The sequence below is a fragment of the Xenopus laevis genome, chromosome 8L (assembly GCF_017654675.1).
Source record: "Xenopus laevis strain J_2021 chromosome 8L, Xenopus_laevis_v10.1, whole genome shotgun sequence".
In the NCBI taxonomy this organism is placed as follows: domain Eukaryota; kingdom Metazoa; phylum Chordata; class Amphibia; order Anura; family Pipidae; genus Xenopus; species Xenopus laevis.
Window position 1 is genome coordinate 18262420 of NC_054385.1, and position 72089 is coordinate 18334508.

Consider the following 72089-nt stretch of genomic DNA (forward strand, 5'->3'; position numbering starts at 1 on the left):
ACCAAACAAATATGTATAAGCATAACAACTTCACAAGTAGAATAACGCAACTAATTAAATGGGTGGCCCAGGTGCTCCTGACCCAGGCCCAAGGGAGCGGACAATCCGTATGTAGAAAAACAAAATCTTGGAGCAAGGCACTTAAGTAGGTCACGCATAGATCAGACTAATAATAGGTAAAAATAGAAATATTTTATTGGTATAATCTGCCCCTAAGTGTCCTAGTGACACGAAACGCGTTGGAAATATTTTATTTGTATAAACAACTCATGCCTAAAGCGTTTTGTGTCACTAGGACACTTAGGGGCAGATTTATCAAAGGTCGAGGTGAATTTTCGAAGTTAAGCTATTTTTTGTGTACTTCGACTAGGGAATAGTCCAAATTAGATTCGCATTTGAAAAAAACTTAGAAATTTGTCATGCACGGTCTCTTTAAAACTTCGACTTCGATCATTCGCCATCTAAAACCTGCTGAAGTGGGGGACCTCCTAGAACCTGACCTATTTGGAGTCAATTGGTGGACTTTGAGAAATCGAAGTTTCTTGGGGGAAAAACTCTTCACCCAAAAAAAGTCTGACCACTTTGGTTGGTCTTTTTGAATTTCAAAGTATTTTCAATTCGATATTCGACCCTTGATAAATATGCCTCTTAGTCATATGCCTAGTATAGCGTATGACTGTGTCCTAGTGATACGAAATGCATTAGGCATGAGTTGTTTATACAAATAAAATATTTCTATTTGTACCTATTATTAGTTCGATCTATGTGTGACCTACTTGAGTGCCTTGCTCCAACATTTTGTTTTTCTAGGTATGGAAAGACCAATCAGGTAGTGATGTTGGCTTGAAGCTAATATGGCAGGTGGGTTTGGGCTGACAACACACTTCATGTGGGTCGCAGGTCTAATGGCTTTTACTAGCCAGCCTTTTCTGGTGACATCTTAAGTCACTGGAGGGGGTGCGTGGCTTTGGTATAAATAGTGCTGCCAATTGATGGGTGTGAGTATTTGCAGGTTAGGGTCAGCGTGGGTTAAAGAATTTGTTACCCACACATTACTAGTACAGGTATGGAACCGGTTATCCAGAATGCTCAGGACCTGTGGTTTTCCGGATAACTGACCTTTACGTAATTTAGATCTTCATACCTTAAGTCTACTAGAAAATCATGTAAACATTAAATAAACCCAATAGACTGGTTTTGCTCCCAATAAGGATTAATTATATCTTGGTTTGGATCAAGTACAAGCTGTTTTATTATTACAGAGAAAAAGAGGAAATCATTTTTAAATACAGAGCTTTCTGGATAACTGATCCCATACCTGTCAGGTGGCCAAATATTTAAGTCACTTGCCATAATTTATAGCACAAATATAAATTTTCCCCATGCAATGAGATACAAGTGTAAGTATTCCTCACATGACTTATAATAACCACATTTACGTAAAGTGCCTCCCACATCAATAAATCACTTATTACAGTTTGTGTGTGCACCATTAATTGGCCACCCACATTTTAGTATCTAAGCACCGCTGCCATTTATTAATGATAACATCTGAGACATTAACCCTACTGAACCCCTGTGGGATGGACTGTAACAGTATTTGTCAGTGTGAATCAAGGCAAGCCCATGTATTCCCCCTTTATTATTATTATTATTATGTATTTATATAGTGCCAACATATTTCGCAGCGCTGTAAAGTAAATGTGTTTATACAACTAAATCACGTGAATTGCAAACGTAGAACATATGGAGTTACACACATCACAACCAATACTGGTACAAAAGGTGAGGGAGGCCCTGTGCAAAAAGAGCTTACAATCTAAAGGGAAGGGAATAAGACACAAGGTGTGGGAGTGGGCAAGATCAGAATTAAGTGGGTGAGAGATGTGGTATTGCATTTGGTAGTTAAGAGTGAGGGTAGGCTTCTCTAAAGAAGTGCATTTTAAGAGAGTTAGTGAAAGCAGAAAGGTTGCGAGAAAGTCGGACAGACCGTGGAAAAGAATTCCAGGAGGGGTGCAGCCCTTGCAAAGTTTTGAATGTGAGCAGGTAATGAGAGAAGAGTTTAGTAGCAGGTCAGTAGAGGAGTGTAGTAAGCAGTTGGGGGAGTATATAGAGATAAGTTCAGAGATGTAGGGAGGAACTTTGAATGTCAGGGTCATTCATTTTTATTCTGAAAGGTAGTGAAAGCCAGTGCAGAGAGAGGCATTGCAGAGGACTGGAGAGGTGTCTCTGGAGGGGAAGGCCAATTAATAGAGAGTTACAGTAGTCTACACGTGATATCACAAGAGAGTGAATAAGAATTGTGGCAGCAGTGTTATGATTTAATAAGTGACTAGATATGAGGAGTGAAGGACAGGGCAGAATCTAGAATAACCCCAAGGCACTGGGCCCGGGGAGATGGGGTGATAGTGGAATTGTTAGCTATGATGGATAATTCCAGGATGTTAGTGGGAGGAAAGAGAACCATTTCCGTTTTAAAGAGGTGTAATTTAAGGTAGGGTTGCGACATCCAGGTAGAGATGACGGACAGGCAGTTTCAAGTCACATGTGACTGAGGAAAGTGATTTAATCAGTATTGCACGGAGAGGGAGATAAGCAAACTGCTATACAATGTACATTATTCAGACTATGTACAAATATGTAGGAAATTTCTGTGACGGTTAAGTAAAAATACTTTGCAGGAGCAGAATTTACACAGACAATATGAAATAAATATGTTCATATACAGTACTGCATTTGTTTTCCAGAAGTTCAGTACATTAAAGTCTCTCCTATTGTTGATGAGAAGAAGTCATTACAAATCCTACCCTTGCTGTTCAAGTATACCCAAGTATCATTCGGGAATTCGTTTTCTCACATTTCTAGACAGCGAATGAACAACCTGCGTCCCACCTATAAAAATGGTTTTAAAATGATTTACTCGGGTTTATTATCCCAGTTTGATGACTCCAGACAAGCTGTCCAATCAGAATCCAACTGATTTTGAGAGGGCAGGCCAGAGCCTGGCCAAGTTTTTGGCTCTCAAGGCCATCATGACCCCCCCCCCTCTGCTTGCCGTTCCCCCCCCCCAACAAGTTTATGTAAAAAGGGCTGAAGAAAAGGCAGCAGAATTATATGCCTATGGTCCTAGTGCCCCTCCATTGTTGCACCCTCAGCATGTTCCTCTTGCCAACTCCTCCAGAACCAAGTCAGGAGCTTTCTGGCCTGTACATATCTTAAAGGGGTTGGTCACCTTTGATGTAGAGAGTGATATTTGGAGACAATACGCAATTTGCAAAAAGGTTTTTTGAGTTATTTAGATTTTTATTCAGCAGCTGTTCAATTTTCATTTTAAGCAATCTGGTAACTAGGGTCCAAATTACCCTAGCAACCATGCATTGATTTGAATAAGAGACTGGAATATGAATAGGGGAGGGCCTGAATAGAAGGATCAGTAATAAAAAAAATAACAATACATTCGTAGCCTTAAAGCAGAGTCACACGGGGATATTAATCGCCCGGCGACAAATCGACTCTTCTTCAGGCGACTAATCTTCCCGACCTGCCTTTCCGTTGCTAGAATCTAAATCGCCTGCGAGATGGCATTCTGAGCGCTTCATTTTCGGAAGTCGCCCGAAGTTTCCTCGTGAAGCATCTTCGGAAAACAAAGTGCTCCAGGTGCCATGGCACCGGGAATTTAGATTCTAGCAGTTCGGGGAGATTAGATTTGTCACCTGGTGACTAATCTCCCCAAATCTCCTCGTGTGTCTCTGCCCTTAAAGAGCATTTGTTTTTTAGAAGGGAGTCAGTGACGCCCATTTGAAAGCTGCAAAGGTTTAGAAGAAAAAGGCAAATAACTATAAAAAATAAATAATGAAAACAAATTGAAAAGTTGCTTAGAATTGGCCATTCTAAAACATGATAAAAGTTACCTTAAAGGTGAACCACCCCTTTAACGGAGAATTCAACCTGTAGTTTAAAAAAATACTTCTGACAGTTTGATCCCTAGGTTAATGACTGGATTATAATGAGGACCTATGGTGGTTTTCAAACCTGCTCAATTTTTAGGCGTGGTGGACCCTGTAAATGGGCCAATAAGCTGCTGACTTGATATTGAAGGACTGGCAAGTGCAGCTTTTGTAGGCCCATGTACAACCAGCTTAACATGATAAACCATAACTTTTATTTCAGTTAGGACCAGATATGGAACCGACATGGCAGATAAAAACAGGGCACTAAATATATCTGATTAACGGAACAGTAACAGCAAAAAAAGTAATGAAAATATAATGTACTGTTGCCCTGCACTGGTAAGACTGATCGGTTTGCTTCAGAAAGACTACTATAGTTTATATAAACAAGCTGCATTTAGAAAAAGGCTATATGGCACAGGATAAATATTGGATAACAGATTGCACCATTGTGTTCTACAGAGCTTATCTGTTATCTGCTGAGTAACCTGATCCTTTTCTCTTTGAATGGCTGCCTCCATTGCTGCACAGCAGCTTATTTATATAAACAATAGTAGTGTTTCTGAAGCAAACACAGCTATTTTACCAGTGCAGGACAACCCTGTATTATATTTGTGTTACTTTAAATCACTTTCATTTTTTGATGTTACAGTTCCATTAAGTTTTTACAGGTTTTTACATTTACAGGTGCTATCACCTGGGTGGGGGTGGGCAGGGAGGGTGGACTACGTAGGGTGGGGGGTGAATTCTCCTGTAAGAAATAAATTATAGTAAAAATCTACTTAACTGGCATTTTAGGACCAGCTTACGGAACTGAAGTGACTACGAGACTGGCATGGTAAAAAAGATTGCAAATGGTATGATCTGGTTTTGGTTTATTGTTACAGCTGTATAAAAGTGGAGTGCATTATTTATTGCAATGGTTGAACCTTCCCTCCCTGCACCTTTGTTATTTATAGGGAAGCTGGAGGTTCGAGGGCCCAGTCTAAAGACAAATACAGGAAGAATAAAAAAAATTCTGATTGGCTGTGTTTTCCTTTTAAAGGAGCAGGACCAGTAGCAAATAGAAAATGTTGATATTGCAGGTTTGATTTGTACACTATACTGTTCTTTATTCTTCCACAATTTGCAATCACGCACTTTGATGCAGATAAAAACATAGTGCTAAATAGATTAAGTTCTTGCTTAAGAAATAAATTATAGTACAAATCTACTTAAAGGACCAGTAAAAAATGTGTTAGTATACCACGAAAAACAACTACCAAGACTAATTAAACTTTAAAATCACACTTACCGAAACGCCACATGCCCTCCTCTTCAGAAAAGGCGATCCATTGTGTGGCACTCGATTTCTCCTCCCTGTTTCCTTATAGGAGATAGCCAGGGAGGAGCAATCGAGCGCCACACGATGGATCATCGCAGTGTTGCCTTTTGTGAAGAGGAGTGCAAGCAAAGTTTCAGTAACTTATTTCTAAATAAAGGCTGTGCGATTTTAAAGTTTAATTAGTCTTGGTGGGGTTTTTTTCGTGGTATACGAACAATTTTTTTCTGGTCCATTAACCAGCATTTTAGGGATTATTAAACACAAGAATAATGTATTTAAAATGAAAAGAAAGTAAAAAGGGAGCATAGGACTACATCTCACGGCAGAGACTTAAAGTACTAGAAAACCCACTTACATAACCTAGACCCCCCTCAAGAGGCCTTCATCCTTCCTCTTGACCCCCGATTACAGCCCCATTTGCACTTGATGCTATTTTCCCACCAATTTAACTATTTATGGTCATGGCTGCCTACCCTGCATTTTATTAACAAGCACAGCAAACAGGACAGTATTGGTGGTCATCTGTCTTGTGTATTATGTATAAGGAGGAGGCCTACACTATATTAATGGTTTTTCCTTGTACTTTAAAGAACCACTGAGAAATACATAACTATAAATGGGCTACGTACTGCAACTCCCGCCATCCTCAAGCTCTCAGCTAGCAGGCTACAGATTGCAGATCCCTGGTGTAGCATATTCATTGCAAAAACAAGGCATCTTCCATGCTGCATTGAAAGCCCGTTATGGGCTCAGGGAAGATGGGAAAAGAACCCAGCAGAGATTAACATTTTACTTACTGTATTAATTTGCCGTTTATACTCTGTGTCAGAGATAAATATATAGGGAATCCAGTTCAATGTACAGATATCGTCTTATATCTGATATTCAAATATTTCTCCCTGGCTGAGTTTTACACCTGAAAAACATGTTCCGTTCATAACCTCCCTCACTTGCTTAAAATAATATTTACACTTGTCTATTTATATATGTACACAGCCTATTTAATGTGCTATGCATACTATTTAATACAAAGTTACTCCCGAGATACTCGGAGGCTGTAAATTCCCATAAGAAAACACTGCAAGGACAGTGAATCGAGTGCACCAGGAACTGCCAGTGGTTAGTGTCTCATAGAAAGTGCAGCTGCACAAGGGTTAGATTTCCTTCTGCTCAGGACCAGGGGGTTCTTGGTTTGGATATAGATGGGCGAATGGCACCTTTCGGAGCGGGCTTTGATCCAAACCAGGACATCTGGAAGGCAAAGAGAGTTAGTCTTTAGTTACTCGGTATTTTACTTGTTTTGCTAATGAGGCTTAGGGTTAGGGTAGGGTCACACTGGGAGATTCGGGGAGATTTAGTCGCCCAGCGACTAATCGACTCTTCTTTGGGGCGAATAATCTCCCCGAACTGCTTCCCCCTGTCTTCCGTCTACTAGAATGAATAATCGACTGCGGCATGGCACTCACGGCGCTTAGTTTTTCGAAGTGGCCCAAAGTTTCCTGGGAGGCAACTTCGGAAAACGAAGCGCCGCGAGTGCCATGCCGCAGGTGGAAGAGAGGGGGAAGCAGTTCGGGGAGATTAGTCGACCCAAAGAAGAGACGATTAGTCGCCCCAAAGAAGAGGCGATTAGTCGTCGGGCGACTAAATCTCCCAGTGTGACCTTACCCTTAGACAGAAACTTGTGCCCCGACAATAAAATGCGAATCCTTATTTATTATTATAATAATTCCCCAATGGGGCACCTACAAGAGGTGTGAAGTAAAGATTGAGTGAATGAAAGCAGAGAAAATTATTTTAGAATTGAAATATGGGGATGAGTTATACTGAGCTTTACTCATGTCGTTTGAAAGACAAATTCATTAAAGTATCAGTTAACTGTCTTTATTTCACTAAATAATGAAAAGTGGCAGTTGAGTCGGAATTTAGGCAGATTTCTGTTTGTCAATATGGAGAAAGTATTTTACACCACTTTTACTCCAAAAATGGGCTCTCTGCTTTTCTGAATTCCCCCTTAGTCTCTCTTGTGGCTCTACAGAACACCATGCAAACATTTTGTTGGCAAGTTCTCAGTGAGGTAATGGCACATCCATCTCAATTTGTAAAAAAATAATAGTAATATAGAGATTATGTAGCCTACAGGAGAAAGAAAGGGTCACCTTGTATTCCAGAGTCTCTTTGAGCAGATTTTCTTCCTCCACAGAGAAGTTGAGTAGCACGGATACAGCTTTGATCAGATGAAAAGCCTGGTGATAATAGAGTTATGATCAGTCTTTATGTATATAGCACCAACCTACTATGCAGCACCATTCATTTGTACCAGTCCCTGCCCTGGTGGAGCTTACTCCTTACACTTAGGGGCAGATTTATCAAAATGGGAGATTAGAGTTCACCACAGAAAAACTCACCCACTTTCTATTCATTTCCATGGGATTTTTAGAAAGGTGAACGCTAGAGTTCACCTTTTAATAAATACGCTTTTAGAAATCCCATACAAATGAATAGAAAGTGGGTGAATGTTTCTGCTGTAAACTCTGCCCCTTAGGGGCCGAATTATTTAAATTCAGATTTCTATTTTTTCACAAATTGTATTTTGTCTCTAAAAATTTGTGTTTCTTTTGTATTTCTATTTGAGATTTAAGTATAAGAACCACAAAAAAAACTCTATTACAAAAAAGTAAAAGCAGTCAAGGTCCCAAAGACGTCAATGGGAGCTTTACTGATCCTATTGGACCTTTTTACCATTCAGACTTTTTAAGGTTTTCAGATTATTTTCTCTAGTAATTGTCAGAAAAATCAGAAATTAGAAATATTCAAATTCTTTTTCAGATTGTTTTTTCCATTAGCACTTTTATATTTATCTTTTAATAACTTTCATAAAGTTATTTATAGAAATAGATTTTCTTTATAGAAATTTTAATAGTGGTTTCAAATATCTCATGAAACTGCCACTAAAATTAAACCTTTAATAGATGGGGCTCTTAGTGTCATGGTCAGATCCAAACTCAGACTACAGTGTTATCTTAAAAGGGACTTCAAATTCCTCAAAACGGCTGGTGGTTCACCAGTTTAAAGAGATACGGTCATGGGACAAAATGTTTCAGTTAATAGTGCTGCTCCAGCCGCATTCTGCACTGAAATCTGTTTCTCAAAAGAGCAAAAAGATTTTTTTATATTTAATTTTGAAATCTGACATGGTGCTAGACATATTGTCAGTTCCCAGCTGCCCCAGTCATGTGACTTGTACTTCAGTCACTCTTTACTGCAAGTTGGAGTGTTATCACCCCCTCCCTTCACCCCCCAGAGGCCTAACAACAGAACAATGGGAAGGTAAACAGATAGCAGCTCCCTAACACAAGATAACTGCTGCCTGGTAGATCTAAGAACAACACTCAATAGTAAAATCCAGGTCCCACTGAGACACATTCAGTTACATTGAGTAGGAGAAACAACAGCCTGCCAGAAAGCAGTTCCATCCTAAAGTGCTGGCTCTTTCTAAAAGCACATGACCAGGCAAAATGACCTAAGATGCACCTACACACCAATATTACAACTAAAAATACACTTGCTGGTTCAGGAATTAAATTTTCTATTGTAGAGTGAATTATTTGCAGTGTAAACAGTGTAATTTAGAAATAAAAACTACAGCATAAAAATCACAACAGAATCCCTTTAAGTTAACTTTTAATAAGTAATAATGTCCAATTCCTAGCAACTTTGCAATTGGTCTTCATTATTTGTATTTTATATTTTTTGGGTTATTTGCCTTTTTCTTCTGACTCTTTACAGCTTTCAAACAACCCCTTTAATAAAACAGTTTACCCCTAGTAGATTACTGCTTGATGGTAATGCCTCTCTAAAGATGGCCATCGATTCAAGTGCTTATCTATTAGGCAGGTTTGATTTGGCCCTTGCCCGATGGGTCCCTGTAGGCCAACAGGCCCAGGGGTCAACAATTGGATCTGCCTGATTTGGCCCTGCATATAGAAAAAAAAATAAAGGACCATCAAGTTAACCTCTTACACTTGTATAGAGTTAAATTAACAAAATGTCACAAATATATTGATCTTTTTTTTATTGATTTGCCTCACCTCTGCTTCTGTGGCTGACATGAACTTCAGCACAACATGTTTTAAGTACTCAAAGTTGATCTCTCGGGAGTCGTTCAAATCGGCATTGTTGGTTACAGTAAGTGAAGTGGGTGCTGGCTCTGGGTTTTTCTTCTCTGGGACCTCATTCACCTCGTGTTCTGGTTTGATTTTCTGCAAGGAAAAATGTGTGCAAAGGAACAATACATGAAATACTTGATTTGTAAGCTTTAAATCAGACTATATAAAGGAAAGGTAAAGCTTAAGACAGACCAATCATTTAAGAGACAAATGTATATCTATATTCCTGTTTTATGGTGGCTTTCTCTAGTTTTTCTAGGGGAAAAGGGTTACAAATTCTAGCTGGGGCTCTATATTTCCCAAGAAAAGCCACGAATGCCTCACACTCCCTAATTCTGCTTCCTGAATAGCAGTAGTCACAGTGAATTTGCACCTACTTGTAAAAAGAGGTATAGAATTCCACAGTGTCTGTTTACCAATGGTCAGAACTATTGCTATCAAATTTTAAGTTGAATGCCTCACGTCTCGTTATCAAATGCTAAATGTCTTTATTGCAAATACTTAAAAACACACAATCCTGTTGAAGTCATAGAGGTAAAGTGAATGGGGCAGGAGTTACTGTGGGGCACAATAGAAATGTAGGAACAGACTTGAATGGGGTTGAGTTACAAATGTAGAAAGTGACATATTCATGAACTGGGAAGTGAGCAGACATGCAGGAACAGGCAATGTGGAAAACAGGGACTGGTGTGCTAAAAGAATTGCAGTTTGGAGTGTTCAGCAGTGATGGTTCAACGAGAGGGAGAATGTAAAATACAGTGGAGATGGTGTATATATAGGCTACACATGAAGTGTTTAACCAATGCCCACTTTGGGGTAAAACAGGCAAGCCGAAAAGAAGCCCTACACCAAAAGTAGGAGAGGCATAGGAGATTGCTTCATTTCAAAATGAATACCCACCCCTTTAAACTAATGGTGGTCCTATGTTTTTTTTTTTTTTTTTTTTAAATGGGTCTTAGTTTGGGCAATCTCTCACACTCCTCATTTAGCTTTCCCTTTTATTTCTTCTTCTCATCTACACGCACACCTATACTCCTATCTACATTCACACACACAAGTGTGCACCTATACATATCATTTTACTTTGCCTTCAATTCCTTTCCATTATGACATTTTTAAAAAAAAAAAAAATATGGGCGTTGGTCTATTTCTCTTAAAAGCTGCAAAAGCAGGTGGCGGATTTAGCCCATAGGTTGAAACCAAGGCACAGGAGACATTTACTCCAAGTAATGCTATTAAGCAGAGAGGTAAAATACTTTTTATATAATGACCAGAGGTAAACAAGTTGGGGACCAACGTGTGGGGTTTACCTTGACGTGGTATGGTGGCTTGTCAATTTTATGATCATAACTTTGTAACAAAAAACCCTGTTTTTTTTTTGTTTTTTTAAATACATGCACTTGCAGATTTATTGAATTACTTAGACAGGGGACCAGGGAATGTGTACTGATTAACTGGCCAGGTCAGCAGCACTTCCATTACACTCAAACATATTAAAATTAAGCCTTAGGAGTGCACCCAAACCCCCTCTTTTTGTATTTAAAATTGTCTGCACTTTGTGGGTACTATAACAGCATAGGAAGTCTAAAACGTCAGCTGTTAAAGGGGTTGTTAACCTTCCAACACTTTTTCAATTCAGTTGCTAGTTCAACATAAATAAAGACTTTTTCCAATGACTTTCTATTTTCTATGTGTCACTGTTTTTTCTAATATTGAAGTGTAAGGTTTCGCCGACCCTGTAAACTGTTCTAAATTGATACATTTCGTTGATAAATTTGGTTTTTGTGTCCCTGCTGAGCGGAATCCCTGGGTTTCAATAAAGGCAGCTGTTAGAATTGATACAATAGTTGCTGATACTCCAGAGATGCTGCTGAGAAATGGATCAACTAAATGTTGCAAAGTTGTAACACTTCAGAATCTGCATCTGAATGACTGAGCTGCCAGACTCAAACACCAGAGACAGGGACATTAAAGTTTGATTTTGAAAAAAACTGTAAAAAATAAAAATTTAAAAATAGAAAGTAATTGAAAAAAGGCTTTATTTCTAGGGAACAATCTGAAAACAACTGAACTGAAAAAAGTGTTTGGAAGGTGAACAACCCCTTTAAGAAACACATTTTGCTATAAGTTAGCTATGTTATACTATACAGTGACCTGTTCTTAGCAATTCATGTCTAACTTTTTCAAGTGTTTTTATTATTTGCTTTTTTCTGCCTTCAGCTTTCTAATGGGTCACTGTCCCCTAAAAACAAAACCTTCTGCTCTGTGAGTCTTTTTTTTTCTTTTAATCACATTTTCTTTTTATTCAGGCATTCTCCTATTTATCTTACAATCTCTCAATACAGTCCCTGGTTGCTAGGGTAACTTGAACCCTAGCAACAAGATATTCATTCAAAATTTCAAATGTGACTGTGACAAGGTAAGGACCTTCGCAGGTGCTGTTGAAGGGACACATTAAACCAATGTCAAAAGGAGGAAAAGTGGGCCCCAAACATTTTTTACAAGGGGGCCCTAGAAATTTAAAGTTACAGTACTGTTCTGTATGGTTAATGCAATACTATTTCACTTACCCTGCAGAGAAATATCATAGAATGACTTACCAGTTCCTTTAGTAACGTTTTCTTCAGTTCTGCCATCCTCTGCTGGAGTTGCTTTATAGTCTGTAAATAAGCAGAACATCATTTTCTGATTAAAAGACCAATGTACTGATCAAATATGAATGAAAATGATATATAGATTTTAAAGAAGCACTCATGTGAAGCAATCTTACCAGGGTCCAAGTCAATACAAGTGTTTGTGTGTGAGCAAATATTCAATTCTGCAGATCTGGTGAAATGAAACTAATACATTCATGTAACATTTAAGTTTTACTGTAAAATATCATTAAGCCTTGGAATTGTATTAAAATGTTTATTTAAGTATAAATGCAAGAAGCTACTTTAGTCTCTCTCTCTCTATGCACCTTATTTTTCTCTGCTATATGCTGCTCCATTTCACGGTTCTCCTTCTGAAGCTGTGCGATGTCCGCTGCGGTTACATCTCCGTTGGGCTCTTGTGCAGGTGACCCATGAAGGCGCTGATGCAAAGCTGAGACTTCATCTTGTAATGAGGAGACCTAACGAAAGAGAAAGGAAAAGCTTAAATGTACTCACTGTTGTGACCCTTAGATGGAGGCAAGAGATTCCATAAATCAAAGTTAATCTGGCCATACACAAAGAGGTCCGCTCGTCATCACATCGCCAATGAGCGGATCTTTCCCCGATATGCCCACCAACGTCTAAAGGACCAATATCAGCTTTATCTGCTCGTGTATGGCCAACTTAACACAGGGAAAAAGAAAAGTACTAGTGTATCACGGCTTGGCAACTTTATTTTAAGCTTTTCTATGTCCCCTGACATTAAATAGAATAAATAAAAAGACACCAGTTACTTTAGTGACATTACTATGTTGTGGAAAGAATTCTCAGTGACTGCCTGGATAAAGTACTGTTAAAAGGCTGCAGGTTGCTTTCAGCACACAGCTATGACCACTGACAGACCCCATTTACCCCACATACTTCTGCTCACCCATCAAATAAGGGACAGTATTTAGAACCACACTTATCCTGCTTAAATTTCCACACTGTGGACCACACTACTTAAACGACTTTACACCCAGCTAGCCCAGGTCAACACCACCATCTCTGGGGACTCAATTAACACTGGATCTACTAAAGCTGGCCATAGACGCAAAGATCCGATCGCACGAATCGAGGATTCATGCGATTTTCAGACCGTGCGTGGAGTCCCGACATTTTTCGTCCGGCGGAGATTGGTCGTGTGGTCGATCGGACAGGTTAAAATATTTCTTTCGGCTGCCGATAATATCTCTGCATGTATTGCTGATCGTACGATTTTCAGTGGAAGAATGTTAGGTGGCTTAATTCTAAGTTCAAGAGGAGTTTAACAATTCTATCTTTCCCATTCCACCTTCTCATATTCAAGCTTCACTCCACTATGGACGGTTCATAATCCTCCAAAGGCTTAATTGGCAACATACCCATAACCCTTGATTAACTTGGTCCATTATTCCCCAAACCCATTGACTATACCACTTTCCAACTTACCTCATAGCCTAGATTTCAGATAGGCTATGGCATCTGAGTCTCTGATTTAAAAATGACATAGTAGCCTTCCTGAATACCCAATCCTACAATGACTGCCGTCTCTCACAACATTGTCTCTGCCTCACCAAAGCCTCTGTGGCAGTCATGTAGGGGGTCCCAACTACAGCAATTCCTCAAGTTAGGAACAAAACAGTAGAGCAAGTCAAAATAGCTAAAACCTCCTGAGACAGTACACATCCAAAACCCCACTTCCACCAGCTATGCTAAACGTCTAGGGGCAAGTGACTCCTTACACATAACCTCCACTTCCGTTACCAGGGAAGCCACACCAATATCAACTAATATTTTGATCAAGGTGACAAAAATAGTGAACTCTTTGTATTTTTAGCTAGACCACACCCTGCAGATCCCAAAACTTGTTTATATGTGCATTATAGTGTCACATTACGTAGCAATAATTAGCTGAAAAAAAGACAAATGCTACGAATTCATCCACTGAAATAATGTTGCCCATTTGGTAAGAACTGTCCTAAATACCCATAAATACAGTAGTTTGTTGCTATTTCTCTTTATAAGCTTGTCAGGTTCAAGGGAACAAGCAAGAATGATTGCATTACTGTTACTGAAGGTCTTTTGACCTAACCAAGAAGCCCTACCTGTAATTCACTTGTCACGAGAGCCTGTTTGTGCTCTTGCAGTTGCATCTTCATGGTTTTGACTTGCTTCTCTGCAGACTCTTCATTCAGTTCAACTTGTGTCTTGTACATGTCTAGCTGAGATTGATGTTGCTCTGCTTGCAACAAGATGGCTTCATAATCTAATGGAAAAAAACACTCATTCACTTGGGGGGCAGAGTTATAGTCACTGCAATCACAGCATAATGTAGAGCTGTCTATGTGTCTATCACTATACCAGTGGAAGGCGTGCCAAACCCCATGAAATAGCAACCTCTCGCAGATGTTACAGAAGTATTATTAAACATTAGGAGAAGGAGTCAAAACACAGCACATGAGCCAAAAAAGATCATAAAATAAATAAAGGGAAATATTAGTTAATTTAAGAATTAGATTCTTTAAACATCCACTACAAATTGGTGTATATTTGGATATGTAACCCTTGGACCCCAACTGCTGCCTGCTGCAGTCGCTGGAGGTTGATCAAATAGTGGACAGCAAAATGGGAGGCGAGATCAAACTTATACCCTTATGGGCTAAAAGTATCCTTACACCTGAAGATCCACTCATTTGGAGAGGTAACCACACATGTGGACCTTTGCCCTACGTGACCACCTATGTACTGGTTTATATCGGGCTGATCCACTTACATGGCCTTGAGCCAATGATCAGATCATAACGAATATCAATGAAGCCGTCAGGAAAGGGCCACACGGGGGCAGAGAGCTGCTAAAACCCTCATGTACGGCCAGATTAGGATCATACAGATTGACCATGAACCCAGTAGAATGACAGCATAGGTGATGTTTATATTTTTAAATTAAAACATACATAACTGTTATAAACATTTAAAGAAGATGTAAAGGCAAAAATAAAATCCAATTTTTACTTTCTTTAATGAAAAAGAAACCTATCTCCAATAAACTGTAATTAAAAAAATTGTGTACTGTTTTTATAGGAAACCTGACTGTATGCAGTGAAATTCCCCCTTCGTTTTACTTGCTCTGACTGCTGTGGATAGGAAACTTCAGACGGTCCCTAACTGCTCTGCAGGGAAAGGATCATATTTTCAAACAGCAGGGGCAGCCCCTCCCCACCTTACTTCCTAGTCATGCAGAACTCAAGCAGCATTGTTTGTTTCCCTGTAGAGCAGTCAGCAACTGTGTAGAGATTCGTATTGGATATTATTTTTGCCATTACACCCCCTTTAATGTTTCCAACTCCAGTGGCAGGGATAAAGATCATGGAGCCAGATTTTGTATTAAACAATACAATATTAGATTACATGACAACACAGGACCCAGTGCAGTCTGCATATTCTGATTATTAATCAGTCTTGCTGTATCTGCCTCTATGGCAGAAATTATTTGACTTGTGCTGTTTTGATCATTTATGATGATCCCTAAGCAGCCCAGACCACACTGAGCATGTGCATGGTCTTGGTCTTGCAAAGATGTTTAACTAAGTTACAAGGTGACCAACTTGTCCACAATGTTTACTATACCTTTCTTTAGAGAAGCAGATTCCTCTTCCTTTCGCTCTAGTGCCTCTGTTCTCTGTGCCAGCTCTTTCTCATTCTCAGTGATTAAAGTCGAGAGATTAGCCACCTGCAGGTGTCAAATCAGATCACGTAAATGAGATTGCAGAAACTGAATCAAGCACAGTAACAAACAAACTAGGTGAGAGATAGTTATACAATATTACCTACAGAGTGCAACAGAAGCATTGTGGGTACCACACAAGTGGCAGAATAAGCAACAACTTGCAGTTTGCTGCAGGAACTAGAACACCAAATGCATTTTCATGTTGTATTCACAAGTACCCTATTAGTTACTAAACAAGTAACTAATAGGGTACTTGCTCCTTTCTGCAGCGTTTCCTCGTCATAAACATGGCATGATGTTTTTAAAGATTTCTTTTTAAATCTTTAATAAAATATCCTTATTCTATTTATGTACAAACAACTCAATTATATTCTTTCACAGCACAATACATACCATATTGCATGCATCAGATAAGACAATGCCCACATAATTCCCCATAATAGTGCTCTTAAGGCACTGGGTCATTAGAAGTCTAGAAGAGATTGCTCAAGAGACTTAAGTCATGTCACTTGCCAGTTACATACTGATGGTTTATATATGGTGAAATAATGTTATGTGCCCCAGAGTTATACTCCAATTCTTGAAGTATGAGATAAATTAAACAGAAGTTTACATTAAGGAACAAACCAGCAAAGATGGAGTATTAACCCTTTAACTTATCTAGTAACCACTATCTTCGCTGGGCACTGACCCAAACTGCTGGAGGGCTATCTCTGTACCGTATTGCCCCAATTAAGTCACCTGCTGTTGAAGTTCTTCCTTTTGCTTTCGAGTTTCCTCCAGGGCTTTGGCAATCTCCACACTTACAGTTTCTCTGCTGCTCAGTTCCTCCTGGGGAGAGATGGGAAAAAGATGTCCAAACTGGCTACCCAAATTATTCTGTTCTGCCAGGCACCAAGATTGCCAAATTGTCTGCCATAAGAAGGGACAGTGAATGGCCAACTAGAGACTGGACAACTGGTGAGTCAGGAAGGTTTAATATTATCTGTGGCTAGAGCAATGATAGATGAGTGGTGGTTTATTAATAGGTTGATGGGTTGAAGCGGATTGTGGAAAGCAGCAGAGAAATTTGAGAATGATCATTAAAGTGAATATAGCAAGAGAACTTTGATGGGAGCTGGTAAAATCAGATCTAATATCTCCCTTGAATTACTCACCTTCATTTTCTCTTGCTCAGCTTCTTGATGCCTTAGAGCCCTTTCCATCTCTTCATTCCTCTCTTTTAGCAACACGTTATCTTGCTCCAATTGTCTCTGCAGGAAAAATAGTTAAATATACTGTTGCGCCGATAGGCAATGAGCTAAGACAGGTGAATAACATGCAGATGAGCTTACTATCTGGTGCTGAGTTGCTGACTTATCAAACTCCCGTGCCCCTTCAAGAGCAGACACCTGGGCGTCCAGTCGTTCCACCTTTTCAGCATACTGCTGTTTCACATTGTTCAGCTGCTGTGTCAGCCTGTTACAGTCTGACTCCAGATCAGATTGCTGCAAGGACAGGTAAACCAGTGTTTAATGATATTTGGGATGGGCTCATCAGCTCACTTGTAACCCTCACCTCCATTAAAACGTATCCTTTATTATTTGGCTATCATAAATATGGGATCAAAGACCGCATCATTGCCTAATCAGCTATCTTGACCAAACTAAATAAAACTGTCAGCTTATATTACAAAAGGTCTCCTCTTCCCAAAACCATTAACCTCACCAGTGATTTTATTTGCTCTTCTCTCTTAATCAACTCTTCCTCTCGTTTTTGCAGCCTCTCACGTGTTGTTTCTAGCATTTGCTCTATTTCTTTCAGCTTGCAGGGAAATAAACACAAAAACATCAATAACATGCTTTAAGCAAAGTACACATGCAAGACAAGGTATCTTCTGCGCATAATATAAGCTGCATCAGTAAACTTTACTATGAATGGACATACAACATGTACAAGTATCATGAAAATGCAGTCAACTTTATTTATCTGTAATACTTACTCTCATGGGCTACCAGCAGTGCAATTAATGTTAAGAAGATTGGACACTTTTGTAGTCAGTTTAAAAAAAATAGCTATCACGGTGTTTTACGCATCTTTTGTGTAAATTTTGCTGATCAATACACAAATGTGTGATACTACCCTTTTTTCCTAACTGGAGATTAAACCTGTGAAACAATAGTTGGTTTATAATCTTTTATGCACGTTTACTGTTTTCTTTTGTAGGAAAATATTATATTGTAACAGTGTATCATTGAGACGTACCCCAATGCTACTGCTACACAGGGCTAATACCTGGGGGTATATTTATCATAGAGCGAACTTATTACCGCCACAGTCCTCTAGAGTGAAATTCCGCCACTCTCCGTCATTTCTATGGGATTTTTAAAGGCGTATTTATCAAAGGATGAGCTTTCACCATAGAAATGAATGGAGAGTGGCGGAATTTCACTCTAGAGGACTGTAGCAATCTTTAACTTCACTTTTTGATAAATATACCCCTTGGCCTGCGTCTAGCTTATCCACCGGTATCCATGAGCTCCTGAGTCTGCAAAAAGAGGCATTTCATTGAATTGGGTGCAGAAACGAGCTTTTAGTGAAAATTACTTGCTTACTTTTTAACCAAAATACTCTGTATGTATCCTCACCAGGGCCAATGTTGTGCCTATCAGGGCAGGCAAAGGAGCCAGGGGATTGGCTGATTCTTGGCCTAAGTTTATATGCAGGCCAAGAATCAGCTCTGTGTGGCTGTAGAACAGCACAAACATCTCGATTTGTTTCCCAACTCGCATACTAAAAATCCCTGTCCTAAATTTTGAACCAAGTACCAACACTGATGTCACTTATTCCAAAATGCATAAATTTAAATCCTCACCTCAGATGCACTTTTCTGTTTGAAAAGAGTTAACTCTTCATTTTTCTGATGCAATACATTTTCCATTTCTTCTATTCTACTGTTAAGATTTTCTGCCTATGACACAAAAGAAAATTAAATCAAACATTAAATAAACCCAAAAATGCTTTCCCCCTAAACTGAATTATGAGATATTACTGGGAAACCACTTCAGTATAACACAATGTTCCAAACAGAACTAAACTATGCAATCAGCTATTTAAGAACTCTTTTTTTAGGGAGAAGTGTTAAGTAATGTGTTTGTTTATGTTTCTTATAACACCATACAAGTTTTTCTGTAATTGTTATTTTATGCTACAAAGTCGATCTTACTGAAGTCAAAAGCCCCCCCCCCCTCTCTCGATTTGAAGAAGCTATTTATTAATGAACTCAAGTGTCTCAGTGATCCCTTAGCTTCAGCGGGGCTCTGCTCCACCGTTTAGGCAACCCCCAATCTTTCCGCTATCACATATTTTGCCCTTCCCTTTATACACTTTGCCCTCTTCTTCTTTTTTCCGTTTGGCAGTTTCACTGCCACTTTAATTTGTTAGATATAATCTTTTGAGAACTTCAGCAAAGAAAATAGCTTAATTTAATTTAGAATAGATCACAAGGCAGTTTTTCCTGTTCCACAAGGCCCATTAGAAGATCTTTGAGCAGGCTTACCCGGTTTTCCAACTGGAAGATGTTATCTTTATGCAAAGCCTTGCCCTCCAGCAACTCTTGCCTGGTTTCATTTAACCGTACCTCCAGGTCATTCTTCTGCAAATTAAAAGAACAGGAAAAAAATACTGAATAATTGTTTCTACACAGGAAAAACAACTATAAAGAGACTATAGATATCAAAGTTTTTTCTTTGTGAAGATGCTTAGCTGAAAAGTGCCCCTGTGGCCAGTGCTGTGTGCGTGTGGCTGGTGCTTAGGTATACAAAGTGTTCATATTTTACGAGCCATTTTAATAGTCGTTTAATAGTCGGTAACTTGGGGCTGAAGTATTCAGGTATGTAAGTGTTCAGGTGTGATCAGATGGATTTATAAGCTATACAAAACAACAGAGTGGCAGTTCATTATGCAGGGGGTTTAACCACCTTCTGCTTTTCCTAGGATTGCTCTGAAGAATAAGGAAAATTAAAATTCTTATTCTTTAGCAACAACACAAAATCACATTTACAAATCACAATACATTTCCACAAAACCTACAGATCATTCACGCTGCACTGGTCATGCCAACCTGGGTATATTTGCCCCTTTTTTAAAAGCATCCTGGCCAGCGCCCTTTTAATGCATTTTCATTGTGTAAATTAATTCCGAGGCACTCATTCCAGTGCAAGTGTCTTCAGATTGACACTGAGCGTTCCTTCTTGTTTGTGAATTCCCTTCTGACTCTTCATGGACTTCTATGGTTTGATTCTGGCTTGACTGTGATTTATCTCATCCTGCTCCCTGCCTTTGGTCTCAGTCAAGTGACTAAGAACGGTGTTATTTTGGCACTTCTGTTACTCTGGGCTCATTCCTGTTTTTAACCCAGGCTCTGAGTTCCAGCGAAAGGCATAGGGGAGGCTGTTATTCGTCGGACCCACCATAGAAATGTTATACTACTTTTATATATGTTACAGTGCAAACTTACTGCCTAAGGCAGAGCTTCCTTAAGCTACTATCAAGTGGGCATAATGAAACTTGTAGATCAATTAAACGGCTGGTTGTAATTTAATAAAGATCAAAACATTTCTTGATGTTATGTTTATTTTATTCAGTAAGTAAACTATCACATATGTATTAATGGCTAGGTTATATAATATTAAACCTATAAAAAAAATCTCAGCTAATTCAGTATCAAGGTTTCTAAAGAGAAACTTCCTAGATGCTTTAATCGATAAAATGTAGAAATTCCTGTAGCTGTAGCTGTGGCTACATATGTGCACCATGATATGTCCACAAGATGTTGTCCAAGACAAGTTACTTACCCATTCCCAACAGACCCAGTAAAAAAGCTTGTAATACAAATATTACTTATACATGCATATATTTTGGTGCATACCTCCTTAATTAGTGATTGGATCCCTTCCTCTCCAGAGTAGGTTCCATCCAGTGTCTTCTCCAAAGAGCGGACTTTTTCCTGCAAGTGCATAATCAAGACCCCTTTTTCTTCAGCCTCTGTCGTCATCTGATATAGAGGAATTCATTATATTCCACACTTACATATTCAAAAAATAAAACAAGGGTAGCCCGTTTTATATATATAGCCTCCTTCTCAACTCCGAAACAAGGCCCAGGTTGGTGAAACAACCTCAACTCAGCTGCAGATACTTACCTTATCTTTGAGTTGACTGTGCTGCAGTGAGAGAACATCGTAATCAGCTTGAACAGAGTTTAGTCTCTTTTCACAACTAGAAGTAGCAGACTGAGCCTACAAAGACACAGCAAGTGGGTTTATTACATAGATTCTTAGAGACTGTACTAAATACACTTAGAGAGGTACTGTCTTGAATATTAGAGTGCTCTTTGCAATAAGATGTTTATACAGGTATGGGACCTGTTATCCAGTATGCTCGGGACCTGGAGCTTTCCAGATAAGGAGTCTTTATGTAAATCACCACAATTAAAACTACTAAAAATCACTTAAAAATTACATAAACCCAATAGGGTTGTTTTGCCTCCAATAAGGATTAAAGATTTGTTAGTTAGAATCAAGTACAAGGTAGTATTTCATTATTAAAGACAAAAAGGAAATAATTTCAAAAAAGTTCAGAACTTTCTGGATAACGGATTTCCAGATAACGGATGCAATACCTGTATGTACAATTTGAGATATTAAATGATTTATCAGAAGGCTTTCTCTGCTGAAAACAAATTGGTCAATAATGTTAGCAGCTGAGGATTTCAAATAGCTGACTCATGCTCAAATCCATTTAAAACGGAGGTCCCCATCCTTTTTTTTTTAACCTGTGAGCCACATTCTAATGTGAAAAGAGTTGGGGAGCCACTGGTTGGTCGATGACTGATTTAGAGAAACCATACAGTGACACAAGCTTCCTCAACCTCACCAGCTTCAGCTGGCACCACCAATTACTCCAACTTTAAGCCTGGGACCCAAGTTTCCTTTCACTCTGCTGCACATATGAACCCAGACTGGAATTTAGATAAGATTCAGAAAGAAGAGAAAAAAAAAAAAAGATTTGTGGTCCTCGTAATACACCAACCAAGGCTGGTGCAATTTTCAACTAACAGAAACACTGGCCTGCAACCTCAGGAGAGTGATTATAATCACTGGGAGATTCCTAACATTTTGGCATTTACCAAATGTTTATCCCTTTTTATTTTCTCTTTTAAAACCAAAACAGAAACGGTTTGAGAAAAAGATTTATTTAAAATCCACTGATTTGGACTGATCCAATGCTAACCTTTAACAAATGGTTTAAAGAATTGCTTTATTATTTGCCACAGAGGCAGCAGCAAGTAAATAACCAAGTTTGTCAGATGGACCTCTAAAATAGAAGATGGTGATGTAGGGGGGGGTAAGGAGAAGATGTAAAGGGGTGGATTCCGGACTTTCAGGACAGAGAAAGTAGGACTGAGCATATCAAGGGTTTAATGAAAGGGTATTGAAAATTTACTGGCAATCACATTGCTGGTGAATTTGTAATACTAGTTCCGGCCTTGGTTGGTCTCACAAAATGAAAACATAGGTCTCTAATAAATCAAAGGCTCAAGGGAAAGTGAAATATTTCATTAGTTAATAAAAAAGGCAGCATCAGGCTTAGAAGACAATGCTAGGGAAAAGGTATGTTCACAATTGACCTTTTGTAAATCCAAAGAAAGCCTCTGGATAAAGTCCTGCAGTTCTGTTTGCCTGTTCTCAAGTTCCGTTATCTTTATCTCTGCTCCTTCTTGTGCTGCAACAAGATCAGACCTATGGGTGAAAGAATGTTATTATACAACTGTCCTTGTTTCAGTTACCAAGGATAACAAGTTTAATGCCGTCAATAACATGTTAGGATTATGTCTTTATGCTGCAGCAACAAGCCAATGAACCCTTACCACAGCAGATTTCCCCACTGTACCAATGTTCCCAAATGTAGCTTGACTTCCCCCCCCCCCAGTATTACATACCTCTGTTGCGTTAGCGCAGTATTTTCCTCCTGCAACCTCTGTATATCTGTGCTGAGCTTGGCAGACAGGTGACTGGAGTCCCTCAGTTCAACCAGAGTAGCTTCTGCTTCTTCCCTTTGTAGTTTCAGGTCTTCCTCCATTTTCAGCAGCATTACTTCTTTTTGCAAAAGCTAACATTTTGGGACAATAAGCCATTTAAACACAATAAAAGCATGATAAAGACATGGTTTAAAACTATATCCAGCATCAGATAAACTTACAAGAAATCAGCAGAGCATGGTTGCAACACTGTACAGGTATGGGATCCATTACCCATTATCAGAAAGCTCCGAATTAAAGAATGGTCGTCTCCCATTGACTCAATTTTATCCAAATTTTTTAAAATGATTTCCTTTTTCTCTGTAATATTAAAACAGTGCCTTGTACTTGATCCAAACTAATTAATCCTCATTGGAAGCAAAAGCAGCCTATTGGGTTTATTTAATGTTTAAATGATTTTCTAGTAGATTTCAGGTATGAAGATCCAATTACGTAAATATCCATTATCTGGAAAACCCCAGATGCCGAGCATTCTGGATAACAGGTTCCATACCTGTACAAAGAAATTCTCTAGAATCATACCTAGCATACCTAGCATAGGTATTCCCCTGTAAGGGCAAATGCAAACAAGCTGCTTTGTCCCCACATGCTAATGAGTGGGCGAAAAAAAAACCACAAACAAAAATGTTCTCATTGGCCTGCACTGGAATTGCTACATCCCTGCAGGTGGGCACACTTTGTTACTAAAAACATAACAACATTATGTTGGGTTAAAAATCCAAACATCCAGCAAGTTCAACATTTTTATGTCTAAATGAAACCTGCCTGACTGCTGGTTGATCCAGAGGAAAGCAATAGAAAAAAAAAAAAACCCTGAAACTTCTCCAATTTGATTCAGAAATACCCTGCAGATTTTTGTCCAAAGAATATCAAAACGACAAAGGTTAGGAGAAGACATTGTGGAAAAATATAAAGACACTGGCAAAATAACAAAACACGAAAATGTATAGAAGCCTTATTAGTTAGTGATATTATAATTATACTTTCCTCTTGTAATATTTCAGTTAGGCAAATATAAAGAAAATGTGTGTTTAAAGTTTAGAGAAAAATCAAACAATGGTTTTAATCTGCAGATCAGTAGGTATTCTGGAAATATTGTGACTGTATGCGACTATGTAAGCCCCATCCGCCTCTCGTTCTGTAAGAGGAGATCTGGTTAGTGTGTTCAAATGATCAATCAAAATATATAAAAACAACTAGGTTATCATATCCTAGTACATATTAAACATACTTTTTTTGTCACTGGTTATTTAAGGCTTGCATTACTGCACTCACCATGTGCTTTATTTTTGCCAGCTCCTGCTGCTGATACCCTTCAAGCTCATCAAGATCTTCTTGCTTTTGGAAGAAGGACATATTCTGCTTTGTCGTGGAGATCAATTGATCTGACAGTTTCTTCTTTTCCTTTGGAGAACAAACAGCCAGCATAAGGAAATGTGACCTCAGTTAGCTGTAGTTAATAAACAAATTGCAATATACACAAGCTGCTGTTTCCGTTAAACCATTTTTATCTGCTTAAGTAGGAACAGTAAGCAAACTATAACGCTTCTCTGTCTTTAAATGTTAACTGGAAAACATTATTGCCTGCATTTCTTAGTCAAGAGGATGGTGAATGAGGGTAGCCTCAAATACATTGAGATTAAAAGCTCCCTGTGTGACATTAACCTAATAGAGTATGGGGGGAACCCACATAAACACTAAAAACTTGTCTACATCCAAATCTTGCAAAGCCATTTTGCTGCATCTCTAGAAAGACTGAAAGAAAACATGAATATATGATCACATTTATTTACATAGTTCAATATTTTTGGCACAGACGGCAGAAAAAAATCTTCCAAATGGATTACCTCTTCAAGATCAGCAAGCTTCTCCTTCCATTCCTAAAAGAGAATTGAAACAAGAAAAAAAGGAAGTCAATAGAGAGGAACTAGGATTGAAGAGGAAGAATGGTCAAAAAGAGTACAAAGGGCTACAAAAGGAAGAAAACAAATATGAATGAAGGGCAGACATTCCAAAGTTAACGGAAAAGAAAGCCTCCACCTGATGGCAACAAGGCACAGGGTTATAGTTTCCAAGTACAAAAGATCTAAACTAAATATGACACTGCTTGTATGAGTATCATACAATTCTGCATAGAGAATGGGAGAGTTGAAAGGGCAAACAGCGGATGCAAAAGGGGAAACACTGATGCAACAGATTTACAAAAATATGGCTAATAAATTTGTCACAAGAGGGGCGGGGCGAGCAGGCGCATCGTTTATAAAAGACGAACCCGGAAGACGCCATTTGACGGTGGCGGGCGGGGAAAGCAAAAGAAAGGCTCAACCCGCACCTCGAGGAAGATTGCGAGGTTGGCCCGCACCCGCCCGACCCGTGGATATCGGGCTGGCCCACACAGCACTATTACAGAGCATTTGTTTTCTAGATGGGGACAGCAACCCCCATATGAAATCTGGAAACAGTCAGAAGAATAAGGCAAATAATTTTTGAAAACTATAAAAAGAAAAAAAGTAAGACCAATAGAGAAGTTGCTTAGAATAAGCCATTCTATAACATACTAAAAGTTAACTTTAGCATTATATCCGTTATAGCTTCTATGTAAGTATTACATCTGCTGACCTTACCTGATCTTTTTTTTCAAGGGCCAGAGCAAATCCTTCAGCCATCTTCGCACGGTTGGATTGGTACTCCTCATTCTGCTCTTGGAATTTACGCATGGAGGCTACAAAGGAATGAGAATCATACCGCCTCAGAAGAATAAGGATTAGCAGCGCTGAGTAGGCAATAATGAGCAGTCTTGGGGCAGTTAAAAAGTTATTAATAGATATTGTTTTAACTTGTCAGTAAATCATCAGTTTGAGATTTGAGAGTGTATTAGTAAAAACACATGAACTGGAAACTGCGTGAGAATACATAATAATGTTCTGTGCAGCCTTTGCAGCTAAAGATGGCCATACACAGGCTGATAAAAGCTGCAGACGCTCCAGGCTTTGTCAGCAGAATATTCGCCTGTGTATGGAGGCATCCTGATGGCTCACCGAACTTATATCTGGCAGATATGTATTGGCCAGGTTCAGCCAAAGTCACACCTGGCGTACGGTCTGTTTCTCTCAACCTGTTTTGAAGGCAGGCGGAGAGAAGCAGATCCATTAAGACACATTTAGATTACTTTTCCCTTAATGAGGAAGGCCACTAAAAAATTTTGCATTTGTCATTAAATAACATGATTCAAACATGTCATTAAAGGTAGAAGACAAAATGGCCAACTAAAGAGCTGCAGTACAATATACTGTACTTAAATTATTAAAACACACAAAACAGATTAAGAAAAGAATGTAGGTTAACTAACAATAGCATTGTCTATCTCAAACATTAATTAATGTGTTAACTTTAAACAGGCATAGATTATGGTGAGCATTTTTTTCCATGCAACAAGAAAAATTAGCATTAGGCAATTACCTTAGATAGCCGAGTTAAATGTTATTTTTTTTACCAGAAAACCAAAGGGATGAAAATGAACAGATGTTAGTAACAGTATTACATGGAAGGTCGGATTTGGGGCATAGACAGGAAAAGTGACAACGGGTTGGATATATACGTACAATCCTGGTGTTTTTCTAATGCAACCTCAAGCTTGTCTTTCATCTTCTGTAGATTTCGGACTTGTTCTGCGTATTCTTTGAGAGGAGACGGACAGAATAGCGAGATAAAGGACAAGGTGGGAAAAGCAACAAGAGGACAACACAGAACCAACACAGAAGGGAAAAAATAAACAAACCATGAGTGGGAAAAATGACAGGGGAAACCACATCTCCGGCATTACAAAGTAGATAGTTACTAGGTGGCAAGTCTACTGGGGTGGACACTTCACAACAAGGAACATACATGGGTATGGATTTAAGGCTGCAAATGGATTCAGAACTAAACTTTTACGAAGCGATCTATGGGCTAATGTGACAAGTACACTGTTAGTCTGAGTACTAGTAACTGATGGAAGCTGCAATTGTTGGTCTGCTGTGTAGTAATCGTCGGTTACAAGATCTTTTGCAGTTGTCATTACGTATTCTCCCTGACCATTCCTCTGTGTTTCCTTCCAAATAGGAGTAGGTTTCCAAGAAGGACTATTAGCTAGAGATTGCAATAATAATAATTTCAGTGGTCCATTTCGAGAAAATAATAGCTGATGACCAGAAAAACTATGATGTAGCCAGATTCAGCAGTTCTGCAATAGCTTCTCTGAAATCTGGTCTCTTAAGCTGTCCATTCACATGTCACAATTGGTTTTGAAAATTTGAGAAGTGACACACCAAGCAGTATGTGGCTGCCTGAAAATCACTTAAAAAAGTTGCTTGGTACTCAACAATGATGCCCCAGGGAGCTTGTCTGCCAGCCTTACCCCTACCCACGTACAACACCCATTTATGAAATTCGTAATGAAAGGTGCGATTCCAATCCAATCCAAGTAGGGAGACAACAGTCCTTGCACAGAGGGATGCTCAGGGACAAATGACTCCCTTCATGCTAATGCAATGGATAATTTACCAAATAGTTGAGTGGCGATTTTTCCAGTTAGATTTGAAACAGTTTTATGCCCACTAGTTAATGGCTGGACGTTATTAAATGCCAAATCAGTCTACCAATGGGCTTTCAGATATGATGCGGTCATAGTTATACTGACAATTCTGTCACTGAAATCTGTTAAAAGTGAAAGAAATCTGGCTGCATTGATACTGACATGACAGAACAATAACCAGACCAATAGCTCCAACATCAGCTACTGTGTGCATTAAAGGGAACGTCAACCCCAAAAATATTTTTTTGCCTAATAAATGTAATTCTAAGTAAGCTTTCAATATACATTCAAAACACATTTTCTATGTTTTTTAAGTTATTTGTATATGTATTGCTATTGAAAGCAGTATTTGTCCGTGCCTTTATATTCTCTGCCCTGGTGGCTCAGACTGTTGATACAATGTAAGACAAGGCAGCTGATTAACAGACATGTCTTTGCTGGGGAACGAAGACCTCTGCAATGTTGTTTAAAATGTAACAACCAGGAGTTAAGCAAATTCGGCATTCAATAGTAATTGTTCTTGCAAATAACTTTAAAAGCACTGATATTTTTTAATACATTTATATTGGAAAGTTGCTTAAATTACATTTTCTTTCATTAGGCAAATTTTTATTTTGACTTGCCCTTTAAATCAGTTGAATAGTGCCCTTTGGGATCAGGAACAGTGGAGATAACCTTGAACCCAGCATCCTAAAACTTTCCTAAAAATTTCTCTCCAGAAGCTGGATAATTTAATTTTCTAAGTCTGGTCCTTGGGTTGCTATAATCGGCTGCTGGTTTACGTACCCAGAGTCTGAACTGTATGTCAAATGCGGCTTTCCAAAGGCTTGCTGGCACACCCAAGTGACTGAAAGCACAGCATCTTGTGCGTCCTCGCCAAACAAAACATGAAGCTCATGTAATATGTAAGAGGGTCCAATCCCAGACAATTACATCATTTGGGTGCATCAGTGATATCAATAACACACTGGTGTCTGGCAGGCAGTGTTTAATAGTCAATACAGGTTGCTTTGTATAATGGGGTCCGTTTACTAAAGCGTGGTAAAAATATGCGCACAAAATATAGACAAATTTGTCACCGAATATATTTTCACCAGTTTACTAACCTGCGGTAAATATAAATTTGCGAATTTTCTTGAGCAAAAATATGTTTTCGCCATTTATCGCATTTGCTGAAAATAACGCTACGTACACATTAATGCCCGGTTTACTAAACAGCCAAATGCACGAAAGACAAAATTAACGGCAGAATATTCACAAACTTTTACCGCCATCTATACAGTGGTGGTAATTTATTTTTTCGCCAGAAAATTCTCAAGGGGACAGGAAATATCCCATAACACCTTGTTTTACCCATCATTCTGATGTATTAAGATGTGGATTTACATGATGCATAGATGTTTGATTGGGTGAAATCTGTTTACTGTGTTGTTGATAAAGTTTAGCAGTTTTGAAGATACCTGGCCATGAATCATGCCATAGTAAACGATATAAAACAAGACTATTTTATAGCATAAATATTCGCAAACTTAATTTGTCGCCAGCAACTCGCAACTCGCTAAAATTACCGCTAACGTAAGCTGATTCGTTAACGTAGTTACCTCAAGTGATCGCAATGACTTCTGAGCGCATCGCTGTTTAGTAAATGATGTAGTCGATGTGAATATTCTGGCGGAAAAATATTCGCAGCGATAACATGCGGAAACTTAAAGTCAAATTTACCGCACTTTAGTAAACTGACCTTTATGAACCAAAAACATGGAGTTCACGGCATCTTTGTGCAGTGTTGCCACAAAAACTACATTTCCCATAAAAATGTAATTAGTGCTGATTATCAGGTATTCTGATATTGACCATACACTGGTGCAAATAGAAATTATACATCAAGGTGGTCCAACCTGCCAATTTGCAGTTAAGATAGTTAGATATTATATATTATAAACATTTCCTTCATTTGAGGAAAAAAGCTGCATGAAAGAGTCTATACACCAAAGGACATTAGTATCCATTTAGATTCTGAACAATGCTTCTACTTGTTATGTAAAGAAACAAGTAGGAGAACGCAATAAATATGCTGATGAAGGGGAAATAAAAATGCTTCCCCACTCAGTGTTGCTGCACCCAACCAGTGTCATATTAGCAACATTTTTACTGGTTAAATTCACTTTAACTATGTAACTAATTAACTTTAAATTTGACTTTAAGGGGTCCATTTACTTTGCTTGAGTTAAGAAATAGAATAAAAAAAACTCTGAATTTCAAATGTTTTTTTGGCTACTTCGACCATCGAATTGGCTACTTCAAATCGAACGATTTTTCGTTCGATCAAACTATTTGCGGTAAATCCTTCGACTTCGATATGTAAATCTGCCCCTATGTAAGTGTAAAACACAGACTGCTTTAAATTATATTTTACAAAACTATACTAGTGACAACTGATCATCTTGGGAAAAATTTATATCAGCGCTATATAGTTTGTATACATTTAATTTTTACTAATTATGGCTCCCAATTGTCCTTATTTAGGTGAGACAGTTATAAACACCAAAAAAGATGGGGATTACTAGAAAATGAGCTGGGTTCCAGGAAGATTTTGCTGAATGGTGGGCCACATCAGTATTTATAACAAACGTATTCTAAATTTAGTATATGCGTCTATTTATTTTATGTTCCTTTTATTTCATATGGCTGCCTCCAAGAATGGTATTTTACAACAAGGGCCGGTTTTTCTGCTCAAGTATTCATAGCATTTATAAAGTTCCTGAAGCTGCCTGAACAGTTCCGGGCAGGTTATACGAGTCAGCTCAGACTCACTGCAGTTTGCCTTCTATTTAACCCTGTGTGTGCCAGAGCATCTGCTGGGAAGATAAAAAGGTGTCTACTGCTAGTGCTTCAGAAGCTGCAGGGTTAAGACTTTTTAAAAATAATTTTACATAGTTTGTACAATAAGCCCTTTTAATTTCAAAGACAATATCCCTTTACAAGGCAAGTGTGGGGGACAGGCAGACCACATAAACAAGTGTTTATTCATCAACACAAGGACCATTTGGCAGGGACACTATGAGCAGACAGGAGATAGCTCACCACAGAAAAACTCTATTCTATTCATTCCTATGGGATTTTTAGAAGCGTTATTTCTCAAATGTGAACTATAAGTTTCAACCATTAATAAATACACATCCAAAAATTCCATATGAATAAATAGATAGTGGGTGAACTTTTTTAAAAAGAGCTCTAACTTCCATATTTTGATAAATTTGCCCCTCAGTAACAGGTGTGGCACCCATTATTTCTCAACTAGAACACAAAATTAAATGTTAAGCAAGACAGTGCTTGAGTGTTACCCATTAGCTTGGCTTCGAGGCGGCGGATCTGCTCGTTCTTCCTGGAGATCTGCGAGCAGAGGTCTTCCCTGGAGCTGCTACCATCTGAGGCCTAAAAAAACAGAAGAACATATGTTTTTATTAACTGTAAAATGTAACTGTAAAAATGTTTTAATTTTTTTTCATAATGGATGGATAAGGAATAATATCCATTTAAAAAATGTCCAGATTTGCGGAATTAGAAGGCTCCAGACTCCTTTAGATAGCAATAATATGTTTGCTTACTTGACTTGAAACTAGGGATGCACCGAATCCAGGATTCGGTTCGGGATTCAGCCAGAATTCTGCCTTTTTCAGCAGGATTCTTCCCTTCCCTAATTTGCATATGCAAATTAGGATTCTGACTTAGTTTGGTGTTCGGCCGAATCTTTCACGGAGGATTCGGGGGCTCGGCCGAATCCAAAAGAGTGGATTCGGTGCAGCCCTACTTGAAACGGATGTGTGTAACTTTTAGATTTGTGGATTCTACATCTATACAGTACACTGACATGAGGGATCCACAGATCTAATTTTCAGTCCAGACAAATCAGAGGTGGTCTAAGGTGACCATACATATAAGGGCAATAAGGTCAAAACCAACAGAGATGTCCAATAAAATCTGTACATGTAAAACCACCTTTAGTTTTCCAATTCATTATTAAGCATGAAACATGTGGGCTTATCTTACAAGAAAGAATTCAAACTGGAACTCACAAAGTCATCTCCTGAATCAGCACCCACTGATGTGATGGACTCCTTGCTGATAGTACGGGGGATTCGAGCAGCCCCACCAGGCCGTGGAGATACGGCTGCCTCCTCTGCAATTTTTTTCTTCAGCTTGGTGAACATGGCTTCCACCACTTTGTTCCCTAAGACTTTGTTAAGCGAGCCTTAAAACAGCAGGTATTAATAATCCTTTCCAGAGAGTGAGGGTTCAAACAAAAAAGTTCCAAAATGCTTCAGATCACCCCAGAATGCAAATTATATCCCATAATGCACCTGAAAAGGAATATATTGACATTTTATTAATCACGTAATCTAATCCAATGTGGAATGTAAAAGCAATACAGTTCATATGGTCAGTGGCCCTAAAACTAAAAGCAGAACAAATGAGTTGTTTGTATCACTCAATCTATTGAATGTATTGGGGACACCTGTTATGGGCTGGTAAAGCAGCAGCAGGTAAACCCCTGGGACAACATCATGGCTCCAGTGCTATCCTGTTATAGCTCAATGTACTGGGCCACACATTAGGGCCATGGGAACTGGATAGTGTGCATCAATTGCAGGTTGAGCATGGACTGAAAGAACAAAAAACTTGGTTGATTGTCAAACCACAGGAGGAGAGAAAAATAAAACAAATGAATAATGCATAGTCACTTGATTCTAGTGAGAAATGCAATGCTGAATGGTAGATTTAGACGAGTCCGGGTTCAGTTTAGGCAGTTGATGCGTAACCTGAGGGCTAGTGCTACACCATCATGGGCACAAAATTAAAAACTGAAACAAGAAGTAGAGCACAACAGATTCATGTTCTTGCCCTGAATGACATGCAAGTTGGTGATGTCTTTGTGCTACCAAGCAGAAAGAGACACAACTCTTTGCACAGAATGGTGCAAATTGAAAAATAAAAGTGTTTTGCACCTTTGTAAATGAGGCCTTGTATTTGTAAGAAATACTTTGCTTATTATTTCATTTCTAATTAACAACAGACAGTGTCTTTTTGCCTGTATAGAACATTCATTCGCTGCATTCCACTTAGCTTGTCTAGAATTTACTATTCATCAACAGAAGAGCACAATCTGTTTTTCAGAAAGATCACCTTTATTAATAAATGCAAATGTGCAGGGAACCAATGTTCTGTACATAGGTTACTAAAGGAGACAAGTCTGCTTAGTAAGTGTTTATATGTAGGCTGAGAACGAGATGATCAACTGGCCTCTGTTTACTCTCGGCCTGCTTTCACAGGCACTGCATCAGCCCGGGTGCAGTCACATGAAGCTGATTTCAGCACAAAAATATATATTAAAGGGGTGGTTCACCTTCAAACAACTAGTTGTTTTCAGATACATCACCAGAAATTAGGGATGCACAGAATCCAGGATTCGGTTCGGGATTCGGCCTTTTTCAGCAGGATTCGGCCGAATCCTTCTGCCCGGCAAAACCGAATCCTAATTTGCATATTCAAATTACGGGCAGGGAGGGAAATTGCGTGACTTTTTGTCACAAAACAGAAAAATTAAAACATGTTTTCCCCTTCCCATCCTTACTTTACATCTGAAAATTAGGATTTGGATTTGGTATTCGCCCTGAATCTTTCGCAAAGGATTCGGGGGTTCGGCTGAATCAAAAATAGTGGATACGGTGCATCCCTACCAGAAATAATGACTTTTTCCAATGACTTTCTATATTCTTTGTGTGACCGTTTTTCTAATAATAAGTGTAAAGTGTAATTTTTCACCTTCTGAAGCAGCTCTGAGAGGGGGGGTGTCGCCGACCCTGTAAACTGTTCTAAATTGATACATTTAGTTGATACATTTCTTATCTTTGTCTTTTTTTCTACAGGTAGCGGTTTGTTTGAATTGATACAATAGTTGCTAATGCTCCTGATATACTGCTGAGAAATGCATCACTGCATTTCACTATTGGACAGATGTTAAAGAACAAAAAAGTGTAAATCAGTGGGGGGTTAAAGAGGCTGTTCACTTTGAGTTAACTTTTAGTATGATGTAGAGAGTGATATTCTGAGACAATTTACAGTTGGCCATTTTCTATTATTTGTGGTTTTTAAGTTATTTAGCTTTTTATTCAGCAGCTCTCCAGTTTGCAATGCCTTCAATCTGGTTGGTAGGGCCCACATTATCCTACCAACCATGTATTGATTTTAATAAGATACTGGAATATGAATAGGAGAGGCTTGAATAGAAAAATCAGTAATAAAAAGTAGAAATAGCAATACATTTATAGCCTTACAGAGCATTTGTTTTTAGATGGGGTCAGTGACCTCCATTTGAAAGCTGGAAACAGTCAGAAGAGGAAGGCAAATACTTAAAAAACTATAGAAAATAAATAATGAAGACCGATTGAAAGTTGTTTAAAATATAAAACATGCTCAGAATTGAACCAACCCTTTCAGCAACCCTCTGTGATTATAACTGCTAACCTTAGGTCCTAGCTGGTGCTCCTCTTCACTAAAAAAAACACAATGACCTCGGGTATAAATCCTGTGAACACGGCACTGCCATTTTCTGTTAGTTTCCAAGTGGTCCCTTGGTGTTCCAGTTCCATACATAGAAGCAGTACGGTAACATTTACAACAGGTGTATTTCAAGAGTTGGAGGAAAAGTCTGGCATACCATTATTCAAACTAGTGATGCCTGACGCACTGAGAATGAATAAGACATTTCTATGATCAGAGCTGAAAATAGAAATGAGCTGAGAATGAAGCCCATGCATCACTAAATTTCAGACCCTCACCTGACCCACCATGCTAGGCAGAATTACAAGCAATAAATACACTCACAAGGCAAGCAGTGTTCGCAGAAGGATAATAAGCATTGCAGGGGCAACATGTACTATTGAACACTAGAGAAACACAGAAACTGATTGTAAGAGAAAAATGACTAATCTAATCCTCCACACAGTAGTAGGAGTTCAGATCCATTACATAAGGAAGCCTGACTGGCTCACATGCTGCTATGACAAGTAGTAATGACACTTTTTCCTGCCAATAGGAACGACTCAATGAAATCATAATGGGGAATGCTGTCGCTGTTAAAGCCAGACCAGCTGTTAGGGTTTTAATAACACAAACTGTCTGACGGGACAGAAACAAATGCACATGCCACACACACATACAAATCACAAACTAGTTTTTAATAACATAAGTCTTTCCATTCATGCCACCCGAACAGACAGCCATTCATTATTGTACTACAACTAGCAGCATCCATTGCTAGCCTTCGTTAAAAAAAAAATAGTCATTCTGGCTAACTCGCCTTATTGTGATCACTATACAAAGCGGAGACCTGGATGTTACCCTGATGCTTAGGGTTCTCTAGATCAATACAGAGGTTATCTGTCTTGTGTAAGAAACACTTAGAACTAGAAAATACATTTGCAACAACCTCTGTCTGCTCATCTTATTAACAATAGGTCCAGCCAATGGTAAAGTTTTTTCCCTTCATCCTTAAAAAAGTAACAACTAATCAGCTATTGCTCCTGTTTGATGAACTGGGGTAAAACTTGTGAAAGAAAAATTCTGATTGGTCGCTATGGCTAACTAACTCTGTAGTAAAATCACCATCAGAGCCCGTCTGCCTCATTAATTAATTTACAATAAAAAGCCGCACACCTCAACTAGTTCAATCTGTAGCCTTGGGTGTCCCAAAAAAAACTGCTCCCTTGTCCATATAGCAATATTTCAGATGACAGCACTCTTATCAAAAGCTTTTAGTAGAAGTTTCTGGGCACAGCTATTAATAAACCTTTTAAATAGTAAGTTCTGTAACCTGAAATATTTTCCTTTAACTTAGGCCAGCGGTTAGAGACATAAATACTTGACCCAAAAAGGCTTTAGAGGTCTATATGCCAGGTTTGCCATCACAAATACATAACAACCTAAAACTCTGGTACTTCTGCAGCCTTAGGGCACTATCAGAAGCATACCTCCCAACTGTCCCGTTTTGAGCGAGACAGTCCTGCTTTTGACAGCTCAAGTCCCGGATATGTACAGAGTTTCTCTTTGATCTGTGGCACTGAACTGCCATAAAAAGATACAAAGTTTCTAACTTAGTTGGCTCTTGGCAGAGAGCCCTGAATACATACTTATACTTTTGTAACTGTTTTAAATACTGTAATAACGCATAGAAACCACAAAAATGTGTTCAAACTTTCATAACCTGCCAAATGGACACGGTAATTAGGGGGTGTAGTCACAAAAATGGGCATGGTCAAATAAAAACTTGCATCGGCCAATATTTTTGTCCCTCTTTCTGTTTCCAAAATGTTGGGAGGTATGCAGAAGCATGAAAAGGTTTCAAAGTCCCAGTGTATTATCCTGGATGTTAGCTAGGGGCTACAGCAATGTCAGCGTATTAGTGTTTGAATCATACCTTTCAAAACTGAAAAATTCACAGTGCTGGAATCGCTGCAGGCCCACAATTCAGTTAGTCTCCCTCTTTAAAGCTGGCAATTCCTGTCCTGCTCAGCAGACCTGTGATGTCATGCCAGCACCTGTCAGGTGAGGTGGATTCCAATTGGTGGTTGGCTACAGCTGATGGCAGTGGTTGGCAACACACAGGAAGCAGCTGTGTAGACATGTGAGGTCAGAGGTCATATTCTGGGATGTACCACTTAGCACAGGGGAGTTTGCTGCACTTGTCTAACCTCACTGCAGTTCCTACTAGCACCAAACACAGGCCACAGCACTGACCCCAAAGTGATACAAAATGGATACATACAAGAAACAGGGAACATAAGACAAGGTCTCTGAATAAAGGGGGAGATAGAAGACAGAGCAACAGAGCAGAAGTGAAAGGGGCAGCCTTCTCTTACTCCTACACTCAGCTTGTTTTCTCTCACACTATCCCACTTGCTTTCATACAGGAGAAGGGGGCAGCCTATTGTATTACCCGTGTAGGCCCTCTTCCTCTAAATGTATAGAGCCCGAAAAGGGGGGGGAAGGTTTTAAATCGCATTTTTACCTCTTTCAAATGTAAAAAAAACATCAGAGCCGCAGAGAAATCCTCTTTGCTCCGTGGCTAGGATGAAACGAGAGCTGGGCGTGTTCTTTCATTATTCCACAGGAAGTGGTCATATCTGTGAGTGACACCTCAGCAGCACAAGCCACGCCCCTGTCTCTCAGCCTGTTCAAGCTGTAATCACATTGTTTCTAGTCATGGTCGTCAGTGGAGCTGCTGTAGCTTTCTTTAAACGCTATTTTAGAGAGCCTTTATTCTCTTTTAGCTGTCATTCACAGCTGTTTTACCTTCCTCTCATGGAACATGATAACATCCATTAAAGCACGCTATTATAGAGAGCCTGTATTCTCTTTTAGCTGTCATTCACAGCTGTTTTACCTTCCTCTCATGGAACATGACAACATCCATTAAAGCAGTAGCTCTTATAGTAGGTTGTAATCACAATTCCCTTCAACCTTAGATGAAGCAAACTGTGATTTGATCACAGCTGGAGGGCTGCCTGCCACCTATGTCTGGACTGAGAATCAAAATAGGCCCTGGCATTTCAGGTCTACAGAGGCACAAACACCCCTCACAGAGGCCCAAACAGCCCCCCCCCCCAGCCCATTAAATATAGTGTCTGTGACAACTTACAGCAGCCCCTCTGGCATTTGCCAGGACCCACAGATTGCCAGTCCGGGCCTGCCCCCCATGTAATATTAAAACAAGGTGACCCTTGTGATGTCCCGATCCATTCGATAACAGTGGGTCCAGCTTTTGGTATTGCCAGTCCTGCCACTTTGAGCCCCTGTTCTGGTGATGATTAGGTCACAATAATGGTAACCTGCACCTAGGGTTGCCGGTATTTTACCTGCGTGGCCGGTAAAAATGATGGTTGATCCCAATGTTATTAATAGGGAAAAAAGGTAAATATATCGGAAGGCCAGAAAAGGTGGTAGCCCTACCTGCACCAGAACCAATGGACCCTAAAGGTGGCCAAACACGAGTAGATTTAACCTGATGATATCGGTCCTTTAGAGAGATTTGGCAGCTTATCTGCCCATGTATGGGGTTTTCCAATGGGCCTGCTTGACTGATATCTGGGCAAAATCAACCAGATATCGATCAGGCAGGATTAATTTTCCCTTGCATTCGAGTCTTCTCCCCGTCTGGGCCCATTGCCATCGTTGTAATCCAATCGTTTGCCCTGCAATGCCCTGTAATCCAATTGATATCCCCCAGCCCAGGCATCCTCGCAAAACTAACGGATCTTATAATGTATGGCCACCTTAACTCTGAACTGAAACAAAACTTGCAGGTGGGGTAAGGGCCTGGCACTTGCATCACTAACAAGTAGAGCTTGATGAAAGGTAACAAGCAGGAGCTTAAGGCGACAGGTGTGGCATTACTCCCAACTGTCCCAGTTTTTGTGGGACAATCCTGATTTAACAACTTACTCCGCCGTCCTGGATCCTTATTGAAATGTACCGCATTGCAGTTTGATCTCCTTAAAAGCTGCACTGAACAAAAGCCTGAAAAAGTTTCACACACTTAATGAGATAAGGAGGCTTTTGGCCGCAGAATATGCAACACCTGCACTTAGATACATTTACGTATTGTAACTTAATACGAAGCAAGTCTCTTGGGGGGGGGGGGTTACCTTTATTAGCAAAACCATACTTACAAATACACCATGGCCCTAAGCAGGCCCGGACTGGCAATCTGTGGGTTCTGGCAAATGCCAGAGGGGCTGCTATAAGTTCCCATAGAAAGTCAGTATTTAGTGGGCTGGTGGAGGCTGTTTGGGTCTCTGTGGGGGCTAATTGGGCCTCTGTGTACCTGAAATGCAAGGGCTATTTTAATTCTCAGTGCGGACCTGGCCCTGTGTTGAAACTTTCCATAACCTGTCAAAATAAATTTTGTAAAATGGCCAAAAATCAGCCAGATATTGATCGGGCAGGTTTGATTTTCCCGCATCAGCTAGTTGATGTGGTTCTCGTCCAAACCAACTAACTTAAAATGTATGGCCAACTGAAGCAAAACTAGCAGGTGGGGTAAGGGCCTGGCACTAGCATCACTAGCAAGTAGGACATAACCTGTCAAAAATCTAAATACATTTTGTAAAATGGGTGTGGGGCACATCACTACTCTGCTCTTCTATCAAGCTGGGTTCAGTTAAAAGTAAGGGTCCAAAGCTGGAGGAAAGGTGCAGTAGCGTATCTATCGGGGCCCAGGACCCCAAAAAATTTCAGGCCCACCTCCTGCATGAAATTGTAAGTGACCCACAACACACGCAAGCTTCACAGGCACTTCTATTCCCCCTCACACTCGCAGTTGTAGGGTCTGCCCTCTTTTTAGATAAACAAATGCTGCCTGTCCACATGGAGGAATATGTTTTCTTGTCATTATCCAAGAGCAAATATGAGAAGTTGGCCCTCTAGTTGTCATTCAACAAGAACTACCTCCATCCAAGGGTGAAGGCAGGTTAGACTGCTCAATGAGCAGCAATGGAACAAGGGATCTGAAAGGCAGGGTGGTACACAGTTAATGCATAGCGTCTGATTTACCATCCTGACTGAAGATGGTGGCAAGGACAGGTTGAGTTGGTATGTAGGGAGCCAGTTGACTCTCAGAGCACCTCAGTTTTCACTTTATCTAGTAAAGGGTGGCTGTGTTTTTAAGAGGGTAAGGTAACAGGGAGACCAGTTATCAGCGATGGATTTAGTGGGCAGGTCCCCGCCCGCATACTCCCCTCCGGTGCGAGCCCACATGCACCCCTGCACCGGAGCGCTGGGGAGCTGAGCTCCCCGGTAAGCGGCATGCCACCCCTATTATTCTGCCGCCCTTGGTCCAGGGCCTTTGTGGCCTCGCCACAAGGCCAGTTATTAGAAAAGTAGTTAGGAAAATCCAATATAATTTTACAAACATGTTGTTCTGATACCTCTAACTAAAGTTAAGGGTTAGGTGGACTGCATCTATTGTTGGTAGCAGGTCACAGGCCATATTACAGAGACAGGTTGAATGAGAAGGCTGGGAATCCAGGGCTTTAGTGTCATAGTGCTACTGTACTGGTTTATACACCCCTATGACATAGGTACTACCCTTACAGATGATGTTAAGTTGTAGTTGGATGTACCCTTTAATTTTCAAAGAAATATTTGAACATGATTTCCCCTCAAACTGAAAATTCACTAAAAGAATAAATTCAGCAGAAAGGATTCTTAAACCAACAGCAGATCAGATACATCACTGGACAAAACCAAGTGGAAGGTGTACTTGTTGGCATAGTCGTACAATTTCTTTTAAAATCCAAAACTCTATAGGTTAGTGTAGTGATTATTTCTTCTATTATCACTGGAGTATAGTCACGCAGCAGTCACTGTGCAGTTCCCCATCTGTATCCATGCCTCCAAATATAAAACATAAATGTACAATTCCCTGTTCCAGTGTCTTGCTTGTTGCAGATGAACATTCTTTTAATTTACTTTCCTCTTTCGCTTTACAAGGAAGTTTTTCAGCATTATCTGTATTAGTCCTTGTTTTCCATGGAAGGAGACACATCGAATGATCCAACCTTGCAGGAGGACATGCAGAATCAAACTTCAACTGTTTCCACAGAAGTGTTTCTAAAGGAATATACAAGAAATAAAACCACTCAAAATGGCAAGTTACTTCAGTTGTAGGTATGGTTGCTCTGTAGACATGTTATCAGAAACATATCGGTATCAGAGAAGCTCAGAACTGCCTGTCTGACCAATATTTGGCCCTAAATCAAACCCATTCGGTTAAGGACCCACATTGCCATGCTGATGATCACAGAAGTAAGAAAATGTTTTAAAACCCACCAAAAAAACATTGCAGCAAATGGATGCAATAAACTAATGAGGAGCTGCTGTGTGCTGGACCCAAGTCCCCCCCCCATGCCATTGGTAATACCAAAAGAAACAGTGCTATCTTCAGTACTAACAGTACTATCTCGCTTCCATCAGGGATTAAGGGTAAGTCTTAGGATATTTGGATGGGTCAGCACATACTGAGAGGCTTAAATTCAATAGATGTGCATGAAATCTGGCATAAAACAGATTAAAAAAAATAGTCTTTACTTCAGAATTAGACATACCTGTGTCATATCTGTACATAGAGTTTGTAGCCCCTGTGCTAGTCATGCCACCAAAGATATAAATATAAGATTTCCAGGCCACAGAGGAATGAGCTGCACAAGCAGGCGGTAGATCCCCCTTTGTTTTCAAACGTTCCCACTTCATGGTATCTAAAAGAAAACAAGGATTAAACATTTGTTCCATGGAAACTGAAAAGAAAAAAAAATAACTAAAATATGAGATTTACCTGTATCTATGCAAAACATATCTTTGAAAAAAGTGCTTCCTGCCATGCCACCATGAACAAACAGTTTAGTACCTAATGCTGTAAGAACATGGCCATGGCGAGCCTGTGGTGGATCTCCTGATGTCACTGGCTGTGTCCATGTCATGGTAGCTAAAGAAAAAATAGCTCATTTTATTTTTAAATACTAAATAGCACAAAATGTTTGTAATATGCCCATTACATAAGAAAGCATTTTAATAAATTGTATAAAAAAACATACCATACAAAAAAACATGGCAACAACATATTATCCAAATATGCAATATATTACCTGTGTCATATATGTAAAGGTTGGTGTCTGCAACTGGTTCTGCTCCTTTTTCTCCTCCTCCAAACACGTAAAGCTTATCTTCAATGGTGGCTGAGGAGGTGTGGAAAGTCCTTGGAGAAGGGGGTGTTCCCATCACTTTTGGGCTTTTCCATGAAGCAGCCCCTTAAATTAAAATAAAACAATGTAGCAGAAACAATTATTTGTAATCCTGACTTTCCCAAGAAGTTATTTTGACTAATTACAACTGCTTTGAGAAAGAGAAAGAGAGGCCTGCTCAAGATAACATATGGCAGCATAAAACAGATGCTTTTTCACACTAGAGTATCTCAGCAGCTGACACATTCCATACATCTTAAGGGCAAGGGCACACGGGCAGATTTGGGGAGATATAGTCACCTAGCGAGTAATCACCTCTTCTGCGGGGTGACAATCTCCCCGAATTGCCTTCCCCTGCTATAATGAGAAAACACCAGCGCAATGGCACTCTCGGCGCTTCGATTTCCAAAGTCGCCTGAAGTTGCCTCAAGAGGAAACTTCGGGCAGTTTTGGAAATCTAAGTGCCGCGAGTGCATTGCCGCAGGCTGTGTGCCCATGCCCTTAAACTATTAGGAAGCATACTCAGGATTCTTCGTACTGTTGGTGGAAAAATAAATAAACCAGCACCATTTATAGCAATATAAAAGAACGTAACAATTGGAGATGGGTGGAAATTGGTGACTTTGTTAACATAGTAAATACAAATACGCTGTACTCAACTCTAAGAAGCCTGATAAGTATCTGCTCAAGTACTAGAACATCACAATTGGATGAAGACTATGAACAGACAGAGACTTGGTTCCGCTGCTCTGAGTCTGAGTTTTTCTTCAAACTGAGAAAAGCAAATGTGTTCTGTGCCCAGCTACATTAATTTGAACCGCTTATGCTTGTATCCAGCCACATGCAGCAGAGCAGAGGTCGACTTGAAAATGCCTGCTTTCTCGTGTTTGGCCCGGCCTCCAATGCGTATGCCTGCACACAAGCAGGTTTAATATAAATTAGCGGACATGGGGCACTGAGAGGTTCCTACTTCTCTCAGCCTGAAAAAAAAGCACAGGTTAAGAGCTGCAGGGTCAATGCTACATCTTCCTATAGCCTAACAGGCATACCACAGAATAATAACATAAAAGATTAAGTATTAGTTGAGAGCATGTAAAATCTGAATTTTTAGTTTAGAACACGAAGCAGAAGCACTTTCACACACATGGTGGTCACAGACTCTCAGTAAGTAAAATTGATGTCATCAGGCCCAGATTTGTGGCAAAGAGCCTAAATGTGCACACTCATGAAAGGTGATGAAGGGTGGGTGATCCCCCTCGAAACATTGAATGTTTGGTGGCTGAATAAAAGAGGATACTCCCCGACTGCATTAACCAGTGTGTGTGCGGGCCGCCCAAATGGAAATCCGGGCCTGGATGTAATAATGAGAATGGAAGCATAATGAGAATGGAAGCATATTGAATATCTTCCATTACCAGTCTCATTTCCTTTCCATACATATCACACCAGACGGATTACAATGCACAATTAATACTGTGTGAAAGTTTTACTTGCTTGGCCAATTGCCATCAATGTACATGACTGCAATTGTATCTGCTTTACCCATTTAACTCATCCCACATTTTTAACTTTCTATCTAATTACATATACACAGTAAAGACACAAATGGAAATAAGTTTTGCAGTCTGCTTAAAGGAATATAGCATCTTTAAATTAACTTTTAGTATAATGTAGACCTTGAGTCCCCAAACTTTTTTTTTTACCCGTGATCAAGCATGAAAATGTCCCTGGGTGGTCATTTATGAAAAGATGAAATGCAGCTCACAACAAGTCAACAGAAGGAAATTTTGCTGTTCTAGTTTATTTATATGGGATTTTTTAGGGACATATTTATCAATGGGTGAAATAAATGTTAACTCTTTAGATTATATGCTAATATTCACAGCCACAACATTTTTGGGGGCAAGTGCCACCCTTCCTTAGCTTATTTTCACAATATTCATTGTTCTACATTTCTTTTTTTCTTTAATACCATGCCTTATACAAGCAGACAAAGTGCAAGCATGACTATCGGTAGGGCAGTAGTTCCTTAAAAAACAAATAGGAGATAAAGAGGACAGAGTCTTATCATTGTGTCATATTAACTAGTAAACGATTCTTTGAATTAGAATACAAGGCTGCATACCTGGGTTTAAGACCTGAACACAGTTTCTATTTTCTGCTTGCTCTGCTCCTGCAAATACCCAGATGTTGCCTGGATTGCTGGCAGAAATGAAGCTTGCATGTTCATATCGAGGTAACAGGCCTTCTGAGTCTGGGTTGTCCCACTCGTGATTATCTATTGAAAATCGCAAAACCATAAGTAAGACAAAAACCATGAAGCAACATAACAGAATTAAAAAGAACTTTACAACACATAAGACATGTGCAAAATCCCATGCAGTGTTCAGCCATTTATTTTCCTGCTCGAGAGCCTTCATCCAAACAGATGTCTCATCATCTATTCTTTTCTGCACAGCCATGTCTGTAACAAAAATTGCAATATAGCTTTGCTCTGTTGTAATTCAAGTTCAAAGAACATAAACGAGGAAATCAATATAAAGGGAAAGTTCACTTTATAATAAATTTGCTATGGTTTCTAGGCACTGACTAGGCATTTGCTTGAATGTCAAGATGAACAGGAGAAAGCCTTTGCAAGAAATAATTCACTGTCTTCTACAGTTACATTTAAGGTCCTTTTTTTAAATTCTCTGCTTATATTTAATGAACCACTAATTATTCACTTTTTCTTACCAAGATCTATGATGTGAGTATCAGAATAGCAGCCACTAGGATCAGCCCCACCAAGAATGAGAATTTTCCCCTTTGAAGAATCCTCACTGGAAGATACATACATGCATGTATGACCCACTCTTGCGCTGGGCCCTTCTCCACGGGGCACCAATGCATACCTGAAAATATACAGCCAGTACCAGCTTTAAAAGATGCAACTGCACATCCCTTACCTGAGTAATGCTGGGAGGAAAAGTGGCACCTGATATATTTTTCATCTGCCTCACATAACTGGAGTTTCTTTTAACATCATTAACATTATCACATTTTATTTAAAAGCATATCATACACCAGTGCAAAGAAATAGTATTTGTTATGAAGATGTACTCTGAACATTCTTTTAATAAAAAAAAACACATATCCTTTTATTATAAAGAAATAATGCATATGTTTTTTTTGTAAATTCTTATTTTTAATGTATGCATTACAGCTCATGTAAATCAACAGGTCACAAACTGTACTTTCCATAAATCTGACCTTAAAGAGCACTATGCATAAAAAATGTCTCACAAAGCAACTTAAACAGGGCATAATAGTTAAAGTGAGAATATAACAGACTAACCAATAAAATGAAGTATTACATGTTACAATGGTGGGCACATATTAATAAAGAGAAATTGTCTAACTCTTTTTAGCTAAATGAAAGTATGGGGCATCTTGGATTACTATAAAGGGTTTAATGCAGATGATTTTATTCATAATCCTTTCTCCCTCCTCCTATAATAAGTGGATTTAATACAATGGGCTTTGCATAAACATCACCATCTCTGCCTGTTTCTCCGGTTTACAAATAAGGAGGAGTTCATTATAAAAAGGGCTCAATTGTGAACTGGTCATTTGATGAACTAGGTTGGCCACTTTCCATGAAGTAAAGAGACAATAAAGTGTAAATAAAAACAGCTTTCAATGTGAATATTTTGCACAGGGCAAGACATAACAAAAACATAGCTATGCTATATCAAAACACTAGGTGGCATACATGTACAACAGAAACCATATTCATTCAGCTCATCTTGGATACAGGAATCTATTGCTGTAAATGGTACCCCTTATTTAGAAAGATAAAATGTATACAGTACATGTGAAAGTTATAAGCAACTAGCAATAGCAACCCATCTACTAGAAAACAGTATAATCTATTAATACATATTCTGAATATTCTGGATTAGGATAACAATATCTAAATGTTTAAAAGTAACTCGAAATGGTAAAAACCAAAATAAGTGTTTTAAAAAAGAAACCTGGTAGTGTTTGAACAACACTGCCATGACCAGAATTCCCAGGAAAACTCACCATGTTGACATCTTGGGTAGGTCTTCTGGGTCCAGTACTTCTAGAAGTCCCATGTTTCTAAAATGCAAACTATATCACAAACAAATGTGTCAAGGTTTTTTTTTAAGTATTTAATTTAAACATATGTTATAAAGCCAAGTATGACTGAATGTAATGGTAAAACGCTGAAGGGGACATTTAGTACATACAGCTCCCTGCCCTGTACAAAAAAAATAGCTGCACTCCATTCACCCAATAAATAAAATGCAGCATGCCTTCAGCAGCAGTTAGGGGAGGTGAGTAGACATCATCCCTTACTCCTCTTAACTTGGGTGACATTTTTTAAGGCAAAAAGCCTTTCTGCATAAGGCTTAGGCAATTGCCTTACAGGTAATTTCCTCCAATGATCTGATGCCTTTCTCTTATTGAATATGTGTGTGCTGACAGGAGCGTGATCAGCCCATAAGCATACACACACACACAAGATTTTGGCACAAAGATGCATACTGATGGCCAGCTGATCCCTTACTGTTGAGTGCAAATGCATAAGAGAAAGGCAGCAAAATGGGTTTAGATGCCAGCACAGAAAACCACTGGTGTGCCATTGGCCTAAAGGGTAGAATCACTGGGGAGTATAAAGTTGTTAGGCACACTGCAATGATTCTAGGCCCTTACTTTAGAATACAGGCTGGCAGATCATAATTCTCCTAAATTGCATCCGAGATTCCTCCCATTGCCCCAAAGATGGTGTCCCAACGCCGATTACTTCCATCTAATATCGCTATGCCCACAAATATACCACTTTTGGGAACAGGTCCTAGACTATATTCAGAATACAACATCCCTACCTAAAATACCACACCCAAGACATGCCTATTTGGCATTGTGGATGAGATCGTTTTTGATTCAGCAACACGTATTCTTTTCAGAACCCTATTGTTTTATGCCAAAAAGTGAATTCTCAATGGATGACGCTTACCAGTTGGCTCAACCTACTTAGAACCTTCCTCCCATTAATACAACTTAAGCTGGCCATAGATGTTGAGATTTTTAAAAGATCAGATCCTGATCGTGAGACCACGATTTTCTTGGAACGATCGTACAAATTTACCATCAACTAAAAAGACCAATTTGCCAGGAAAACAAAGGGGAGCAGCCTGCTTGGCCCTGCAAACATAGATAGATTGCACTGGGACCGACAAACATTTTTTGACCTGGACGATCAATTTCCTGACAGATGTCGGCCAAAAAATCGTAAGATGTACAACCGTTCAAATCCCCCTAACCGCACGATAATTTCGAAGGATTGGTCGGACTTAAAATCGGTCGTTCGGCAAGAAGAATCGCCGCGTCTATGGGGAGCTTTACCTATAGTGGAAGAGGGTGCCCTCAAAAGTATGACAAGGTTTGGGGAAGAAGGGTTGAAGCTAAAGATTTGGTCACCCCCTTAAAAAAGCCCTCTTCCAACAGATGTTTCAACACCAACACAAGTAGGCTGCTACCGACTGATTAATACAAGGGTGTTGGAGGAACCTTAGCCATAGGAATGTTTGCAGAATCACTGTTGTCATTTCTAATGTTGTTTAAGGTTGTATATGCATACACACAAACCTTTAAAATGCACCGGCCCAAGGTACATTTCATACAGTTATACTCCTCCGGTATCCCAGCATCCTTTGTGCCCCACTGAGCACATGAGCTGTACAGAATTTTTTTGCTGATTTCTATACTGCGCCTGAAGAAGCGCAGAGGATGCTTGGGCAACAGAAGACTGCATACAAATACTGACAGCATATGTCTCTCTATAGGGTGCCATAGAGAACAAGAGTCTCAGTAAGCTCCTCAGTGTGTAATAACTATACAGCAAACTCCTAGCAACCCCCTGATGCTCTGAAAGTTGTGCTGCAGCAAACACTGAATATAAATTGATTACAAGTGACTTAGGGTATCTCCTTCTTCTCCTAGTACTCTGTGCCCCCCTCCCGTACATGTAAAGTGCCACAGGAAATAAGAAAATTATCAGAACAGAGTTTTACCTCTTATAAACAGAATCGTACGAGAGCTGCAGAGAAATCCTCCCTGCTGAGTTGCTAGGCTGAAATGAATGGTGGGCGGGTACTTTCAGTCTTCCACAGGAAGTGGTAATACCTGTGAGTGACAGAACTCTGCTTTAGCTACACAAGCCCGCCCACTGCCTCTCTGCTGCCAGGGAGATCAACCTGTTTTGTAGTCACTTTGTTATGCTTGTGTTGGGCTAGAGGAGGTGCAAATTCTAATGAGTATAGCAGCCTCCCATGGGGCAGCTGCCTTTCAATAAAGCAGTGACTCCTTTAGTGTTCTATGGCCGTACTGCTGTCAGCTAAATTCCCTTCAACCTGAAGCTGGCCATAGACCAGGGGTGTCCAACCTTTTGGCTTCTCTGAGCCACATTGGAAAAAGAAAAATTGTCTGGGGCCACACATGAAATACACAAACACTTTTGATGTGTAAAATTAAAGAAAATACAAAGAAAAGAACTACAATACCAGTTGGATAACCAGATGGAGCTATACACTGTAATATGGGACACCTGAATATTAAACAGACATATTATTATATTATTATTATTAACTGGGCAATGGACAGAGTCCCCCATCCTCCATACTCCAGGTCAGCACATTGTTACAACCTGCCATAGTAAGCCTGTTCCTAACAAGACGACAGACTGAGGTGGCTAATGTGTCTGGACTCACTCTCGTTTTCACTGTATTTCCATACATTTATTTCTTAATTTCTTTCTTTTTTTCCCTTCTCTTCCTTTTCTCTCTCCTTCAAGCTGGGCCTCATTCATATCAAACCTGGGCCGCAGCTTGGACACCCCTGCCATAGACGAGTACAGGGTTGGACTGAGCCTGCGGGACACTGGAAAAAAGCCCTGTGGGCCCTGGCTTTCGTGGACCTTGCTGCCGCAATATGTTTCCAGCCCGGTCGCATCAAAATGCACGCGCGGGGACGTTCATGCTGAAGGTGGCTGCGGCCAGGGTTTGAAGGGGGAATTGCGTCAGGGTCGGGCTTTGGGGAGGGGGGACCCTAAAACTTCAGCCCCGGTGGGCCCACAAATAATAGTGACAATCTCCCACTGATAATAAATCGATAAATCTTTTAACCTGTCTGATCAAAAGACCAATCGCCATGGGATGAAAAATGTTGAGACAATCCACCCGGGCCGAAAATCAGTGTATCTTTGCGTCTATGGTCAACTTTAGACTGAGCAAATTGTTAAATAGTTGTCAGCTCCCCTATTTGTACATGCATGGCGAGCAATGAGCAACTTCAGGCAAACATATGCGCATTTGCAGTGGTCATTTTAGGCAACAGGTGAGCGCCAAAAAAACATTTCTGGTATGCGTCTAAGTCAGCCTTCCTCCAGGTTGACATCTCTTACAGTTGGAGGGTTAGTTCTTTCAGTACAGTTGTAACTGGGTGGCCCTTCAACTGACATAGATCAGATATTGCCTTCTGTCATAGCTATCATAAAATGCAGGGATGGGTACCACTGTATCGATCATGAAATGCTTAGGGCCACTGGTTATAAGCATCACCTTGGTGTCTTAATAAACAAATTGCTGTAGTAAAGGTAAATATAATGGCTAATACATATGTCAATATTTTTGAAAAGCTTCTATTCAGCCTAACTAGTAATAGACCCAATGTCGGAGTGGTACACCAGGGACCCACCCAAAAACCTTAGACCAGGGGCCCACTCTCAGTACTATTGTTCTTCCTCCCCTCACTCAACCTCTATTCTCCTAGTCTCTTTTCTGTACATACTATAATCTATTATTCCATCTATTTAGCCTCTTTGTTCTCATAGAAATAGGGAATGGCCATGAAATAGGCCAAATGTTTAGCAGCATGAGGACCCACTGGCACCTGGGCCCAATGGGAGTTTTCCTGGTATCCCGGGAGGCCAGTCCGACACTAGACCTCCAGTTCCTCCACTCATGAGGGATTGTGCTTCGGTAAGTGAGATTGATCTATTTAATTTCTAAACTGACAGTTTATTAATGGTATCTCTCTGTACAGGCTATGAGCAAAATTAGGGGGCTGTTCTTGCTGAATTGTGCTTAGTACAGGGTAATACCTACGCAGCCGCTGCTATTGTTTATGGTATCTCTCTGTACAGGCCTATACCTACTGAATTGTGCTTAGTACAGGGGAATAGGTTATACTATCTCTTTGTACAGGCTATGAGCAAACTTAGGAGGCTGTTCCTGGTGAATTGTGCTTGACAAATACAAAATTGTATCTGCTGACCTTATGATATCAGGCTATTCCCCCTTTTTGTTGTAGGGAAGTCCAAAAAAATTGCAAGCTGAGCAGGCAACACATAAGGCAAGGGGAGAGATCAGAATACATTTCCCACTTACTATTTCCATTAGAAAAACTGACATTAAAAAGTGAATGTGAAAATCAGATTTTATTAAGTGCGGGTGCAACTGGCATTCTGCAGAAGCCAATTTCAGTCCCTTTCGCAGAACATATTAAATAAACTTTTCTGTGCAACAAGCAAGTCCCGGTGGTTCCAGTCTGGGTCTGCACAACCACATCCCTCAACAGTCACACAGGCCTCTGGGGCAGCTCCTTCACAAAATTGCTTTGCATTTTATCCCAAACTCAGCATACAGCTCCTTGGTAGTGACTTCCCTCAAAACAGCTGCAAATACAGAGCATGTTATCCAAGAGCCCAGTTCATGGTGGCACAGACCCGCTCCCTGCAAACATTTTCCTGCTGCCGACCTAAACAGTATGCGCATGCGCACAAGCATGGCCTGATGGTGTGGTGGGTAAACGAGGATGTGGCAGGGGGCCCTGAGACAGCAGCACCGGTGGGCCCTGGGCCCCCCAGTCCAACCCTGGCCCAGTCTCATGGAAACAAGGCTAATGTTAAACTTAAGTTTCCCTTTAAAGAGACACTGAAATGTAAGTTAGAACCTATAAGTCACCTCCAGGTATTGGGCCCTGCCCCAATGAAAAAGAAAAGCCCCTTGCATGCAAAGCCACACCCTCAATCTATCCCAGCCATTCCACAGTAATTCTAAACTAATGCTTCGTGCCCACTTACAAGCCCCACCCCTTCTTGAAAACTATTCCTGCCCATCAATAATTCTTACCAAATCTGCCCAAGAGCATCTGCACGGCATCTTTTAACTAATTGTACTCATGAAGAAGGGTGATTTTGGGGTAGTCTCCATACCATAAAAGATATACATAAGATACTTGAGTTAGCTAAAGATTGATCTGGGGAATACGTTTGGAGTTTGCTGAACTATATATGTTAATTTGGGTAAAACCACCATCTTATACACCCCGTCAGGGATAGGGGAGACATTCTCTGTTATGTTTTCTAAGTATCTGAGTATGGTGTTAATATTAAGCTCAGCGTATTTGTTCAAGTCTGTATGAATCAACATGCCCAAGTATTAAATGGTATGCACCCACGTTAACCCGTGGACTTTGTCAGGTGATTTTGTGAGATTTTAGTCTAGCAGGAATATGACTGATCTGGTCCTATTTATTTTAGGCCAGAGAAGGTTGTGTATTTATAATAGACAATGCAGATATCAGTGATTGGTTAGAAATAGTATGTATCAGCTGTGTATATAGAAATTAGTTCCACTGTGTTGCCCAGTTTAAGTCCTTGTGATGATTTAATGTGGCATGCTAGGGGTTCCATTGCAGTTGCAAATAGGAGAGGATATGGGGCACCAATCCCTTGTGCCGATTAAGAAAGAGGGAGACAGCTTAGACTTTGGCTACTGGGAGCGTGTAAGGTGCCTTGACCCAAGTATTAAAGGTCAGAGGAACACCCAATCAATCCATGGTAGTCCATAGGTTCTCCCACTCTACTGTAATAAAGGATTTATTGTTTTTGAGAGAAACCACTATTCTCTCCCTGGATTATTGTGCATGATGGATGTATTAGTGAAAAGCCTTCTAATGTTAGTGTCTGTTGACCTTACGGGCATAAAGCCCATCTGATTGGGAGATATTATAGCCTGTGAGTATTCTGCCAGCCTAGTTGCCAGTACCTTTGTCGTTATTTTTGTGTCATTGTTAATGAGTGAGATTGGCCTATACAAAGAACACTACAGCGGGTAATTATCTTAGCTTAGGGATAAGAACTGTTGGGGGTCTATTTATCATACTGTGTAAAACATTGAAGAAAAACCAGTGATGTTGCCCACTGCCCACTGGAGACTGCCAATGTAGGGAGCATATTTCACATGCCCTGCTTCTTAGTTACTCTCAAGTGCATGTAGTGCATCACCAGTGTTTTAGCCAGAAAGCGGTATGCACAAGGCCACCATCAGGGGGGCACAGTCGTCCTAGGGGATTTCAACTTAGAAAGGGTGCCCGGCGAAGAAGAATCTGCTGCTGTTACTGACACTGAACTTTAGAAGTAAGTTCCACTGAATACCAATGTTACTTTTTTCCCCTGGCCCCCAATGGTATCATCTTTCAGTAGGTGCCCTGTTCACCAATGATCTTTATTTAGGTAGGGGTCCCTGGCCACCAATGTTTTTTTTTTTTACTTGAAGTAGCCCTACCTTGTCCACCAATAATCTGTGGCCCCTCATACGTATTTAACTTGAAAATGTACCTGAGCTGCCCGTCTATAGCTGCCTTTAGTCAGGGCAGGTAAAATCGTAACTAAGGTTTATTGCATAACATCATGCGGAGGTGAGAGGCCTAGAGATGGAACACAAATGCTATGGGTAGTTTACAAGACACAGAATATATAGTGTTAGGTGCAGCAACCTAGTACATGATTAATACTACTTTTTATTAATATTTCTACATCTGGGGCTTTATATGTATCAACTTAAATCTCTGGGTATCCATAAAGATACCAGTCCACTTCTTTTTTCAGTTAAATCGAGCTCCGCCGCCATATACTGTGTCACAGTGGCCCAGAACTGTTGGATTTTCTGGGCATCCCAAGAACAAATGAACATATGTTCCTGTTGAGGTTCTGCAGTTTTGGTCACTCCCAGCAGGTACTGGCACTCAGTTTATACAATACAGTACCTTACAGCAGCCAATCAATATTGGTATAGAGAGAATGAATACATAGTACATAATTCATCTTTGCCTACCCCCCTGCTAAAGGAAACATTTAAGGAATAGCATATAAATATTATTGTAATCAATACTGTCCCCTACCATATACCCTGTTGCCCCCCCCCAGCCAGGACATTTGAAGGGAAAGGACATGAGACTTACTAATAAATGTTATTCTGTAAAAGGAAAAAATATTTATTCCATTAAATTCATGTTAAGGTTGGTATATCAGAACCTGTTAGATACCCAGGGTCAGAGGGGCAAAACTGTAAGGAGCCTGTTAATACTGGTTATACAAATAAAGTATTTATGGTGAGGCGCCGGGGTCCCCAAATGTTATCTGGCTTCCAAGTGGGAAAAAGTGAATATCTGCTGTCAGTCCTACATAACTGCCAAATCCTGGGTCTGTGTCTCCCAACCAGCACTAAGATTAAAGGCATCTCCAAAGCCCATTTTAGGGGAAACTTTTCTAAATGCACTACAATCAGTGAGAGGAACACAATCCGCTAGTCTGGGGGGCATATCCCAACCATTCCCCCCCTTTTTTTTCACTAAAACAAGGGTTAGTTGGGCAAAAAAATCTCTCACATTTACCACGTACCACTCCAACCAACAGGAGGGGGCCTAGATGCTTATGTAAGTAGGACCAATTATTTATAAAATATGATCATTTGCCCAAGCCCTGTAACCAGTAGCAACCAGTGATGTATTTGTGACCCTTGTCTGTCCATATCCTGCCTTTTAAGTACCTTCAGATCTATAAACTGTTTTTGTCCTGTAACCCAAACATAGTTGCCTGTGATAATGTAATTAATCTCTCCTATAGGCTGCTTGCAACTGTCTTGTGGGGGAATCATTGGTCGTCAAGGTTTCAGATTTTGGGGTGGCCAGGTAAGTGCAACTAATTTCAAACTCATTTTCAAAACCATAAATTACTTTATAAAGCAGTGGTTGTAATACTTAAGGAATACAAGCCCCATCTGAAGGTCCATTCTCTGGCCAGGGGCCCTTTTAGCTCATGAAATGGGTACAGGAATAGGAAAATATTGGTGTATCATGGTTTCATCATATCATGGTTTCAAGAATGTATTAGTGAATAGGGTTGCCACCTTTTCTGGAAAAAAATACCGGCCTTACTATATTCTTGCTGTTTTTTTCTATTAATAACATTGGCATCAAGCATCATTTTTTTTAATTTTTTTTTTAAATTGTTTTTATTGGTTTGCATTACACAAGAGAAAACAGAACACACAACGTTCCAGAAAAGAAATGAAAAAAATCATACATAATCAATAAAAACAATAAAAGAAAGAAGAAAGGAAGGAGAAGAGAGAGAGAGAGAGAGAGAGAGAGAGAAAAAGCTAAGTAGGGTGTGGAGTGTGGAGGGGGTGAGCATGAGACATGACTAGAATCTAGTGGTGCTAGCATAGAGCAGCTTTTTAAAACACATGTGGGCTATTAGTGTCAGAGTTCAAAACCCATAACATCCATATAGCTATAAATTTGTCAGTGCATCCTCTAGACATATATACTGCTTTATAGTAAGGTAGGGCTTTATTAACAAGGTCCTTCCAGTCCTCCAACTTGGGTGCTTCCTTCTTATTCCATCGAAGGACAATCATTTTCCTAGCATAGAACATTAGCAGCTGGAGCAAAGTCCGACAGCCAACTGAGTCCACGTCACCACCCGTGTACCCAAGCAGCGCCAGACTGGGCTGAGGCAGTATAGGGAGAACCAAAACTTTAGAGATAAAGGAGAAAATGTCAGTCCAATAGCGAGTCAATTTGGGGCATGTCCACACCATATGGAACCACGTCCCCGGGTGCCCACATCCTCTAGTGCAGTTCTGATCTCTGGTAGGATCCATATGATGGAGGCGCACCGGCGTGAGGTATGAGCGGAGACTCTTTTATGGTCTCTGTTTGTTTCTGAAGTAGTTACAGGCTACTGAGAATATATACATACATATACAGGTATATACCTGTAACGGTTGGCCAAATTTCAACCCAAACCTGCCCAACAGATGGTGAACTTTCAAATCACTAGAAGTCATGGATCACTGAGGTGACTTCTATCTAGGGGATACATTAATTTTTAAAATATACAAATTTCAGTAAAGTAGTTTGCCACAAAATCAACCGGTACCAACTAGACCTGATGACGTTGCTAAGCACTGTTTAAAGGGATACTGTCATGGTAAAAAACATTTTTTTTTTCAAAATGAATCAGTTAATAATGCTGCTCCAGCAGAATTTTGCGCTGAAATCCATTTCTCAAAAGAGCAAACAGATTTTTTTATATTCAATTTTGAAATCTGACATGGGGCTAGACATTTTGTCAATTTCCCAGCTGCCCCAAGTCATGTGACTTGTGCTCTGATAAACTTCAATCACTCTTTACTGCTGTACTGCAAGTTGGAGTGATATCACCCCCTCCCTTTCCCCCCCCCCAGCAGCCAAACAAAAGAACAATGGGAAGGTAACCAGATAACAGCTCCCTAACACAAGATAACAGCTGCCTGGTAGATCTAAGAACAGCACTCAATAGTAAAAACCCATGTCCCACTGAGACACATTCAGTTACATTGAGAAGGAAAAACAGCAGCCTGCCAGAAAGCATTTCTCTCCTAAAGTGCAGGCACAAATCACATGACCAGGGGCAGCTGGGAAATTGACAAAATGTCTAGCCCCATGTCAGATTTTAAAATTGAATATAAAAAAATCTGTTTGCTCTTTTGAGAAATGGATTTCAGTACAGAATTCTGCTGGAGTAGCACTATTAACTGATGCGTTTAGAAAAAAATATGTTTTCCGATGAAAGGATTCCTTTAATAAGGATTTCATTTACAGGATATGAAACACAGTGGTCATTTGGGTTAACTGAGGCCTTCAAAATGTGTGTTCTGTTACAAATCATTTGCCACACTAGAAAAAAAATAGAAGGTTATTAGTCTTCTCCTTGGAGTGCCATATACATTATGCCTAGTCATGAGGGGTCATTTGAAGTGCAGAACACTGTGCAAAATGCAAAAAAAGTCTGCAATTGACCATTTTTTGGTGGCTTTGCTCACTGCATGTTACTGTTGCAGAATGGCTGCAGGCCTTTTCTTTTTAGAGTGCAGAGACTGGAGTTAGGTAATGCTTCATCCAAGAGGGCGGTGGGGTTCATGTAGGCATCCCTTGCAAACACTACCCATTCTCTAAGTCTGACTTATGTGCAAGAAGCATTGTACATCCTTTCCTGGCTCACAAGTGCTTGTTAAATGAGTATTGAGGGACATGCCCTTTTACCGATTAGCACTTGTGCCATGTGAATCTATAAACTACTCCCTATGAATTTGGAACTAGGATACAGAGCCTTGTGGGTACACTGAAGTAACATTAAAACACTCTTAGTCAACAATATGGAAGCTGACATTCTCAAGCAATGATCATGTGCACTTTCCCTTCAGCAGAATGGGAAGTGGCTGCTGAACTGTAAGGTCAGTGATTCCAGCAGCAGCTGAGGAGAACCACCATGATGCAGCTTACCTATTGATGGGGAAAATTTGCTTACATAGGAAAACTACAAAATCGGGGAAATTATTAAAAAAACTTTCAGAAAAAAGCAGATTGTGGCCTAAAAAACTTCAAATTTTGAAGTAATTTTTGGGTACTTCGACCATCAAATAGTCTAACTTCGATTCCAGTTGAAAAAAACTTCGAAATTCGAATATCGATTTAAAACTTTGACTTCGACCACTCGCCACCAAAAAGCTGCTGAAGTGCTGTTTTAGCCTATGGGGGACATCCTAGAACCTGTATGGAGGCAATTGGAGTTTGGGAGATCGAAGTTTAAAAAACTTTGAATTGAAGTAGATTGAAGGTGCTATTCCTTCGATCATGTGATTCGAATACGGACCACTTCGACCCCCTAAAACCTTCGACCTCTATTCGGTTGGTCTTTTTGAATTCAAAGTTCAAAGGTTTTTTTAACTTCGAACTTCAACCCTTGCTAAATATGCAGATTTATCAAAGGTCGAAGTGAATTTTCAAAAACTTCGAATCGAAGTAGATCGAAGGCGCTATTCCTTTGATCGTACGATTCGAATACGGACTACTTCGACCCCCAAAAACCTTAGACCTCTATTCGGTTGGTCTTTTTGAATTCGAAGTTTGAAGTTTTTTTAACTTCGAACTTCGACCCTTGATAAATATGCCCCTTATACTCTCAATACACTGTAATGAGATCTGTGTGTCTGTCCATATATATCATCTGGCGTGCCTCCTTCTGTCTGTCTCTGTCACACAGCTATTGTGACTTCATGCACAGTACAACTACACGCAAGTAAAAACGTTCTTGGCATTTGGACAAATACTGTATAGTGGGTTTGTATTTTCATGTAATGAGCACAGTCTAATTATACTGGGACGCTACACTTCAATAGCCTAGGGTGAAAGCCAAATCTCATATTTGATGTCCTGTTGTTTTCATGCTGCCTGTTGCCGTCAGGAAGATAATAAAACATTTGGTCAACTTGAGAAGTAGGCTAGACATGTTGTACATTATGTTTTGGGATTCTGTACCAGCCCAAGGCAACCACAGCATTTTAGCAGGGAATAAATGTGTCTTCAAAAAAGCCCCAGTAGCTCCCCACTGTCTTTTTTGATGATTTACTACATATGCTCTGTGCTGCTGTCACTTAATATACAGTAGGGATGCACCGAATCCAGTATTCGGTTCGGGATTCGGCCAGGATTCTTCGTTTTTCAGCAGGATTCGGATTCGACCGAATCCTTCTGCCTGCCGAAACTGAATCCTAATGTGCATATGCAAATTACGGGCAGGGAGGGAAATCTTGTGACTTTTGTCACAAAACAAGGAAGTAAAAAATGTTTTCCCCTTCCCACCCCTAATTTGCATATACAAATTAGGAGTCAGATTTGGTTCGGTATTTGGCTGAATCTTTTGCGAAAGATTTGGGGGTTCGGCTGAATCCAAAATAGTGGATTCGGTGCATCCCTAATATACAGTACACATAGAATAGTGTGATTAATACAGATAATTACTACAAGGCAACACAGAAACCAGTGCAGCTAATATGAGAATTTAATAATCAGCCTTGTAGCATCAGCTAATATAACAGGCCAACCTCATTTTCTGCTTGATAATTTGTGACAACCCCTAAGCTTAACTTCTCAACAGCTGCTCAGAGCCCACTGCTCATGTGAGTATCGCAGATGCTTTCCAAGATAGTGACCCCCTTTGACAGGGTTGAAGTCCTGGATAATTGCTGCTATTGAGAAGCTGAAACTTTAGGCTGGTGCAATAAATTCAGGAATTAAAATATGGCATTTTTATTCCTATTCATTTTTCAGGTTTAGTTCTCCTTTAACTCATAAAGCTTAATATTCCTGGGCCCCCAAGCGCTTTAAATGCCCCCCTTTTAGAGGGTTTTTAGCTGTATATCTGATGTCTTTTATCTGTATTTTAAATGTATTGTTGTTAAAAAGGAAAAAACTGAGAACTTCCGGGGGGTCGGACCCAAAGATGGCGACATTTTAGCTGAGTTCCTGTCATAGAGCTACAATCGTGTGCCATCGCAACGCACCAGCCATACAAAAATATTACAATATAGGTCCTACACATTAGGATAACGAGGGGAAACGATAGCTAACATCTTCGGGCTCATCCCCTACCTGCAATCCCCGGAAGACAGCCCGACCGTATCGCAGTACAAACATAAAGGCGGCACCGGAACCAGGTCAGTGTAGAAGATCCTAACTGAGCGAGGGCTCCGGGCATACAGACACTAGACTCCGGTCATCTAAACGGAGGCAGACAACCGCCCTGACACATATAACGCTATAGGCAGCACTGCCCAAACAACCAGGCGGCTCCTCTAAACATTCCACAAAGGGCCGCACAGCAACTGAAACCTTTCCCCCACCGTTACATGAATGATTGCTGTGGCCTTTGAGAAAGCCTTCAGTAGGCGAAACGCGCGTCAGGCGTTTTAGCTTTTCTGCTAACTTACAGCAATAATTCATGTAATGGTGGGGGAAAGAAACTCAGGGGTGGATTGGCAGAATGAAGCTTTTTTTTTTCTGAATTGATGCTTTTTTAGGAAGTGATACTTAGTTGTTGATCTGTTCGCCGTTCCTACTTACTTAGTAATTATTCCAATCTCTGCACTATATACATTCCCCTGTGTTCCCCACATTATATAATCAATTTGAGAGCATTCAGTCGATGTGGAATCTAGGTGGGACCAGCACATGAAATTAAAATATATGCTGTATTCCCTTAATACGTTTACACCAGATCAATTACATCTATTTATTTTTCAGTGGTTTTAATCAATGGAGCTATTAAATGTTAAGTTTTAATTGGTCTATTTATTGTCTAATGAAATGTGAATCATGTATCAGATAATCCGTTTAAGCACTATTAGCACTTTAAACATAATATAATCAATCAAGGCTTTTCCTTGTTCTTTTCTCACTTGTATCCATGATAATCACAATCAATTTGGGTTTTCACAAAAATGAATTGTTTATTTGCTGTTTGTAACCACAATGAACATAATAAATATTGAGAGAATTTGAAGTTCACAAGTATTCCAGCACAACACAGTCAATTACAATTTGTATATTATAGATTGTGCGATGGCCGTAACTCTCTTTGATAGTTCCTCTTCTTTGGCACTAGTTGTTTCTGATGTAAGTAGTGACTTAAAACACCGGGCCCTCCTTAACATGCCAGGAGCCTTCCTGTCAAAAAGTTCTAGACCTTCTGACATAGGCATCCATGAAGGGGGGCACGTGGCCCCCCTGTTGTTTCTACACAAACAGGGCAAGAGCAAGTGTCCTATAATGGAGTTTAAGATGCTAGTAAGTGATGATTCTCTACCTCTCTCTCTCTCTATACAGATGTCACTGCAGCTATTTTGGCCTGGCTCCAGCTTTATACATTTTACTTTGTATCTTTTCAGAGCCCCACCCAGACCACATGATGTTGTGTGTGAGAGACAGATTGTCTTACAAAATGGTGCTGCTTTCATGTGGGTAAGATGCAAATTCTGTGTTTGTGTGACTGAGTATGAGTTCCTGTGTGTGAGTGAGTGAGACTGAGTATAGTGTATAGTAGGGCAAGATGGGCTCCGAAATTGTTGCTGTAACTGTGGATAGTGTGTATAGTAAGATGGTCTTGGGGATTGTTGCTGTTACTGTGGGATAGTGTGTATAGTAAGGCAAGATGGGCTCCGGAATTGTTGCTGTAACTGTGGATAGTGTGTATAGTAAGATGGTCTCGGGGATTGCTGCTGTTACTGTGGATAGTGTGTATAGTAAGGCAAGATGGGCTCCGGTATTGTTGCTGTAACTGTGGATAGTGTGTATAGTAAGATGGTCTTGGGGATTGCTGCTGTTACTGTGGGATAGTGTGTGTAGTAAGGCAAGATGTTCTCGGGATTGTTGCTGTAACCATGGAATAGTGTTTAATAAGGTAAGATCGTCTCAATGATTGTTGTTTTTTCTGTGGGATAGTGTTTAGTAAGGCAAAATGGTTTTCGGGATAGTTGCCTTAACTGTCGCATTGTGTTTATTAAGGCAAAATGGACTCTGGCATTGTTGCATTAACTATGGGATCGTGTTTAGTAAAAAAGCCAAACTTTAACTAAAAAGTCAGCATGTGATAATTTCATGTGCTGGTCCCACCTAGATCCCACATCGACCAAATGCTCTCAAATTGATTATATAAAGTGGGGAACACAGGGGAATGTATATAGTGCAGAGATTGGAATAATTGCTAAGTAAGTAGGAATGGCAAACAGACCAACAACTAAGTATCACTTCCTAAAAAAAAGCATCAATTCAGACATTTAGAGCCAATGCGGTGTGCGAGTAGTGATTAGCTATCACTTTGTCCTCTCAGAGGCACCTAATAATTGAAAGTCCTATTCCCTGGCACTGTGTATAAAGCATTACCTTGTATTGGATTATAAATTGAAAATAGTGATCAGATCGTCAATTGAATGACACGTCTCTAAATAAACATCACTCCAGACAAAAGGTGTGCCGTTATTGTTAACTATCACTTTGTCCTCTCAGAGGCACCTAATAGTGAATGGCCTATTCCCTAGCACTTGTGTAAAGCAACACCTTGTACTGGAGAGTGAGACGTCTGCATGAGCGTATTGCGAAAATGGTAGTCGGTCTGTCGTGTGCCAGCATTTAGCAAAAAAAAAATTTTTCATTCATTCTGCCAATCCACCTCCCCCCTGAGTTCCTTTCCCCCACCGTTACATGAATGATTGCTGTGGCCTTTGAGAAAGCCTTCAGTAGGCGAAATGCGCGTCAGGCGTTTTAGCTTTTCTGCTAACTTACAGCAATCATTCATGTAATGGTGGGGGAAAGGAACTCATGGATTGGCAGAATGAAACTTTTTTTTTTCTAAATGCTGGCACACGACGGACCGACTACCATTTTCGCAATACGCTCATGTAGACTTCTCACTCTCCAGTACAAGGTGTTGCTTTACACAAGTGCTAGGGAATAGGCCATTCACTATTCAAGGACCAGTAACGTAAAAAATTTTTTTACAAAAATTCGTTAGAATACAACGGAAAAAAAAACCACAGAGAAAAATTTAAATGTAAAATTTGCAAAAAATTGCCTTTATTAAGAAATAACTTACTGAATCTCCACTTCCGCTCCTCTTCAGAAACGGCGATATGGCGACCATCCATATTGCGGCGCTGGATTTCTCCTGCCTGGCTAGTTCCCATAGTCTACTGACAGCAGGAAAAGCGACCCGGCTGGATGAAGAGCTGAAGTCCCCGATGTGCGGCTCCTTCTACAGGGAGCCCATTATCCTTCCCTGCTCCCACAGCCTAACCCTATCCTGTGTGCCTGGAAATTCCTTGTCCCGACCCCGGACTCCCCGCAGAGCCGGCGCGCCTCGGAGGAGATCTTGTGGGGACTCAGCCTCCTACTGCGAGAGTGGCAGCGCAGGCAGGGGACTTCAATCACAGCTGACACCTCAAGGCGGCCGCCTAGTAAATAGCTGCTACGGGCCACAAATATCCAGGTTGGGGACCCCTGTTCTAAGCCAAGTAAAGACGCTGCTTCATTCACTTATCCACACATTCTCGCTGCGTCTTGCTCTCGCTACTCTCGCTACCACTAGCCAGTATCCCCTAAACCTTCTCCTGGATTCCCCCCTTAGTGTCTGTCCCAGCCATCCTTTAGTATTTCCCTTAGTACCCCTCTCCCCCAGCCAATTGCTTAGTTCACTGTCCTGCTTTGAGCACAACTGTCACCAGCCCCTTTGCTAGGCTTCTGAGCTGACAACTTCACTGTGCCTGCTTCTATTTCTTCCTCTAATTCTCCAAGTAGAGGAAGGTCCAAGGTGAAACAGAAGAGACATGAGGTTCGCTAGTCACTTAAGTAAAGGTAGGAGGAGATGGGCATGTTTCGGGGAGAGGGAACCTAGCAACAGCCCCCAGTGCAGGAGACAGTCTCTTCCTTTAGTGCTGAAAGGAAACGCATTGCCATGTGCCAGAGCTTCAGCCCCCGGTTACCATAGCAACCCACACTTACACTTGGCATCCTGCCACCGCCTGGAGATGAGAGGGAGACCCAACATTACATGGGCTGCTAGGGGGGCTACCTGGGGTGACTTCAGGCAGGTGTCTAATCAGTAAAGGTGCCACACTTACACTGAATCGCCTTTTGAAGCGTCGGGTGCACAGCGTCAGGCAGGTGTCTGGCACCTTGGAACTTCCTCTACTTGGAAAAGTAGAGGAGGAAATAGAAGCAGGCACAGTGAAGTTGTCAGCTCAGAAGCCCAGCAGAGAGGCTGGTGACAGTTGTGCGCAGAGCAGGACAGTGAACTAAGCAATCGGCTGGGGGAGAGGGGTACTAAGGGAAATACTAAAGGATGGCTGGGACAGACACTAAGGGGGGAATCCAGGAGAAGGTTTAGGGGATAGTGGCTAGAAGAACGAGGTAGCGAGAGCAAGACGCAGCGAGAATGTGTGGATAAGTGAATGAAGCAGCTTCTTTATTTGGCTTAGAGCAAGTGTCCCCAACCTGGATATTTGTGGCCGTAGCAGCTATTTACTAGGTGTCAGCTGTGATTGAAGTCCCCCGCCTGCGCTGCCACTCTCGCAGTAGGAGGCTGAGTCCCCACAAGATCTCCCCCGAGGCGCGCCAGCTCTGCGGGGAGTCTGGGGTCGGGACAAGGAATTTCCAGGCACACAGAATAGGGTTAGGCTGTGGGCGCAGGGGAGGATAATGGGCTCCCTGTAGAAGGAGCCGCACATCGGGGACTTCAGCTCTTCATCCAGTCGGGTCGCTTTTCCTGCTGTCAGTAGACTATGGGTACTAGCCAGGCAGGAGAAATCCAGCGCCGCACTATGGATGGTCGCCATATCGCCGTGGAGCAGAAGTGGAGATTCGGTAAGTTATTTCTTAATAAAGGCTTTGCAATTTTACATTTTAATTTCTCTTGGTGTTTTTTTTTCGTTGTATACTAACGAATTTTTGTAAAAAATCTTTTTATGTTACTGTTCCTTTAAGTGCCTCTGAAAGGACAAAGTGATAGTTAACAATAACGGCACACCTTTGTCTGGAGTGATGTTTATTTAGAGAAGTGTCATTCAATTGACGACTTGCTCACTATTTTCAATTTATAATCCAATACAAGGTGTTGCTTTATACACAGTGCCAGGGAATAGGCCTTTCAACTATTAGGTGCCTCTGAGAGGACAAAGTGATAGCTAATCACTACTCGCACACCGCATTGGATCTAAATGTCTGAATTGATGCTTTTTTAGGAAGTGATACTTAGTTGATGGTCTGTTCACCGTTCCTACTTACTTAGCAATTATTCCAATCTCTGTACTACTGTATATACATTCCCCTGTGTTCCCCAAGTTATATAATCAATTTGAGGGCATTTGGTCGATGTGGGATCTAGGTGGGACCAGCACATGAAATTATCATGTATGCTGTATTCCCTTACTACGTATACACCAGATCAATTACATCTATTTATTTTTAAGTGGTTTTAATCAATGGAGCTATTAAATGTTAAGTTTTAATTGGTCTATTTATTGTCTAATGAAATGTGAATCATGTATTAGATAATCCGTTTAAGCACTATTAGCACTTTAATCATGATATAATCAATCAAGGCTTTTCCTTGTTCTTTTCTCACTTGTATCCACGATAATCACAATCAATTTGGGTTTCCACAACAATAAATTGTTTATTTGATGTTTGTAACCACAATGAACATAATAAATATTGAGAGAATTTGAAGTTCACAAGTATTCCAGCACAACACAGTCAATTACAATTTGTATATTATAGATTGTGCGACGGCCGTAACTCTCTTTGTCCCTCTTCTTTGGCACTAGTTGTTTCTGATGTAAGTAGTGACTTAAAACACCGGGCCCTGCTTCACATGCCGGGAGCCTTCCTGTCACAAAGTTCTAGACCTTCTGACATAGGCATGCAGACCACATGATGCTGTGTGTGAGAGACAGATTGTCTTACAAAATGGTGCTGCTTTCATGATGGTAAGATGCACATTCTGTGTTTGTGTGACTGAGTATGAGTGCCTGTGTGTGAGTGAGACTGAGTAAAGTGTATAGTAGGGCAAGATGGGCTCCGAAATTGTTGCTGTAACTGTGGATAGTGTGTATAGTAAGATGGTCTGGGGATTGCTGCTGTTACTGTGGGATAGTGTGTATAGTAAGGCAAGAAGGTCTCGGGAATTGTTGCTGTAACCATGGAATAGTGTTTAATAAGGTAAGATCGTCTCCAGGATTGTTGTTTTTTCTATGGGATAGTGTTTAGTAAGGCAAAATGGTCTTCGGGATAGTTGCTTTAACTGTGGGATTGTGTTTATTAAGGCAAAATGAACATAATAAACTATGGGATCGTGTTTAGTAAAAAAGCCAAACTTTAACTAAAAAGTCAGCTTTTTCATTCTACTGCACATGTGTCTTCTCCGGGAAATCTGAAGGAAGAAGAAGCCGGACGAAAAGCATGGTGCTCTCTGGAATAACCCCAGGGCGGTGCAGTTTTCTGCTGACAGGAGCACAGGCCTGGGGTTTCAGGTAAGTAAATACATTCACTTGGGAGTGCCTAACATTTGGCAAGTGGTAAACGACTTTGCTTTTCGTTTAAGCTTGCCAAACCTAAAGATTCACTCATTTGGCAAAGTTAGCAGGCAAAGGAATCTGCATGCAGGTAAATCCTATATAAACTGATATGGTGCATGTTTATAGCTATTACAGTTCCCCTTTAACCTTTTCCTACTACAGAGGTCACCATAATATTCAGTTTAAAGTATAAAGTTGAGTACAAAGTGAGATAGGACTATAGAGGTATGTATTATAGGTAGATTACATATAAATATTTTAGCATATTGTTAGTTATATATAGATAAAGGTAATGATATATGTTTGATAAACATGTTTTTTCCAAAACACATCAGTTAATAGTGCTACTCCAGCAGAATTCTGCACTGAAATCCATTTCTCAAAAGAGCAAACAAATTTTTTTTATATTCAATTTTGAAATCTGACATGCGGCTAGACATTTTGTCAATTTCACAGCTGCCCCTGGTCATGTGACTTGAGCCTGCACTTTAGGAGAGAAATGCTTTCTGGCAGGCTGCTGTTTTTCCTTCTCAATGTAACTGAATGTATCTCAGTGGGACATGGGTTTTTACTATTGAGTGCTGTTCTTAGATCTACCAGGCAGCTGTTATCTTGTATTAGGGAGCTGTTATCTGGTTACCTTCCCATTGTTCTGTTGTTAGGCTGCTGGGGGGAAAAGGGAGGCGGTGATATCACTCCAACTTGCAGTACAGCAGTAAAGAGTGATTGAAGTTTATCAGAGCACAAGTCACATGACTTGGGGCAGCTGGGAAATTGACAATATGTCTAGCCCCATGCCAGATTTCAAAATTGAATATAAAAAAAATCTGTTTGCTCTTTTGAGAAATGGATTTCAGTGCATAATTCTGCTGGAGCAGCACTATTAACTGATTCATTTTGAAAAAAAAAATTTTCCCATGACAGTATCCCTTTAACATACGGTGAAATAAAGCAGGCAGGGAAAGCAACTTGTCCAGACTCTTTGTTGCAGGACATTTTTTTTTTTTTTTTTACAGTTTTCACGTGTTGTACATGGTGTTTTACAAACAAGGAGTTCACCTTAAAAGGATAGGGAGACTAACTGTATCACACTCTTATGCCAATAGTACACTGGGCTCATTCTCAGCCTGTGGATAAACACAAAATTCCTGTGGCATGTAGTTTGTCCACAGTTACCCTCAAAATAGTCATCATGATCAGGTTCAGCTGAAACGTGTGGGACCTGCAGGTTTGGATCAACAAGGCGAGTCCGAGGTTCAGGCAGGACAATTTTTAAGCAGTTCCCCATCCCTTTGGTGGCTGATTCCATCCAAATTTTAATTTTCAGAGAGGAATTTGTAAGTATAAGAGACCTGCAGGCTGGTTTGGGTGTGGGTTGGGAAGTAGAGGGTTACAATTGGGTTTGGGTTTAACATTTCCTGACCCTCTCATCACTACCACTCATGCAACCTTCAGTCCAGGTCCAGTTAGTATTGGGCCAGCCTGTGTATCACTGTTGCCTGCATTATGCTAAAAGATCATTATAAGGTAAACACTCCCCATGTTTTTCAGTAACCTTATAGACTGGCCATTAAACAGCTATCCACCTCACCGGCAGGGCCGGACTGGGAGTAAAAAGCAGCCCACGTAAACACACAATGATTTTGAACTCATCCATTTGAGTGATACTCAGAGTTCCCTGTATAACTCAGCCTGCAGCCTTGTGCCTTTATTTGGTCACAGAACAACCCCTCAGTGACTTCTAATATCCTTATCATTTACAGTAGTGGGTACATGATCCCTTATAATACATGAGTGATATTCAGAGTTCCCTGTATAACTCAGCCTGCAGCCTTGTGCCTTTATATGGTCACAGGACCCCTCAGTGACTTTTAATATCCTTATCATTTATAGTAGGGGTACATTATCCCTTATAATAGTAGTAGGAAAGAGTTAATGGATTCAGTTTGGGAGAAACACTACTTGGCAAATCTGTGCAAGGGATAAGCTGATAAGCAGTGGAATCCGTAGCAGCATAATTCCCCCAGGAAATCATAACATTGCAACATTTTCAGCATATTACCATCCAATTTGTGTGATAAATGCATTTTAGATCAGTGTTGTCCAACTGCTGTGGTACCGAGAGCCGGAATTATTCTGGTCTTCATGGTGGATGGCCGATAATAGAAACCAGTGTTGACCACTCCCTGTTTTAATCCGCATCCACTTTAAACCACACCTAACTTAAACCAAAGACATGCTATCACTAGACCATATTCACATTAATCATGGTAGCACACCAAAAAGAGTTTATAGGCAGGTAGTCATGCAGCTCTTGTTCTTACACCTCAACCTTTAATCTCACTCGGCCAAATTTTATTTGCGCCAAACCTATAACCTCACTCATCACTTTTGGTTTTGTTGTAGGGACTCCCCCTGCTAGACTTTGATTGCGAAGTTCCGAGGAGAAGATTTCAATGAGCCCCCTGCACAGAACACTCTAAAGGGAGAATGACAAAGGGGGTGACTTCTTTGCATTTCGCGTCTCTTTGATTAGAAAGATGGTGACAAGGTAAGTGTGCCTTTTGGGGGCTGTAGTTCAGAGTAGCTGTGGGGACAGTGTGGATGGTGTTGTTTGTGTCTCCCCAAAATGGAAAGATATCTAATGGGAATAATTTCATAAAAATGTTATCTGTAGGTGTATAGAACTGGATCGTTGCTGTGACAGCTTGGTGCCACCAACCAGTGTGTCAATCAATAGGAACTGCAGCCACAGAGTGCTGTCCATGGTACTGAATGGAAAAGACAGTTTAAGCTTCCCTCAATGGCTGCGTTCGTTATTGCAGTATAGGTACCATAAGTCACATGCTAGATATGTACTTACTATAGCAAATGTGTTTTATGTAACATAGATTCAAAAAAAGACACACTACATCAAGTTCAACCTAGTCTATATATAACCTGCCAACTGCTAGTTGATCCAGAGGAAGGCAAAGAACTCCATTTGAATCCTCTCTTTACCATAGCTCCCATATTAGGTGCAATGTATTGCTGATATATAGAGATAAATCACTTGTTCAGGACAGTGGAGATCCGTTGATGGCTGGAGGGCTCATTAGGTTTTCCAATAGTTTCTGCAGGAGACAGAGGGAGGCCATACAGCATAATGCAGTCCCTTTGCAGTGGCTCTGCTAACATTGATTTCCCTCTAATTAATAGACTCAGTTTATCAGATACAACTCTTGCTTACTTTATTCACTTGGCAAAGTTTGCCCTGGGGCTTGTTATATCCTACAGACTTGTAGCAATCAGTCCCGCCCTCCCCTTTACCCATACAGGGAGCCTGCCCCTTTACCCACACATGCAGCCCACCCACCCCTTTACCCACACAGGTATTCCCCACCCCTTTAGCCGCACAGGGAGCCCACCCGCCCCTTTACCAACACCGGTAGCCCGCCTGCCCCTTTACTCACACAGGGAGCCCCCGCTCCTTTACCCACACAGGGAGCCCACACTGCCCTTTTAATCACACAGGGAGTCTGCCCCTTTACCCACACATGGAGCCCGCCCCTTTACCCACACATGGAGCCTGCCTTCCCCTTTACCCACGCAGGGAGCCTGCCCACACTTTTACCCACACAGGGAGGCTGCCAGCCCCTTTAACCACACAGGGAGCCTGCCCGTCCATTTACCCTTACAGTGATCCTGCCTGCCCACCCCTTTACCCACCCAGGGAGCCAACATCCATCCCTTGACTCACCCCCTTTACCCACACATGAAACCCTTCCACCCCTTTACCCACACAGGGAGCACACCCACCCATTTACCCACCCAGGGAGTCTGCCCGCCTCCTTTACCCACACATGAAACCCATCCGCCCCTTTACCCACACAGGGAGCATGCCCAACCCTTTACCCACACATGGAGCCCGCCCCTGTACCCACACAGGGAACCCGCCCGCCCCTGTACACACAGAGGGAACCCGCCCGCCCCTTTACCCACATAGGGAACTCGCCCGCCCCTGTACCCACACAGGGAACCCGCCCGCCCGTTTACCCACACAGGGAAACCAACCACCTCCCCTTTTCCCATACTGGGAACCCACACATTGCTCAAATGAGACCAGTATCCAGAAAAAAAGACACACACACACCGTGACTTGATGTTGAATCTGTGCAAGACACAGTTTTATTAATGATAAATTGAATAAACTGCGCTTTTTGATCCTGAGGAAGGCAAAAAACCTCTTGTGAAGCTTTGGGCTTCACTAGAGGGAAAAATTCCTTCCTGACCCCTTAACGGCGATCGGATTTGCTCCCAGGATAAATGCACCAAAATTAATTCAAGGGAATTAGGGTGAGGGAAATAGAAGGGAATATGGTTACATACACACAAGCACCTTTAAACTGCAAAGTGAATGCTGCATTCCTCTCCATTCCATTTGATCCCAGGCAACCTGCAGGCCCGGCTTCTACAGTCTGAGGGATGGAATGAAAAGAAATGCAGAATCCACAGAGCAGCTTAAAGGTGCACCTGTGTAAAAAAAACTACATTTTGGGAAGAGAAAGCACCGTTGGGGGAAAAGCAGTAAAAACTAGAGAGATGGAAAGCAATATGGCTGCATACATATGTACCCTGTTAAGCTACTAGGTGAATACTGCATTCCGCTTCATTCCATTGGCCCTCAGGCAGCCTACAGACCCGGCTTCTGCAGTGTGAGGGATGGAGTGAAAAGGAATGCAGGATCTACTGAGTGGCTTAAAGGTGCACCTGTGTATAAAAACATATTTATGGAGAAAGAGAAGGCACCGCTGGAGGAAATGCAGTCAAGGGAAATAGAAAACAATATGGCTGCATACACAGGAGCCCCGTTAAGCTACTAGGTGAATACTGCATTCCTCTTCATTCTGTTGGTCCCCATGCAGCCTGCAGACCCGGCTTCTACAGTCTGAGGGATGGAGTGAAAAGGAATGCAGGATCCACAGAGCGGCTTAAAGGTGCGCCTGTGTAAAAAAAAAAACTACATTTTGGGAAGAGAAAGCACCGTTGGGGGAAAAGCAGTAAAAACTAGGGAAATGGAAAGCAATACGGCTGCATACATAGGTACCCCGTTAAGCTACTAGGTGAATACTGCATTCCACTTCATTCCATTGGCCCTCAGGCAGCCTACAGACCCGGCTTCTGTAGTGTGAGGGATGGAGTCAAAAAGAATGCAGGATCTACCGAGTGGCTTAAAGGTGCACCTGTGTATAAAAACATATTTATGGAGAAAGAAAAGGCACCGCTGGAGGAAATGCAGTCAAGGGAAATAGAAAACAATATGGCTGCATACTCAGGAGCCCCGTTAAGCTACTAGGTGAATACTGCTTTCCTCTTCATTCTATTGGTCCCCAGGCAGCCTGCAGACCCGGCTTCTACAGTCTGAGGGATGGAGTGAAAAGGAATGCAGGATCTACCAAGTGGCTTAAGGGTTTTCCTGGTTATGATGCCATATTTTGGTAGAAAGCGGAGGTATCTTTGGTTAGTATAAGGGGGGCACTGCTGATGTGGATATTATGGTGGATAGAAAGAGAGCCATTGTTACTGAAACTGTAGTTGCATAAACAGAAGGTAATAGTGGTAGAATTATAAGGGATAGAGGAGAAGGCACTGTTGTAATTGGAGTATTCTTACTTGAATACGCAAATGATTGTTCTCTCTGTAGGTGCCTTTTCTGAACGCAGCCTGTAAAAGCCAAATGAAATAACTTTAAACTCAATGCACATTTTTTCATCTTAATTAGTGGTATTACTGTGGTAACCATATAACACTTACTGGCACATTAATCACAATTCTAGCACTGTTCTGCTCAGTGCCCCTGCACCCATACCACAAGGAATCCTAATACAGAATTACAGTCATCTCAGATCAATATTCCCATAGAATCCACTTCTCCTTGCATGTACCCAGTGTATCCTCTTCTCATAATGAATGTAGTGATGAAAAGGGCAATGCTTGTGTTCAGCCCAAGAAATGAATGGCATCAGTGTAATGTACTCACTTGGGAGGAGTCACTGGCGGGTTGTAAAATAACCTGAAACTCAGGCTCAGTGACCTCAGTTGGGAATGCTACACAGATGTCTCCAGCATTCTCAGTTGTCTCCTGTACTGCTTCTGAAAATATAGCAAATTTGAGAGGTATAAGGATGTGATGTTATTATAACATGGGGGGTTGTGGATGCACACCTGAGGCCAATTTCAAAAAGCCCTGTCTAAGTAATTTAAGTAAATATGCCAGTGCATGTAATTTTGAAACAGGGTTTTTTTTGTTACAAAGTTATGATCATAATATTGATAAGCCACCATACCACGTCAAGGTAAAACCCCACATGGTGGTCCCTAACTTATTTATCTTTAGTCATAGTAAAAAAGGTACATTACCTCTCTGTAGTAACAATTCTTTATGTAAACATCTCCTGTGCTTTGGTTTCAAACTCTGTGCTAGATCCTCCCCCGCCAACTGCTGAGCGGCTTTTAAGAGGGAGAGACTGCCTTAACCAACGCCCATTTTAGAAAAGTAGAAGTCAGGTGTTGTAATTAAAAACAAAGTAGAGTGATATGTGCAGTTGCACAATAGTGTGTATACATGTGTAAGTGAAATGTGAAGGTGTGTATGGTAGTGGTAAGGGAAAGTGTATGTGTATTTGGGAGTATGTATGTAAGAAAGCATAGAATGAAAGAGTGTAAAGAAGAACTAAATGAGAGACACAATAAGTGTGTGTGTACATAGAGAAGTGTCTAATGGGACGTTGTTTTTTTCACGGCTAGATCCTCCCATGCCGCTAGCATTTATGGCTTTTAAGAGAGAGCGATTGCACAAACCAAGGCACAACAAGTGAGGGGGACCACCAAAAATATAAAGGGGTGGGTATGAGGGTGCATATCACTCTACTTTGTTTTTAATTACAACACCTGACTTCTACTTTTCTAAAATGGGCGTTGGTTAAGGCAGTCTCTCCCTCTTAAAAGCCGCTCAGCAGTTGGCGGGGGAGGATCTAGCACAGAGTTTGAAACCAAAGCACAGGAGATGTTTACATAAAGAATTGTTACTACAGAGAGGTAATATACCTTTTTTACTATGACTAAAGATAAATAAGTTAGGGACCACCATGTGGGGTTTTACCTTGACGTGTTATGGTGGCTTATCAATATTATGATCATAACTTTGTAACAAAAAAACCCTGTTTCAAAATTACATGCACTGGCATATTTACTTGAATTACTTAGACAGGGCTTTATACTTTTTGAAATTGGCCTCAGGTGTGCATCCACAACCCCCCCATATTTATGTTATTATAACACACAGGTTCCACATTATGGCAATTGGAAAGAGGCCAGAGATTGTTATATCTCACCTGGAGCATTCTCTTCTTCCCTCAACTGCACTATCTCCTCATTCAGCTTGTGGAGAGAGGTGTAAAGGTCTTTCACCTTTTTCTCGCTGCTGTTCCTCAGCTCCTTCACCCGGGCTCTAGTCTTCCTGTCCTTGGTGACA

At 40.6% G+C, this 72089-nt stretch overlaps 2 protein-coding genes and 1 long non-coding RNA gene across 7 annotated transcripts in view; 1 reads left to right on the plus strand and 2 right to left on the minus strand.

Moving 5' to 3' along the window:
• Positions 1-6279: 6279 nt before the first annotated feature.
• golga1.L (golgin A1 L homeolog) lies at positions 6280-36681 on the minus strand. Of its 5 annotated transcripts, none has more exons than XM_041572502.1 (25): positions 36545-36679; positions 35954-36148; positions 31554-31838; positions 30822-30912; positions 26507-26581; positions 25529-25626; positions 24752-24784; positions 24180-24308; positions 22806-22975; positions 22494-22605; positions 21007-21102; positions 20734-20811; positions 19363-19458; positions 18679-18774; positions 17532-17627; positions 17159-17311; positions 16982-17077; positions 16566-16655; positions 15725-15827; positions 14203-14363; positions 12403-12555; positions 12041-12100; positions 9363-9533; positions 7431-7517; positions 6280-6525 (listed from the first exon to the last, which is right to left on the minus strand). In XM_041572502.1, the coding sequence occupies exons 3-25, from the start codon at positions 31686-31688 to the stop codon at positions 6445-6447; spliced, it is 2460 nt and encodes an 819-aa protein (XP_041428436.1). In that variant the 5' UTR covers positions 31689-31838; positions 35954-36148; positions 36545-36679; the 3' UTR covers positions 6280-6444. The 5 variants fall into 5 exon arrangements, with proteins under 5 accessions (XP_041428436.1, XP_018085058.1, XP_018085059.1 ...); XM_018229569.2 differs by having other exon boundaries at positions 20734-20859; XM_018229570.2 differs by lacking the exon at positions 35954-36148 and having other exon boundaries at positions 20734-20859; positions 36545-36681.
• A 2977-nt stretch (positions 36682-39658) lies between these two features.
• rabepk.L (Rab9 effector protein with kelch motifs L homeolog) lies at positions 39659-47513 on the minus strand. Its single transcript, NM_001093901.1, is given in 8 exon segments — positions 39659-40146; positions 40641-40790; positions 40868-41017; positions 41178-41339; positions 43399-43551; positions 44007-44164; positions 45339-45407; positions 47354-47513. Coding segments are annotated over 7 exon segments (1101 nt in total). The 5' UTR covers positions 45392-45407; positions 47354-47513; the 3' UTR covers positions 39659-39871.
• A 19468-nt stretch (positions 47514-66981) lies between these two features.
• The window catches only part of LOC121396887, a 15348-nt gene continuing 10240 nt past the window's right edge, over positions 66982-72089 (plus strand). The window contains exon 1 of the long non-coding RNA XR_005963244.1: positions 66982-67127. This is a non-coding gene — a long non-coding RNA (uncharacterized LOC121396887). The remainder of the gene's footprint in view (positions 67128-72089) is intronic.

Coding starts and splice junctions, on each gene's coding strand:
- golga1.L (XM_018229570.2), bottom strand. CDS start 31,688: ATGTTCACCAAGCTGAAGAAAAAAATTGCAGAGGAGGCAGCCGTATCT. Junction 17,628..18,678: donor AACAGAAAAGTGCATCTGAG/GTGAGGATTTAA, acceptor TTTCCCTGCAAG/CTGAAAGAAATAGAGCAAAT. Junction 16,656..16,981: donor CTGAGCAAGAGAAAATGAAG/GTGAGTAATTCA, acceptor ATCTCTCCCCAG/GAGGAACTGAGCAGCAGAGA.